A 72,089-nucleotide genomic window follows, 5' to 3' on the forward strand; every position below is an offset into this window, starting at 1 on the left:
TTAAAATCCATTTGGTCTATCTTGCAATTTGAATAGACCTTTAATGCATGCATGGTTTTGTAACATCACACATTGGTCATCTGGAAAACATTGACTTAGCAGGTTATGAAGATATTCCAGATTCTGACATAGTTCATATCACCACCATTCTTATCGGAAAAGTATTTAAGCATGGGGAAGCTGTCGAGCTCACAGTGGCGGGTTCAACTTTTACAAATTCTCATTTTTGCTTGAAAATAAGGATTTTATCATTGGCAACAAATACCACTTGCTGTTTTCCTTGCAGGGATACTCCTTTTGCTCATTTTCAAAACAAAAATCAGCCAGATTCTGAGGTCTGAATTACCATAATTTGTCAGTCATTCTTCCAAATAAAAATGTTTTATGAAAGCCGTGTCTACTTCAGCTCCCAATTCAATCATACAAGTGTTTTCCTAGAAACGACCATCATGATACCTTATATAGCAGAAGTGCTTTAAATACACTTCCCTTTTTATCACACGGAACATTAAAAAATCAAGATTTAATAAAATTAAGAAATGTTACTAGTTCATCAAGGCTGTTCTTAAGTTTCATTTTTCCCCCCGCAAGTGGTGCAGAATACCAAGACTGCTAGCACAGTTGGTGCCACCACTTGTCATACTAAGGCACCACTGTCTACCCAGCATTGATCTTGCACCATTATTCCAAAAGTCAACTAAGTGAAAAGGCTAATTACTTCTTAATATTTTTATGAACATAATATACTCCTTAATATTTTTATGAACATACTTTTGATTTTGTGGATCCTAGGTCTCTGAGGCCCTTTGGAATCATCAGAATAACTCTATAACATGGCTGTTATTATTCCCATTTTATAAATAAGAAAATTGAAGCAAAGTGAGCTTACTTAAGATCATACAGCCACCAAGAAGGACCAGGATTTAGCTGGAGTGTGTGCTCCTAACCACTATGATGAAATAAAGGCGTGGTTGTTATCTGCATATTTTACAACCACAGTTTTTTGAGACATTTGCTATGGTGATGACAAAAAAGAAAAAGGACCTAAAGCAAGACAGACAAAGGAATAAAGAGAAAGATCAAAAAGAGGAAATTATCTCTGATGAAAGATTACCATTTATCCATGAGATTAAAATGCCTCCCTGGAAACAGTCAGAACACAGCACACTTAAAATCTCATTGATTTACAATGCAATTTAGATTTTTTTTTTGAAACGAGGTAATATAAGAACAAATGTAAACTAAAAGCCTTGGATGACAAACTTGGGTCAGCATCAGAGTTCAAGGAGAAGGTGGTTACAACTGAGCCAGGTTCTCAAAGAGCAGTGCATTCCTTTCTCTTTAAAGGCAATTTATCAGGATTTATCCAAGCCTGTAAGAACAATCCCTTAAGACCATCCAATTTCCTTTCTTTCTAATTCCATACTTAGCAGAGCAACCTTCTGATAATTAATTTGGTTCCTCAGGTAAGTCAATACCAGGAAAGAGACTGATTGAGTTATTGTGCCGGCTACATCGCCTGCTGTAAATGAATAAATTGGTTTGTGGATTTATCAATCTACCTCCAAGAGTTCAGTTGGCAAACATCACTTTTCCTAGGGTGCCCTGTCATTTGACTTGCAGACCTGCAATGCTACGTGACCAAAGTGAGAAGGGCTCTTTTAAGACTTTTGTAATCCTGGCCATTCTTGTCATAGGAGGTACCACCCTGTGTTAAGTCAAGAATATTAAAATGCACTCACTCCCTGGGTTGCCATGTTGACAAGCCCAGTTTTGAGTGGAGCTCTCTGGAATTGTATAATACGTGACCCTGCTTCCATTGCATATGAACTAAAAATGTATTTGGTGAAAAACAAATGGAAAGACTGTTTATTAAGCTACTTATTTAGTTCTGAGTTACTCATTTGCCCAAAAGTTCCCAGCAATCATTATGTATAGCAGAGAATGCTGCCCTGACCACCCTATTTAAAAGTACAACTTACATTGCCCACACCACCACGGACCCTACTTACTTCTCCTCCCCTGCCTTATTTTCTTTATGGAACGTATGAATATAAGATGCTGGTGCAGGACAGGCAACTCCGGATTGGAGTTTAGCCCATGAGGGTTCTTGGCTTCACCCAGGAAACAATTCAAGGGTGAGCCAGTGGTAGAGTAGAAGAAAACAGCTTTATTGAAGTGACAGTGTTATAGCTCCGGCAGTATTACAGCTCCGTGACTGCTCCTGCAGCGCTGGGCTACCCCATGGGCAGTGTGCCGAGAGTAGCAGCTCAGGGCAGTTTTGCAGCCATATTTACACTTACTTTTAATGACTTGTAGATTAAGGGCCAGTTGATGCAGAAATTTCCAGAGGAAGGGTGGTAACTTTTGGATCCTTGGGTCATTGCCATGGAAAGGGGTGGTAACTCCCGGGTGTTGCCATGGCAGTGGTAAACTGACATGGCAGACGGGTGAGGTGTCTTAGGGAAAGCTGCTCCCGTCGGGTCCCTGTTTTAGCTAGTCTTCAATTTGGTCTGGAGTCGACGGAACCCAGTCTCCAGACTAAAGTCCCGCCTCCCTCCTCAACACCATAGATCTAACTTATCTTGTTTATTGTCGTTCTCTTTTCACCATGAGGTCTGGTATTTTTGTGTTTTATCCACTACAGAAACCCCAGCACCTAGAACAGAATGGAACCTAGTAAATATCTAACAAATATTGGTTGAATTAATAAATGCATTAATTTCAAGTGAATTTTTTGTTACAACTATGATTTTTTTTTTTTTTAGTTTTTAGGTCTCAAATACTTTAGAGGTCCTTAAAATCTATATAGACTGTAGGTACTCAGCCTTTAGGTGGGGGTCCTCCCCCAGCTTCCACCTTGCAGGCACAGAGTACTTGATACTCCTTCCTGGGGACAGCAGACTCTGCTGTTCTCCTCTCACGCCACCTTGAATCCTTCTTACAGTCTCTTGTGGGTCATATACCCACTTCCCCCCTTTCTTTGGGCTTTTTCCTACACCTGTGATTCTTTTTAAGGAGCTGCCACGGCTATGAGGGCTGCTTTGCTTCCAGGGAAGAAAACCAAAAGTGTCCAGGAGTTTATGCTTCTTCCAGTGGCTCTTAGCCAGGGACCAATGGGAGGAGGAGTATGAAAGCCCACTTCTTTTGCTGCCAGTTGAGAAAAAAATCTGGGGTGAGATTTATACTCCTGAGCTCCCCACAGGATCAGGCTGAGGCTGAGATTTGCCTGAAGTTACACCTTGCCTGGCTTCTTTCCCTTCCCTGGGCTGCTTCTCCCATCACCCTATACAATTCTTCTGGGGGAACATTCTCAGTAAATCCTTGCCCATGAATCCTCATCTCAGGTTCTACCACTGGAGAATCTGACCAGGCACCCCCACAGCAGCCTCATGCAACATGTGCTTAATTTCCTTAGGATGAAGTTCCCTATGGCTGCTGCTGCTGCTGCCCGCACACCCAAGAATCCAGGTAGGACCAGGTACCTCCTTCAGGTTCTTCATGGAGTGAATGGCCTTCCGGGTGCACAGCCATCCCCAGACAAACACCTGAGGGGAAGGAGAAATAACGGGATGAAACAGTTTAAAAAATGACCACATGATGCTCAGAAGCACAAAGGTTGGAAAATAGTGCCAAAACATTGAGAAATGGGTTCAAGCTAAACTCACCTACAGATTTATTATGCGACCCTAGACAAGCCTCCATTTGATCAACTCCAGCTATCTTGCCCCCTAAGTTCAAGCCTGTGTTGAGCTTTTGATTCTCCCAAAGAAAATTATACCACTGCAATAGCTCTTGTTTCCAGCCTGCTTGTTTGAATTAAAGCTTTGCGGCATTTTAGTTTATGGTATCTCTGGGGAGGAGTGAATATGTCAGCGTAATTAACTCATCTGATGAGAGAGGTCTTGTTTATTTCCCCTACAAAATAACAGGTGGTGGTTGAGCTCCAATACATTATGGTGATATGAAACGCATTTAGAATAAATCACGTTAAATAAATAAGGAAACAAAATGATTTCGAGGTACATTTTTTATTGTTTTAAATTAAGTTTGGAAAGTGAACAGCTGCACACCAAAAAGCCACACAACTGCTACTCACCTCCAATCTGCTTCTTTGAGAAAGGGTTAATGGCATTTTTAGGTTCAACTAACTAGGACTACTAGAAACTTGAGTATTCTCAAATTATTATCCAATCACTGGCTTTCTGAGCACCCTCTTTTCGCGTGGGACGTGGCAGTCTAATCAACTTGAGTGATCAGTTAAAAAAAACACATGCATTTCATTTCACAAAATCCACAACAGCATGCATTTCAGAAACATGTAAGAGTAACCCCATGTGCTGGGCATTAAGTAAATTAAAACAAATATGGAAGAGTCTTTGCTATGGGAAGTTCACAGTCTAAAGAAATATTGTAAATAAAAAGGCATTTCCAGGTATTAAAATTGTAAGAATATTTTTTTTTTTCTTTGAGATGGAGTCTCACTCTGTCGCCTGGGCTGGAGTGCAGTGGCATGATCTTGGCTCGCTGCAACCTCTGCCTCCTGGGTTCAAGCGATTCTTGTGCCTCAGCCTCCCAAGTAGCTGGGTCTACAGGATTGCACCACCACCCCTGGCTAATTTTTGTAGTTTTTGGAGAGAGGGGGTTTCACCATGTTAGCCGGCCTGGTCTGGAACTCCTGACCTCAAGTGATCTGCCGATCTCGGCCTCCCAAAATGCTGGGATTATGGATGTGAGCCACCGTGCCCGGCCAACCTGCAAAAACTTAATGTGACTTCAGAAATTGATTTTTCTGTTTTACAATTAAGTGAATCAAGATCCTAGAAAGCAAGAACAAAAAATAAATTCAGCAAACCAGAAATGATGAAGAATTCCTGATGTGGTTCAAGGTGAGAATATTTTATTGGAGCTGTGGAGATATTAGGCAGAGACAACCTGTGAGAATATGGTGTAAGTGAAGCAGAAGGAGGATGGGAAAAGGGGAAGGAGAAGGTGGAGGGCAGGCACCAAGGAGATGAGGAGGGGTAGAGGGAAAAAGAATGCAGAAAGCAAAGAAGGAAGGGAAAGAAGGTAAAAGTGAGAGGAAAGAAGAAGGTGGTGAAGGAAGGACAGAAAGGGGGAGTGGAAAAGAAAAAGGAAAAGAGGTTAAGTGCTTGGAAAGATTGAATGGGTGGAAAAAGGAAGCAAAAGGGCCAGGAAAAAGGAGACAGGGTGGAGAAAGTGAGAAAGTCGAGCAAAGCTGGATCAGATGGATGAGGACAACGTCATGACTTCCGACACATAATAAAACTCCAGCCTCAGGGTCTACAATCAGAAGGAACTAAAAGGGCCCTTATGAAACTGAATAAGGACCCTCAAAGATACTAGGTCCTTGCCCCTGGAACCTGTAAATATTACCTTATATGGAAAAAAGGTCTTTGCAGATATGATTCAATTAAGGATCTTGGGATGAGGAGATGATTCTGGCTCACGGTGATGCAAAAAAATAATTTTAAAGGCATAGAATATAGATCCAAAATTTCCACTGTTTATCAAGAACGAGTTCTAGAAGGAAAGAAGAAAATTATATAACAAATAATCATAATAAAAGAAAATTTTCTAGAGCTGAAGAATAAAAAGTATCTTTAAATTGAATGGAGCCTTTGAACATTAAGCAACAGAAAAACTGATGCCAATAAAAGACCCACCCCTATAAACAGTATGATAAAATGTCAGAACCAAATCCAAAGATAAAAACCTGAAAATAGAAAAGCTAAAGTCATTTCCCTTTAAAGGCTAAAGTTCTGATTGTCTTTAGCTATCATTGTGGGCTAGATAACATTGTAAACTAGAAGACAGTGGATCTGATCAAACAGGCACTTGACTATTTGCTAACATGTAAGAAATCAGAAACCTTACCATCCACAGAGTCTCTTTGAGTTCCTTGAAGATATACCACAGGAAAATTACCAAAGAATCTATGGTAGAAGAAAATGACATACAAGAAAGGGTAGAAAACAAGTAACCAGTAAAACATAAGGTCAAATTGTGGAATCAAACAAAAAACAAAAAACAAAAAAAAACAGCTGAATACAAAGAAACAGAGAGTAGAACAGTGGTTACGGGAGCAAGGAGAAGGAAATGAGACCTTATAAGTCAAAGGGTACAAACTTGCAAGTAAATAGGGGGAATAAGTCTAGATATCTAATGTACAGCATGAGGACTATAGTTAATAATATTGTATACTAAAAATTTTCTAAGAGAGCAGATTTTAGGTGCTCTTACCACAAAAAAGAGACAAACAAGGAAGGGGATGGATATGTTAATCTACTTACCCATAGTGATCATTTCACTATGTAATGTATATCAAAACATCATGTTGTACTCCTCAAATATATACAACAAAAATAATAAGTGAAAATGTATAAAAAACCTTACAAAAGGGAAAAAAAAGAAATAGACCTTTAAAAGAAGGCAGAATTAATACAACCTCTTCATTCACACTTTGATAAGTTGGATAGAAGCATAGCCAAGCCAAATGCTTCTAAAGTGTGAATAGTTTTAATGTGATTCTGGAATTGAAATTTCGAAAGGTCACTGTATCATAGATAAGGAAGTGAGACTGGAGAGAAGTGAAACATACTAACGTTTCTTTCTTGCTCAGAGGATACTGACTGACTCAAGATACACTGGATGGATAATTTTCCATGTATGTGATTTAAAGTGTACATATAAATGTCAAAAAATAGAAATAAGATATAAACTGTGAAACTACTATATAAACACAAAAATAAGTAAATCCAATCCACTGATAACAGTCAAGTTAAAAAAAGTGTACCTAGCAAAGGAAAGATACCAATGCAATGGTATATAGATGTTCAATTAATAAATAAAAGTGAGTTAAATTTAGTTATAAAATGTTAGATAATTTTTAAATGATAAATATTTTAATATTACAAAATATTATTCAGTATGAGTGAGAAATAGGGCAATATGGGCAAACATAAGACCAAAAGAAGTATTTTTAAGATGGCAGAGATTTTGGTCAAGTTAAAATGCTGAGGAGAAGAAATTGATAGAGGGGAATGAGATGAGGAAGAGGTGATTTATAAATTGATATCTCTGAAAGGTAGGGTTGACTGGATCCAGAGCCAGATGAAGGGATATACCTCAAAGAAAAAAAAAAAAGAAGCTTCCAGGTTATTCAGATTTTTCTATATGTCGTTTATAAGCTACCACTGAGAGTCAATAACCAAGGTTTCTCTATTATCACCATGGTGGGAGGATTCTTTATAAAAACACATTTTTTGTTAAAATATTGTGAATATTTATTATTATGGAGTTAAAAAACAAAGATTATAAAGAAGATTTTTAAAACTTTCTAAAACACCATCTTCTGACTTCTTTCCACTGTTATTTTAGTTAAAAAATAATGTTTCCATTATTCTTTTTTATGACCAGTGTTGCCAAATACTACCTGTTTTTTGCTTTCTTTATGCATGATCTTTCCATTGAATAACTAGAAATACAGCTTTTGTGATGGAAAAGGAGCCACAATTTAATTTTAATAAATCATAATTCTGCTTGATTATTAAAAAGCATTTGTATGAAAAAGTACCTTTCCGGTTTAGCCCACATGGTCTTCCCCAATTTCTACAGACAATTCCCTGCTAACATGGTTCTCTTTCCAAGGAGCCCTACTACCTCTAGAATGGAGATGAGGGTAGGCTCAAAGAGGTACAAGGTTAGAGGCAAGTCCTCACACCCTGGAAGTCTCATAAATGAATAGCAATGGTAGACAGTGATTGAGAATATGGGCCCTGGAGCCAAACCTTCTGTTTTTAAAGTCAAGTTCTGCCATTTATGAGATCTGTGGTCTTAAATGACATAATGATCTTCTCTATGCCTCAGTGTTCTCATCTGCAAGATGGGATGGGTGTGTAAAAATACCCTGTACATCATGGGGGTGTCTAGAGATTTTAGTGTATTGATGAATATTAAATGCTTGGTTACAAGAGTGTCTAACACAGACAGTAAGCATTATTTAAACATTAGCTTGAATCATAAAATTATTTCCTAACTGTTGGGTTTCCCTGAGAGTACCCGGTCTTGATGAGTCTTTCTCTTGTGTGAAATTTCATGTTTATACTAGCAAAGTTCTGAGTTTCTACTCTATGCCAGGTCCTGTACTAAGTGCTTTTATGAGCAGGGTCTTTATGTGATCATTCATATAAAAACTATTAGTATTTATTCAGTCCCTTCTTTGTATTAAGAAACATTATGCCCAGAAATATTATAGTGAAGAAAATCAGGGATTATCTCTAGTTCACTTACAATAGTGAAATAATTCCTCATTTAATTCTCACAACGGTCCCATCAGGAAGATACCATTGTACAACTTTGCAAATGAAGAATTTGAGTATCATAAGGGTCAAAGGGCCCAGGCCTGTTAATAGCTGAGTCTGGCTCCAGAGCTCACCCTCTTCACCATTTTTTTTATACTATTGGTGGTGATGGGCTCTCTGGGCTGGTTGTGGATGGCAGAGAATCACATTTGTCTCACGCCTGGTTGGTAGAGGGCCTTTCAGCTGCCTCCCTAAATGCCCTGCCCTCAGGATCACCTGGACCCTTATTGCCCATGGTATTGACCTGCCTCTACTTAGGAAATGGCCTGATTAACCAGAAGCCCATGCCAATGGCCAAATCCTCAGCAAGGGTTTGATCATATTTTCTCCTCAATCCCTCAGCATGGGAGAACCCCAACAATTGGGCTATTTAGGAAATGCATGTCATGCATTTTTCTTTTGATTCCTCATGCCTTTTGAGAACCTCTTTTCAACTGTTCAGTCTACTTCTTGGTTGGGCTAATCTTCACCTGCTATATCCTGTTGTGGTCACTTCTGGTACCCAGATACCTGTCCTAGTACTGCAGAAAACTGGTTGAAGCTGGACGCTCTCTGGAAAACCCAGCAACAAAAAAAAGACCAGAAGCCTTAGGGCTGATACCAACAAAACACTTCCCTCTGTCATTTTTATTGAGGACATGGTATACTCAGTCTGCATGGTGGCATACCTCCAAATTCAACAGGATTTGAAGTTTTGAATAATCCCAGGTATTAGTTGAATCCTGCCTCTACCATGTACCTGCTCTGTGACCCTGGACCAGTTCCTTATAGTCTCTTGCCCTGCTTTTTTATGTGTCATGTATAAACTTCAGATCGGTGCAACAGTTCCCAACTCATATGGTTATCATAAGCAAAGAGATGTACTAAGTTAAACATTAATACAGTGCTTAACAAAGAATATATCAAATAATAATAATAATATCATTATAATTATTATTTATTTTGGCCATTTAGATCTGGGACCATGCAAAGTATGGTCTCAATGGTACTTTCATTCCTGGAAAAGCTATCCCTCCTTACACACACACAGAAAGTCTTTTTAACTCATAGTATAGCTAAAATGTAGTCACTTTTAAACAAAATATAAAAATAAATATATTGAATAAAACATGATTTCTCATTTATTCTGAATGTTGATGTTTGAAGGAAAACATATAATTGAGGAGGAAGAGACAGAGGAAGAGAGAGATGAGGTAGCAGTTTTATAGGGCCTTGCTACTCAGTATGGTCCACAGATCAGCCTCATTAACATCACCAGGAGCTCCTAAGAAAAGCAAAAGTCCAGGCTCACCCTAGTCCTAATGAATCAAAATCTGTATTTCAAATGATCCCAGCTAATGCCTACCCACTTTAAGGTATACACTTAGCAGCACTGTCCAGGGCTTAAAGCTGGTGGTGCTGGCTCTTCATGAAGTCAATTTTCACTTTGGAAAGTCTAGGTGACCTTTTTCTAGATGTGTATCTCATTAGCACGACTTTTTTACTTACCAGTAATAATTAAAGCATTTTTTAAAGTTCAAAAATTAAAATAGAGACAATGTTGGTGAGGAGAAAGAGAGGGACAGAGACAGAGACAAACAGATCAAGACAGATTTTCCTAAATGACTACAGTACAAGTCTCAGAGGCTACAGTGCCTGGGCTCTGGTTGCCAAGCAGACTAGCTGCAGTGCTGAGATTGGACAACACTGGTTTCAGTTCAGGTCCTGCATTTCTTCTAAATCCTACGGTGGCCATGAAAAGATGATCCAAAGAGGATGTTTCCTTATAAACCGGTGGTGCTCCAGGCTTGACTCAAATGGATACTTGCACTGGATTTTGAAGAAAAGGAGGAACAGAAAAGAAGGAAAGAACACAGGATTTGGAGTCAGAGTCTTGAGTTCAATTCCACTAACACCATCGACTCACTGGTGGGAAGTGAAGCACAGAACCAAGAACCTAAGGGTCAGTTCAGGCCAGGATTCAATACTCAGTCCTCCAGGGGCCAGTTTCAGAACATGGTTATGTTAGAAAACCACCCTGCTGTGGTCTGAATGTTTGTGACCCTCAACATTCATCTGTTGAAATGCTAACCTCCAGGGCGATGGTATTAGAAGGTAGGGTCTTTCAGGAAGTGATTTGGTCATGAGGGCAGAGCCCCCATAAATGGGACTCATATCCTTATAAAACAGGCCCAAGGGAGCTCATTTGCCCCTTCTGCTGTGTGAGGACAAAGCAAGAAGGTGCCATGTGTGAACCAGATCCAGAGTCTGTTGATGGCTTGCTTGATCTTGGACTTTCCAGCCTCTAGAACTGTGAGAAACAAATTTCTGTTGTTTATAAGCTACCTGGTCTATGGCATTTTGTTATAGAAGAAGGAAAAAGTATTTTATTACTTTTCCTAAGTAAGATTCTTTACTGTCAGTTATAGTAAGCTTGAACTATACAGAGTCCCATGTGGTTGTTCTCACTGAAAGCAGATAAAAGAAGCATCATAAATACAGAAAGTGCAAAGGTATCTTTGTGAATCAGGAGTTACAAACCAGACAATTTGAATTGGATCTGGGTCAAAGACCTATTTTGTTGCTCTAAACATGAAAAAAACAATTAAATATCAGAGTGCCCATAATAATACAGATTTCTGACTTCTTTTAAGGAAATCTGTTAATACTGAAACCACATTTAGGCAAGATAACTACCAAATGGCACTGACCTTGGCTTATCCCTATAGAGTTCAGCAAGACAGTACCCTCCAGTCCCTGTTTTCTTACATATGCCCGATTCACCCAGTTACTTTGGCTGATGAATCTTGAGAAGTATTTCAATTTGCAACCCCTGCCATAAATGAGAGACCTCTGTTAACCAATTTGAGGTGAGCTGGAGTGAGGTTCCTTCCCCATCATCCAGTCTGGAATCCTGACTCAAGGGACCAAGGTCCTCAGTTCATAATGGGCATGTTATACAATCACAATGCAGACCAGTTATCATTTCATTTAAAAGCAGTGACTGCTGGAATTACATTTCCCATGTAAAACAATAACACAATTCCCAGTTGATCAGCAAATAAATAAGAGAAAACAGCTTTGTAATTATTTCGACAGTGGTTGGGCTCAAAGAAACCCATCAAATCCCATTTCATGAGAGACAGCACTAAGCAGAATTGAACAAACATTTTACCTGAGTCTAGTCCAACACATCCTGCTCCAAAGATGACTCCTATAATGAAAATCTGTCGTTCGCAAATGACTCATCATCTGAAAACTGTGCAGAAGATGCTGGAAACGCGGGTGATGCATGTGAAAATGAAATTAATCAATATGAAGATGAAGATCAGCAGTCTATCACAGCTGAGCTGTTTGATAATAATGAAACAGGGGAAACAGACAGGGCTCAAGAAACTCATGAAAGTGCAGGAAATGTCAACAGGGATTATGAATTCGTAACTATTGCTAGAAATGGAGAAACAAGAGTAAGCAGACAAAAGAACAGTATTGTGTCGGGAAACAACCCTGTCCATTTCTATCTCCCTTATCTAAGCCACCAATGTTGCTCCTATGTATTATGACACTGGACTCCTTACTTGCCTGATCCACATCATGTTATCCTCACAGCAGCCAAAATAATCCTGTTGGAATGCAACTCACGTCAAGGCACCCCTCTACTCACAATCATCCACTGGCCTCTACGTCACTTGCCATAAAAGCCAACATCCCCACAATGACCAATGAGACCTGCGTCACTGGGATCCCCCTTCCTCCCATTGCCCCTTCACTTACTCCAGGCACACCAACCAGGAACACAATGTTCCCAAGACATGAGCCGTGGCTCCTTCTTGGAGCACTAACAGGTGCTCTTCCAAGAACTTGGAAGTTGCCTCTCTCAGGCAACCTCAGAACTTGTTCCCTCACTTCTTTACAATCTTCCCTCGGAAGGCTTGTCTCAACCCAGCCCTCCCTAGCCAACCTATCTGAAGTTACAACCCTCTTCTTATCCTAGTCAGAGAAATTCCCCACTCGCCACCCTCCTTCATTTTGTTCTTTAACATATTATTATCTCAAATACACACATTTTAGCCAAGCATCTGGTTTATTGTCTGCCTCACCTGTTAGACTACAAGCTCCAGGAGATCTGGAAGTTTTGCTTGTCTTATTTTCTGCTGCATCTCCAGTACCCAGATATGTACCTGCAATGCAGTAGATGCTTAATAAATATTTGTCAAATACATAACTATAATTCAAAGATGTACAGGAAAAGAATAATGATAGCAATGTGTAAAAGAGATTTGTTAAATTTGCCAGAAATATGTCCAGGTAACAGCCTCCAGCCCCTCCCAGAAGATTTGTAAAGGTGGTGAGACAACACCAATCTTCTCCCAAGTGAGCAGATACAACGAAGGTTCTAGGACCACTAGAGCTGAACACTCTTCCTGCATTGGTGGTATCCTGGTCCTTTTTTCTCCTCTAGGGTAGTTATATGGTGACTGCCAGCCTGAAATCACCAGTCAGTCTCTTTCTCTTCCATTTCTTTATCAAGAATCAAAATGGATTGATTTGCAATTCAATTCAACAAACATTTATTTACTGAATTGAATTTGCAAGTGCATTAAGGCTTCAATGTGACATAAAGGGAAAATTGTTAAGTTAGTCTTACAATGAGTTTTACTTCCACTTATTTATGAAGATTAATGATAAATATTTGGCATCAATCTGATTGCTTTTTATTTGCACATGTCTTATGTAAAAACCACTAATGGTAATTCGGCAATATTTGATGCCTATCTGCAAAACTACAGCAAAGGGTATGAATTAGGAAATGGTGCATTTGCAAGATGGCCATTCTCAAAATTTATTATCAGCATCTGAATGAGTCCTCCTCCTGTATCTAGAAAACTGATCCTCTTATAAGGTACTTCACTGCTTCAAGATAGACCACTAGACCACAGAGGAAAGGACATATTCAGTAACAGCCATACACCTAAGTTGGTATATATTTTGCATGAAGTCTCGCTCTATTGCCCAGGCTGGAGTGCAGTGGCATGACCCCTGCTCACTGCAACCTCCTCCTCCTGGGTTCAAGCGATTCTCCTGCCTCAGCCTCCTGAGTAGCTGAAATTACAGGCACACACCACCACACCCAGCTAAGTTTTGTATTTTTAGTAGAGACAGGGTTTCACCATGTTGGCCAGGTTGGTCTCAAACTCCTGACCTCAAGTGATCCACCCACCTCGGCCTTTCAAAGTGCTAGGATTACAGGCATGAGTCACTGCACCCAGCCAGTAAGTATAGTTTTCATTATCCTTTGTCCTTCCTTCAACTTAGAGGAGATATCTCAAAGGTCCAAGAAGCCCCGCTGACAAATAATCATGCTTGTGTCTGAGTGCATTCTGTTTGCTTCCACAATATTCTAGAGAAGTGTTTCTCAACCTCAGCACTATTGACTATTGGAGATGAAAATTTTTGTTGTGAGAGTCTGTCCTGGGCATTGCAGGATGGTTAGCAGCATCTTTGGCCTCTACCCACTAGATGCCAGCAGTACCCTCCTCCCGATCAAAACATGTCTCCAGACATTGCCAAATGTTTTCTGGAGGGCACAATTGTCCTCAGTTGAGACTACTGTTGTAGAATGAGTCTTTCCATAAATCAAATTATGTTTTCAGCACCCACTGAAAATAGTACATAATTAGGCCCTATGAATATATCACCATGGTGTGTCTTATAGTCATCCCCTCCTCTTCTCATGTATTATCTCACCATACTTCAGGGTCTTGGGAGTGTCCTAATCAGAGAGCAATTTGGTTGTTAAAAAAAAAAAATAGAAATCCACTTAATTTAACCAAGTAAGGAATTATATGTCCTAAGCATGCACAAGAACTTCTCAGACCAGAGAAGACTGAGTGAAGACTTACAGGACTTATAATGTAGACAAGTAGTCAACTCTTTCTTCTCTCTCCCTCCTCCTTTCTTTCTCTCCCCTCTTATCATTTGTCCTTCACATAATAGCAAGAGTGATCCATTTAAAATATAAATCTGGGCTAGGCACAGTGGCTCATGCCTGCAATCCCAGCACTTTGGGAGGCCGAGGCGAGCAGATCACTTGAGGCCAGGAGTTCGAGACCAGCCTGGCTATCATGGTGAAATCCTGTCTCTACTAAAAATATATATATAAAAATTAGCTGGGCATGGTGTCATGCACCTGTAATCTCAGCTACTCAGGAGGGTGAGGCAGAAGAATCGCTTGAACCTGGGAGGAAGAGGATGCAGTGAGCCGAGATTGCCCCACTGCACTCCAGCCTGGGTGACAGAGTGAGACTCTGTCTCAAGAAAAACAAACAAACAAAAATCACATCTATATAAATCTGGTCATGTTATTCCATGGTTTTCCATCATGCTTTAAATAAAATCACCATGATGACAGTGACCTTCTGATCTGGCCACTGCTTATGTCTCAGAACTTATAACTCTCTCCCTCCCTCTCACTTTTATAGCCACATAAGCTTTCTTGTCCCGCTACATATGCTGACATCCCATGGATCTGCACCTGCTCCCTCTGCCTGCAATGTCTTTTCCCCAGATAGCCCTGTGGCTCACTCTCTCATTTTATTTAAGTTTCTATTCAAGTAGTATCTTCTAATAGATATCTTCTGAAGCTATTCTGTCTAAAGTAGCAAGGTCCCCTGCCCCCAGTTCCTACCTAGTCTCTATCTCCTTATTCTTTTACCCTTTCTTCATTGCCTTTAACTCTGTAACATAATTTCAGATTGTGTTATTTATTTATTTTCTTCCTCTCACCTCAATTAAGCACATTCTGGGAGGGTAGGCCATTCCCCTCTCATAATTTCAAAGCCTAAAACAGACAATGGCATTTTAGTAGGTTCTCAGTCAATATTTGTCAAGTGAATGAATGTACATCTCATTCTCTATCCTTTGAGGAGGGACTCATATGTTCAACACACTTACAGGTAACCCATCATAGATAGTTCAAAACGGCAGCCTTAAACCTTGAGTCTATGAAGTGAAGTTTGAGCTTCACTCCAGTTAATTAATCCAGTCTCAGTATCACTCTAAATTTGGAGGAAGAAACTGTCTTTTATAGTCAGTCTTGGCTGGGTGGCCATTCCTTGTTCAAGCAGCTGACATCAGAGATCAGGCTTCAAGGCTAAAGCTCTTAAGCCATAAATAGGGCAGATTCTCTAAGAAAAAGGAATAGAATGGGCTAAGATGCTCAAATATTAGGTATTGGGTATTTTAACCTCATCCTCCCCTCCTCTGTCAATACTCTAAGACTTTCCTGACTGCTAATTTTCAGGGAGCCAGGAAATAAAACCCCTTCACAGAGTGAAAACTCAAGAGTTATATTGTCAAGAAAAAATGGCTAAGGTAATACATAGGCCAGAAACCATGGCAAGCAGATGCTAACCCCAACCTATAATTTGCTCATAACTAAGAGTTTTAATCTTGAGATCAAAGTCAAATGCCAAGATCAAAGTCAAAGGAATCCGACTGAGGAGAAGAATGTAAAGTAATCTCAAAGACCATGAAGGCAAGAAGAAAGTATGCCCCAATTAGAAATCAGATGCAGCCCAAGTTGCAGTATGGTTGGGTATACACATGGGAACGTGTATTAGGGGAGAGAAGGGAACATTGACACTCAAAGATTTAAGACAGGCAGGAAGAAATAAGCATGTGGGCTTCTATGCTTGGAATATGTCCCTCCTTCAGGCACGGTGGCTCACACCTATAATCCCAGCACTTTGGGAGGCCAAGGTGGGCATATCACTTGAGATCAGGAGTTCAGGACCAGCCTGGCCAACATGGTGAAACCCCGTCTCTACTAAAAAAGTACAAAAACTAACTGGGCATGGTGGCACGTGCCTGTAATCCCAGCTACTTAGGAGGCTGAGGCACAAGAATTGCTTGAACCCAGGAGGCAGAGGTTGCAGTGAGCTGAGATCATGTCACTGCACTCCAACCTGGGTGACAAGAGCAAGACTTCATCTAAAAAATAAAAAGAAAAAGAATGTGTCCCTCAAAGTTCATGTGCTGGAAATTTAATTCCTTATGTGATAGTTTTGAGAGGTGGGGGTGGTTTTAAGAGCTGATTAGGTCATGAAGGCTCTTCCTTCATGAAGGGATTAATGTTATTTTCATGGGACTGGGTTTAGAATCACAAGAGTGAGCTCGTTATAAAAGGAAGTTTGACCCCTTTTCCTCCCTCAAATGCTCTCTCTCACCCTTGTGGATACTTTCAACCATCTTATGATAGGGCAAGAAGGCTCTTATCAAATGCCAGCACCATGCTCTTGGACTTCAAAACCTCAACAACCATGAGCCACATCAATGTCTGTTCATTATAGATTATCCAGCTTCTGGTATTCTGTTATAGTAGCACAGAACAGACTAAGACATGGATTGAGCATGAGGAAATAGGTAAGAAATTGAATTCTTACCTACTATTTGATAAGAAAGTCTTTCACAAGAGGGTAGACAGAGCAGTACCCTTTAGCAGCAGATCAACTAGGATGAGCTCTGATTGCTGGAAAGGATGTCCACATACTGCCTTAGGATTATAGGCCTTTCTGGTGTGAGATGTGTGCTCTGTACCGAACAAAAGGCTGAGCTCAGCAGCAGGCAGTGATTGCAATTGGGCGCTAGGCTCAGGAGATTTCTCATGGTCTTAATAACCAGCTTCCATCATGAGCCAATCCATCATGTACACTATTTCCATGTTAATGTTGTTAAAATGACACTAACAGCATGTCACTCCTTTGTTCAGAAGCCATCAGTGACTCATTGATGCCTAGTGGATGAAGTACAAATGTCTCAATCCTGCACTTACAACTTTCCATAATTTACACTAAAGAGTTCATTGTACAAGAACCAAAGAATGCAGGACTGGGCATGATGGGTTAAATTATGTCCTCCAAAAAAAGATATGCTGAATTTCTAACCCCTAGAATCTCAGAATGTGACCTTATTTGGAAATAGGGTCTTCACAAATTCATCTAAGTTGAGATGAGGTTATTAGAATGGGTTCCAATCCAATACTACTGGTGTCCTGATAAAAAGGGGGAAATTTGGACATAGACAGCACAGAGAGAAGATTATGTGAAGACACATATAATCTTCATAGAGAGAAAATGGCTACGTGACAATGGAGGCAAAGAGGGGAGTGATGCATCTACCAAGCCAAGGAACACCAAGGGCTGCTGGTCTTGGCCTCAGAAGCTAGAAGACTCAAGGAAGGATTCTCTCCTAGAGCTGTCAGAGGGAACGTGATGCTGCTGACGCCTTGACTTCAGACTTCTAGCTTCCAGAACTGTGACAGAATTAATTGTTGTTGTTTTAAGCCATCTGGTTTATAATATTTTGTTAAAGCAGCCCTAGAAAACTAACATATCGAAAAAGGGGCATACCAGGATCTTCTATTTAATTTCACATGGGAGTACAGTGACCAACGTCTCAGTTTGCCTGGGTTTTCTCAGGAATTTTCAGCGATAAAACTGGGAAAGTCCCAAGCACACTGGGACAAGTTGGTCACCTTGTGTGGCAGCCTCCCCCCTTACTAGGCAGAGTTCCAGAGAGGAAGTAAAGCAGCTTTCACAAAGTTCCTCTTTCAAGAGTCAAGTTAGGGAAAACTGTTAGGTAGGATATGGCAGCCTTAACCACAGGGGCAAGGAAATGTCAAGAGAGCTAAATATAAATTTAACATGAAGGTTCTAGAAATTACGATTGGTGAACTAGTCCCCACAGGAGCCAAATCAGGAGAGAAATAAAACAAAGGGTAACTTCATCTTAGGGAGATGATAAGAAATAAAAATAGTCCATATTTGGCCCTCCTGGAGCAGATTCACCAAATGTTCCCCAGCATTGATATTTTTTTAAATTTGTATTTGTTTATAGAATAGGTAGAAAGATACCTTTTTAGTATGAATTTATTTCTTGTTAGGGTCAAGCACTTTCAAATATTTACTAACCACTTGTATTTCCTCTTGTGTGAATGGAGTATTTGCCCATGTTTCTCCCATAGGTTTTAGTTGTGAAAAATTGGTTCACATGAGTTCTTCAATAGTAAATATATTTACAATGCATGTGCCACATATATTGCACGTATCTATCCATGTTTATAGTATGCCTTTTTTTTTTTTTTTTTTTTTTTTTTTTTTTGAGATGGAGTCTTGCTCTGTTGCCCAAACTGGAGTGCACTGACACAATCGCGGCTCACTGCAAGCTCCACCTCCCGGGTTCACGCCATTCTCCTGCCTCAGCCTCCCGAGTAGCTGGGACTACAGGTGCCCGCCACCATGCCCAGCTAATTTTTTGTATTTTTAGGAGAGATGGGGTTTCACCGTGTTAGCCAGGATGGTCTCAATCTCCTGACCTCATGATCTGCCCGCCTCGGCCTCCCAAAGTCCTGAGATTACAGGTGTGAGCCACCGCACCCGGCCTATATAGTATGCTTTTTAATGTGGTCTATGTTGCTTTCAAAGTATAGAAAATTTATTTAAATTGTTGATGCTTCCTTTGTGATTTTAAACCATTTATTTTTAATTTTGCTCTTAGGCAGTCCTTACCCACAATTTAAACTTGTTTTTAATTTTTAATAGATAACGGTAATATTTTATCCTTGGAAAGAGAGGAGCATAAGGTTAAAACACTCATCATTCCATTTCATTACAAAAAGTCATGTCATCTTTACTTACTGTACTAAATGGCTCTTGTTCTTCCTTCCTATGGCTGGCACAGCATAAACCAGTGCCTGGACTAGGGTGAGGGGAATAAGGTGCAAGGGCACCAAATGGAAGGATTAAATAGTAATTAGCTAATTAGTATGTTTGTAAACATAAATACAACACTAAAAATCCAAAAAGTGACAGAGGGTAACAGGGGAAACAACGTTAGAAAAATAAGGAGGAGAGTAAGAAGAGAATGAAACAACTTTAAAAATTGGTATCAGACAAAATCAATGTGCAAAAATCACAAGCATTCTTATACACCAATAACAGACAAACAGAGCCAAACCATGAGTGAACTCCCATTCACAATTGCTTCAAAGAGAATAAAACACCTACGAATCCAACTTACAAGGGATGTAAAGAACCTCTTCAAGGAGAACTACAAACCACTACTCAACAAAATAAAAGAGGACACAAACAAATGGAAGAATTAATGTTGTGAAAATGGTCATACTGCCCAAGGTAATTTATAGATTCAATGCCATCCCCATCAAGCTACCAATGACTTTCTTCACAGAATTGGAAAAAGACTGCTTTAAAGTTCATATGGAACCAAAAAGGAGCCCGCATTGCCAAGACATTCCTAAGCCAAAAGAACAAGCTGGAGGCATCATGCTACCTGACTTCAAACTATACTACAAGTCTGCAGTAACCAAAACAGCATAGTACTGGTACCAAAACAGAGATATAGACCAATGGAACAGAACAGAGCCCTCAAAAATAGTGCCACACATCTACAACCATCTGATCTTTGACAAACCTGACAAAAACAAGAAATGGGGAAAGGATTCCCTATTTAATAAATGGTGCTGGGAAAACTGGCTAGCGATATGAAGAAAGCTGAGACTGGATCCCTTCCTTATACCTTATACAAAAATTAATTCAAGATGGATCAAAGACTTAAACGTTAGACCTAAAACCATAAAAACCCTAGAAGAAAACCTAGGCAATACCATTCAGGACATAGGCATGAGCAAGGACTTCATGTCTAAAACACCAAAAGCAACGGCAACAAAAGCCAAAATTGACAAATGGGATCTAATTAAACTAAAGAGCTTCTGCACAGCAAAAGAAACTACCATCAGAGTGAACAGGCAACCTACAGAATGGGAGAAAAATTTTGCAATTTTCTCATCTGACAAAGGGCTAATACCAGAATCTACAAAGAACTCAAACAAATTTACAAGAAAAAAACAAACAACCCCATCAAAAAGTGGGCAAAGGATATAAACAGACACTTCTCAAAAGAAGACATTTATGCAGCCAACAGACACATGAAAAAATGCTCATCAACACTGGCCATCAGAGAAATGCAAATCAAAACCACAATGAGATACCATCTCACACCAGTTAGAATGGCGATCATTAAAAAGTCAGGAAACAACAGGTGCTGGAGAGGATGTGGAGAAATAGGAACACTTTTACACTGTTGGTGGGACTGTAAACTACTTCAATCATTGTGGAAGACAGTGTGGTGATTCCTCAAGGATCTAGAACTAGAAATACCATTTGACTCAGCCATCCCATTACTGGGTATATACCCAAAGGATTATAAATCATGCTGCTATAAAGATACATGCACATGTATGTTTATTGTGGCACTATTCACAATAGCAAAGACTTGGAACCAACACAAACGTCCATCAATGATAGACTGGATTAAGAAAATGTGGCACATATACACCATGGAATACTATGCAGCCATAAAAATGGATGCATTCATGTCCACTGTAGGGACATGGATGAAGCTGGAAACCATAATTCTCAGCAAACTATTGCAAGGACAGAAAACCAAACACCGCATGTTCTCACTCATAGGTGGGAACTGAACAATAAGAACACTTGGACACAGGAAGGGGAACATGACACACTGAGGCCTGTTGTGGGGTGGGGGGAGGGGGGAGGACTAGCATTAGGAGATATACCTAATGTAAATGACGAGTTAATGGGTGCAGCACACCAACATGGCATACGTATACGTATGTAACAAACCTGCACATTGTGCACATGTACCCTAGAACTTAAAGTATAATAAAAAATAATAATAAAAGTGGTATCAGAAACAAAATAGAGAGGAAATTTCATTGAGGTGGGGTTGTGAGGATGAATTGAAAATTATTTCCTCGTTAATGAATGCAATAGATACTGGAGAACCATATTAATTATTGCTCATTTTTATGTTATTTTGTACTTATAGAACTTACCTGCCCGATCCCTATTTCACAGGTTTGCTATGTGATATCTTTGGCTGGAAGAAGTGAAAGAATGGTGCCTTGAAAAACTAAAAGTCAAGAGTCTTAATGGAATACAGTCCATATTCTATTCCTTCCTTATGCACTTGAAGAATTATCATTCTCAGTCCTCTGACAGACTGCAACTGCTCTCTGTCCTTCTGCACCTAGCATCCCAAATGTCAACATGGACTTGAGGGAGCTGGCTGTGAGCTTGCCTTCCACTCTCTGTACCACTGGGGTACCACAGAAAGACAGTTGGTCTTTGTCCTGTCTTCTGACACATATTTCTTAAGTTCCTTGTAATTTCCTGTGTGATAAGGGTGACAGGAGCATCTTTTGCTCAAATGAGGTGACTCTTGGTGGGTCCCTAGATAGCTTCAGGATGGGACATAGTTGCCAGAAAGACCAAGCCTTGATTAAAAGCATGGAACTTTTAACTCCCAACCACAACCTCCAGGGAGGGGAAAAGGGCTAGAGATTGAGTCAGTCATCAATGGCCAATGATTTAATCAATCATGTCTACTTAATTAGACCTGCATTGCAAACTCAAAATGACCAGGTTCAGAGAGCTTTCCGGCTGACAACCACATCCATGTGCCAGGAGGGTGGGGCACCTGAACTCCATGAAGAGAGATGCTCCTGCACTCAGGACTCCTCTCAACTTTGCCCTATGTACCACTTTATCTGGCTACTCATCTTTATCCTTTATAATAAACCAGCAGAAGTAAGTTAAGTGGCTTCCTGAGTTCTGTGAGCCATCCTAGCAAACTGTCAAACCTGAGCAGAGAGCTGTGGGAACCCCCAGTCTATACAGCTGGTTGGTCAGAAGTATAGGTGACCTGGGATTTGCAACTGGTGTCTGAAGTCGGGGCAGTCTTGTGGGGCTGGGCCCTTTACCTTGTTGAATCTGTTGCTAATTCCAGGTAGATGGTGTCAGAGATCAATTGAATTATTGGACACCCAGCTGGTGTTCAGAGAATTGGATCATTTGTTAATGTGAAAAGAAACCTCTGATTTGGTGTCAGAAGCACTGTTAAGTAAAAACAGTTCACCTGCATAACTTCCCCCTTTTTGGGAATTCCGTTGCATAATTTCTGCCTTTGATAGCAGAGCTTAGTGGCTCTTTTGATCTCATCATCCAGAAGTACAAAGTTCACCTTTTAAAGGAGAATTAATCATATAAAATATTGTATTTTTAAATTATTTATGTAATTTCTCTTAAGTAAGATTTAACATGCATAGGGCAATATTAATTAATTTAATGTGGCTCATCTTTTGTTTTAAATTAAATTTCCCTAAAAATAATTTTTATGTATAATTTTTATGTATAAATTCCTTATAAGGTGTGTTTTCTCTTTATGTGCTCTCAACATTTATCGAAGACTAAATAATTCCCATTGACAAATGGTGTTTTTACTTTAAGCTGCACTTTCCTATAATGTGATTTCAACATATAGGAAAAACCAAATCATTCCATATATATTTTTCTATACACATAACCTTGATGTGTATAGAATCTAGGTGCTTGGAATTTAGGTTAACAAGATGGACGTGGCCTTTTACATCAGGATGTTTAGTATAGAGAGTGTGTTAGGGAATGACTTCCCTCTTCTGGCCTAGAAGTTCTGCTTCTCTGTACTGCAGCACTTAGTTGGTGGACAGGAATGGTCCACAGGCTCTTGGAAAATTTGTTGGTGTGTAGCAAACAAGCTCACTTCTATTGGTTCCTGGCAGGAAGGAAGGATGCAGCAGCAACTCTGCAATTGTGAGCAATAATTTCCAAGATAGATGTAAGACTGTGCTAATATTGTCAACACCTTGTTGATTAACTTTCTTTGGAAGAGCATGTGTAGCAACTAATCAATAACAAGTCCAAGTCTTCTCTTCTCCTACTACTCACTCTTTGGTTGATGGAAGTTAAAAAAAAAAGAAAAAAGAAAAAACTTATGTTTATGTAATTTTTAACAACTACCAGAACAAATCCTGAGTCAATGTTTGACAATCTAAATCCCTTTAAAGTCCTCCTAGGGATTGCAAGTTGTTTATTGATCAAATCCTCGTGTTTAGAAAATGAATTCCTCTATGAAATTGGGGGAAGAAATTCCAGTCATATGAATGAGTTGGTCTTTTCTTCCAAGGCCAATAGTGAAATAATTTATAGAGAAGAATTATAAGCAAATTAGCAATTGAGACACTGGGACTTATCTTCAGAGGAGAAAATCTAAATATTTGTCCAGTTGAAAATAGTCACACTTCTGTCTGTTAAAGAAAAAAGTAAACAAGAGACACAGTATTTAAGTCCTAAGAAGAGTGGCTAGAAAATGAGGATTTAAAATTTTATCCAAGATAAAGAATGAAATAAGCACATTTTTACCTATTTCTCCTTTAAACTAGTTACATCTGTTGAAATTACACATTTATGGACATTAACAATTTGGATAGTTGAGCAATCCTTTATTGCATTTGGTTCCTTAACTATTACTTTTAGGCAGGAGTGATACTAAAAAAATCAGCAACATACATAGCACTGGCACGGCACTAACCAATCAGAACAGACATTCCCTTGTGCAGGCTTTTTTCTTTACTCTTTATTCTTTATTCTATAGCTGCTTGATCAATAAGGAGTCTTAGTGTAGGACCTTAGGTGACCAGGATGAGGTAGGAGATCTTCAGAGGAAACCAGAGAAGGAGCAACATATAAACTAGTAAGGCAATACCAATCATCCTTGCTGAATATAAACTCTTGCTTTAAGTCCAAAGTCAAACTCCATTATAAAAGACATCCCAGTACCGTCCCAGTATTTTTTTTTCTGGGATACTATTTTGTCTTAAGCAATTGTGTTATTAGCATAATCCCAATTATACGTTCTTGAGTTAAAGCTGAAAGAAAAAACCTGAGGCGTAGTCTTCAGGTTAAACATCAACGAGGAAATGCAAGGTTCTTAACAAAATAGAAAGTTTTAATGTTATGTGCTTGTCATTCCAACCTCTTCTTTTTTCATGCTCTTAAATGTTTTGCTATGTTACATTTAGTTTGGATGGTGTATTAATCAAGGTACACCAGAGGAAAAAAAAAAAAAAAAGACCAGTGAGGAGAGAGAGAAATAAGATTTTTTTAAATTTGCTCATGCAATTGTGGGGACTGGCAAGTTCAAAATCTGTAGGGCAGACAGGCAGACTGGAAATTCAAGTACGAGTTGATGTTGCAGTCTAGTATCTGAATCTGCAGGGTAGGCCAGCAGGTAGAAAACTCAGGCAGGGTTTCCATGTTCCAGTCTTGAGACATAATGGTGTCTTCATCTGGAGACCTCAGTCTTTGCTCTTCAACGAATAGAATAAGTACCATCCACATTATGAAGACAGCAATCTGCTATACTTAAAGGCAATTGCTTTGAATGCTAATCACATTCACAAATACCTTCACAGTAACATCTAGACCACTGTTTGACCAAATAATTGGGCATCATAGACTTGCCAAATTGATACATTAAATTAGCCATCACTGATAAGTATTTTTGAAACTTAGTAATAGGAAGGATGATGGAACTGCTAAGGTATGGCAAAATAAAATACCCATGACTAATCCAGTACCTTTAAATATGTACTTTATGCTAGGCCTACTGCCAAGTGCCTCTCTCTTCTACACCTTACAATAGCTTGAAGGGGTAAAGATTGTTATTATTCCACTTTGTACATGACCAAACAACGATTAGGAAAGATTGCATCACTGTGCTGTATTAATTTCCTATTGTTGCTATAACAAGTTAGCACACATGTTGTGGCTTTAAAACAACACAAATTCATAATCTTACAGTTCTGGAGGTCAACAGTCAAAACTGGGTCACACTGGGCTAAACTTAAGGTGTCAGCAGGGCTGTGTTCCTTCTGGAGGCTCTAGGTCTAGAGGAGAGTCCATTTTCTTACTTTTTCCAGCATTTAAAAGCTTCTTATATTCTTTGGCTTGTCATCTCTTCTTCCATTTTCAAAGTCAACAGTCTAGCAGTTTCTAACCTCTCTGATTCTGACCTCCTTTTTGGGATGACATTCGTTCCACTCAGATGATTCAGGATAATCTCCCACTTCAAGATTCTTAACATAATCATATCTGCAAAGTCCCTTTTGCCAGATAAGGCAACATATTCACAGGTTTCAAGGACTGAGACACTAGCGTCTTCAGGGAGCCATTACTCTGCCTGTCACACTTGCTTAGTCTCACACAGCTGATAGTAGTGAAGCCAGGATTCAAACCCAGTCCCATCTAACCTAGAGTCAATGATCTTGACCATGGTGGCTTTTCACCTCCCACAAATACCATGCAAAAGGAATTTAAGTCATTAGGGTGACTATGTATTTGAGCATGAGCAGCGATCATTAAAAGCATTGGTCATAGAGAAGCAAGCAGGTTCACAAAGCACTGCTTAATAAATTATCCACTGGCACATGGAAATGCTTTGTTACAAAGAATGCTTAAACCTCTGGGATTTTACTTCCATGACCAACTGAAACAGTGAATTATTCAGGCTTCTAAAATAATGCTTCTCTGATCACATAGATTAGTAACAGCCAAATTTGGAGAAGACTGAATTTTTAAAGAGTATCTTGGAAGAAGAAAGAAAGGAGACAAACAAGGACACTTTAATGCCAAAGTTAGGGCTACTGTCCTCACACAGAACACCCCAAAATCTCAAGGATCAGTTCGCCGACTTGACCAGCTCCAAGAAGCCACATGGATAAAATAGGGTTGGAAGGATTCAGAAAATAAAGCTTGGAAACCCCCAGCTTGAGAGAGAAGGAAGAAGGATGTATTTACTTGGATAAAGAGAGTTCAAAACAAAACTCCGAAAAAATCACAAATAAAATCGCCCAAGGAAAATGAAAAATAATAAAACAGACAATCCCGTGTGAACACACTGTCTATTCTCCTTGAACGGTCTTTTTGCTAATTTCTCAGTTCGTCAAGTTACAAGACAACATTTAAAAAATGACCATGGAAACAGCCTGTTTGAAGGGCTTGCAGCAGAGCACAGTGGGCAAGCATGCCCAGTTTACAAGGCAGATGCACACACACACACACACACACACAAACTTACCTTGATTTTTCAGTAACTTGATTTCTACTTCCATTTTCTCCACCCTGGGAGATATTTGGCTGTTGATTTAGAGATATTATCAGCTCTGAAATACTACTATTCTCCTTATGTTTATAAGAAGGAAGATTAAACAAAAAGAAAAGAAATTTCCATCTGCCTTCTATAACACTTCCCTAGGAAAAACTGATTGCTTTATAATAGGCAGCAGTGGTTCTCAACTGGGGCTTTTTGTGCCCCAGTGGGCATTTGGCAATGTCTGGAGACATTTTTGGTTGTCAGGACAGGAGGTGGGGAGGCAGGTACTACTGGCTTCTAGTGGTAGAGGGGATGCTGCCAAGCATCCTACGATGCACAGGACAGCCCCCATAACAAAGAATGATTCAGCACAGAGTGGCAATAGTAATAAAGGTTGAGAAAGCCTGACCTATAGCCCAGCGGATAAGAACAGGGCTCTGGAAGTAGATAGCCTGTATTCAAATCCTGGCTTCACTACAGATTAGTCTAACACCTTAATGTTTCCATATCTCCACTTCCTTATCTCTAAAAGAGATAGCAAATACACCCACTTTAGAGGGTTCTTGTGGGCATCAAATAAGTTAGTCAAGGTAAATGCTTAGAGTACAGCCTGACAAATAACATGCATATCACAAATGATGCACATATTGTTAAATATATCTCCACAGACTACTAACCTCACAGGCTAAAAATTGCTTACCTGTTTAGCTTCCTCGACTCACTCACTGAAGTGTGAGCACCCTAAGGACAACACTGGATCTTTATTGTTTGCTTCACCTCAGCACCAAGCACAGAGATTAAGGAGACTTAGAAGAAATGAGATGCCGAAGATTCAATCCACAGATGGTAGCTATTGTCATTGGCCATTGCCCACATCCACTCAGCCCTTGGCACTCCAGGCCCCATGGCTTGATGTTCTCTATGATCGAGGGCTTTCTCTGACCTGAAGTGCCAGGGACTCAATACCACCAGTAAGCAGCCCTCAATCAATAACAGATGGAATTGGTGTATTAATACCCCAGTTCCCCCGGCCCTCACAAGCGTCACTGTGAGGCACATGTTCCCCACTATCTCAGGCTTCCCCAGCAGGTGTAAGCTCCAACTGCCCAGAACAGTGCCTTGCTTCATGACATGCCCTTTCCTGATTGCCTTCGCATCCTTGTCTTATTTTCCCCTTCTTCTGCCAGTGTTTTGTGGCTTAACCTCCCACATAAGCGACTGTACTCTGACCCTGGTCTTCTAGCTGGCACCGGAGCAACTACAACTAACACAGCACTCCAGGAGCAGGATGGACCAATTTCTCCAGGAAGATGATCTCCCTGACTAAATATTCCTGCACATTCGTGGGAGATAAAAAATCACAGTGCTTGGACTCAGGCTTCACTCCTGTCCATTTCTCATCTCTTGGGAAGCACGTCCCTTTCCACAAGACGGCAGGTACGGAAACGGGAAGTAGAAGGGAAAAAAATCCATTTTCATAGTGATGAACTAAGTAATTTGCCTCCAGGTCTGAGACGGGTATGAAATGAAACTTGAGGTAATCTTCCGAGCAGAGCTTGGGGGCACCTGTGACTTTTAAATGGAGCTACTCTGTTTCTAGGGAAATACATACTTTTAAAAATTATGCTTGAGGCTAAAAGCTTCCAACAATAAATCTCCCGGAGGCGCACTCCTCTAGGGACAAATATACCGGGAAATCTTCAAAGAGGGTGCTCGGTTTATCACTTGGTGTCTCTTTCCCACTGAGGAAGGAAATCCCTTTGTTTCCACTGAGAAATCAAGTCCACTGGGACCTCTTCGAAGGATCAAGAATTCTTCAGCTCCTCCCATCCCCACCACTTAAAGACCACAGATCATTTCATTCTGAAAATAATCCTTTGGGGGTTGAAAGCAGACAGCATATTAGCAATCGATGCTGTTCCTCTTGACCTGAAGAAAAAAAAAGAAAATCAAACATACGAATAACAACAAGTACCCATCCTGCTGTGAAATAAAAATATAATCTCACATCTGTTCTTTCATCTTTCATGGAAAACCGGGTGATACTATTACTAAGAATTTGTTGAGCACTTACTATGTGTCTTAGTCTGTTTTCTATTGCCTATAAACAGAATACATGAAACTGAGTAATTTATAAAGAAATTTATTTTTCACAGTTATGGAGGTTGAGAAATCCAAGGTCGGGGTGTGCAGCTAGTGACAGTCTTCTTGCTGATGGGGACTACAGAGTCCTGAAATGGCCCAGGGCATAGCATGGGAAGGGGGCTGAATGTGTTAGCTCAGGTGTCTCTTGCTGTTCTTATAAAACCACCAGTCCCACTCCTATGTTAACCCATTATCCATTAATCTATGAATGGATTAATTCATTCATAAAGTCAGAGCTCTCATGACACAATCACCTCTCAAAGGACCCACCTCTCAGTACTGCCACACTGGAGATTAAGCTCCAACGATAGTTTCAGAGGAGACAAACATTTAAACTGTAGCACTCTGTATAAGGCACTTAAATTTATCTCACCTAAAAACTCCACAAGATAAGTTACAGTATGTCCATTTTACAGATGGAGAGTCTGAGAGGCAAAGCTTTAAAAAATTGATGAAGGTTATGCCATTAGCTCATAAACAGCAAAGCTGGGATTTTTTTTTTAACCCAGGAGAGCCTGACTTTAGAATTTTACACTCAGTGATTGCCTTACGTGAAACTTAAGTCAATTTAACTAATAAACATCATCTGAGGAAAGCTGATTAATTATTCCGCTAGATATCAGGCAAGAAAACAGGGAGGATATAAAAACTGACAGTCGTCAGAGGGAAAAGCCCAATGAATGGGGAATAATTGCTGCCGATGGCTAGTGAAGTCTTCCATCTGAGATTCCATAATCATCATAAACTTTATTTCTCATATGTACATGAAACGTGTGCAACTACAGTACAGTTGTTGAAGAATCTAATTTGCAGGAAAATGCAATTAAATCTAGGAGTAACAGAATTAATAGAAAAATGAGAGTTGGAGATGAATCTATCCTCACTAAAGAAAATGAGGAAAAGAGACCCACGTTCTACTGCACTGAGACCAACACTGTGACTGGAAAACCTCACAGTCTTCTGCGAAGTGAATGTGCTCAACTCTCTTCACATTCCCCATCTGTCTCACACTCAGAGGCGTGTGTCAGACTGCCCTAGCCCAATTCTGAGCTCCAACACTCACTAGCTAGAGGGGCTTGAGAAGTTCCCTCATCTTTTGTGAGCCTCTGCTTCTCACTAAAATGCAGCCAGGGCTAACACCTTCATGAAAGGATTGTTGTGAAGATGAAATGAGAAATGCGTGCAAAGGCATGACTCCGTGATCAGCAAGTAATAAGCACTCAGTAAATATTCCTGGGTCTCCTTAGGCCCTCACCTGAATCCTGAGAGTGCCAGGCAGTGCACACAGACACCACTGGCCCCAAGCTCTATCCAGTGGCCTTTGAGCTTGGCTTCCTTTGCAGACCAAAGGAAGGGGAGGGCCCTCTTTCATTCCCAGCCCCCTGGGATAAGATCTTACAGGGATGAGCCTAGAAGAAAATCCAGCTGTAAGTGCATGGATTCTCATGGTGCTTTGGTATGCACTGAGCAGAAAGAAAATGCTTATAACCAGGGGTAGATGCATAAACAGGTGGGTGTTAGGAAGACTGATGAGTGGCCCAGAATATGACCTCTTTCTTCAGAGGTTCATAAAAATAGCCCTTATTGACTGAAATTACTTTAAAGAAATTATTCCTAGTCCTCATCATATATCAATAAAATTGCCCCATTATCTCCAGTTTACAGGTTGGATTGATCTCAAAGTTCAAGTATTTTACCATAAAGCCCCAGCTGGGAAGAGGCTGATTTGGAATACAGACTCAGACATCCTGGTTCTGCACCCTGTAATCTTTTCACTCTCCCTTCTGTGTCCCTCTTGAGTGATTAGTGTTCCTACAGATACCTGGAAACAGTGGGCTGTAGACAGAGAGATGAGCTGCTCAGCTCAGACCTCCCTTCAGGAAAGGCCTTACCATCCAGCTGAGGGGTGTGGGTCAGCAGACTGTACTCCCCCCCCTTGCTATCTGTTCTTGAATGCAGGGACTGCCACAGCTGCAAAGTGCCAACTGAACCCAAGTCATGCTTTCAGAGCAGCTCCCATAGTGATAGAGCACGGTGGAGGCATAAAGGCCCAGTCATTTCTGTCCAAGGCAGGACACTCTGATGGGCAATACCAGCCCCAGAGCTCCCTAAAGGGTTGGCAGGGATCAGAGTTTCATGTCAGTTCAACATCTGCCTCTGCCCAATCTTGCTTTCTCCCCTTCTTTTTATAGGTGTTAATCCCAATAAATACCTTAAACTCCCAATTTTGCCTCCAAAGAACCCAACCTGCAGTACAAAATGAAGTACACAGTGTGGTCTACAGAGCCACCCTGATCCTAAAATCACAATCATTCCCATTCAGAGGGCCCAGGGAACTCAAGTCTTTTAAGCCACGGAAAGGTAGGCTCAGGTAGGGAAAAACAGAAGTTGAGTTTTGGAGTCAAAAGACCTCTATTGGACCCTTAGCTCATCCACTTTCTATCTCTGTGTTAAGCAATCCAAGTGACCTCACTCAACCTTATAGGAAAATTAGAACTAATATTACTTCATGGGATCAATCAAGACAATGCAAATAAAAATCATAGTGCATTTTATAATACTTATCACTGTCATCCTGACATATCCCCCTCTTTCCGTTATAGATGAATGGGCATAGTTATTTGTGGCATGGGAGAAATGCTTCTCTCTTTCCCAATAACTCAATTCCCCTCTCACTGAAGGAGAGTAAATTCCATTCTTTTCCAAAAGTCTCCAAAATCAGCAGGCCCAGCAGCAAGAAAGCGAGGAACATTGTTATTCTCGTACGGCAAAGCTGTAGCATATAATTAAATCATTAAGAGGCAAATTAACTCCTCTAGCAATACTCTTCTAAGTATTTGTGGGCAAACCCATTAGCATTGTGCCAGTAAACTCTGAAATTTCTTTGCTTGCAGACTGAGTAACTACAGCCTCAAAGGCAAGGGGTGGGGTGGGTAGTGTGGTGTATGGTGATTTGACCTACCATGGAGATACAAGGGAGTGTTAGGTTGGGAAATAGATAGGATGCTAACGGTGTATTGTGACTGTATTTCATAAGCCCTTGAAAATATAGCTGCCAAATTTCTTCTACATAGAGCCAACAATAAATCTATTTGTTTCCCAGGAAAATCATTCAAGAGTTTTTGGTTTCCCATTCACTTAGTCTTCATCAACTGCCCCCAATTTTGCTGAATTCACTCAGCTTGGATTATTTGGTTCTGGAGAGGACATAGCTAGGCAGGGTTACTGAGTCAGTAGAATGGGCATCTTCCAGTGGGACATTTTGGAGCTGTTTATTTAGCAGGGTTTTCAGAATAATGAATATAAAGTTGGCTTTGACTCTGTAGCCAAATATATATTTATGATATTGACTCCAATTCAAGCTGACCAATCTGGTTGGCTGTCTGCAGCCTTCAATTCTTCAAGGCTTGAGTGTTTCAGTCAATATGTTGATCATTTATATGATGACCCTGCTTAAACCATTTAATAAAATGTAAACAACATGAAAGTGTATTGGAAGTCAACATAGCTCATTATTGCTGCCTATACACTCATCGAAATCCTGAGCAGGGCGTCTGACCGGATTGGAGGTTTCCTCCAGAGTCATGCAAAAATTTCAGCTGTGAAAAAAACATTTTTATGGCATGTAAGATTAGCCCACACTAATGCAAGGTCAAAAATAATAGAATCAATAGGCAAACTCAATACTGTTAACATTTTGAGAAAATTACTACCAGAAAACAATGTCAACAACAGATTGAAATGGGTCTCCAAAGTCGTCCCATTGATTTCCTTTCACTTTGGTGACAATCTAACTCTTTCTTTTATGCAATATGGAATGTTTTAGCCTTCTTTTCCCCCAGCTCTGCTTTAAACATGGAATATTTCTGTTGTACTCTTTTTGACTGATGTCAAACATTACATGTGTCAGAAAAACTTATATTGTTGTCCGTATCTAAGACAACTGAATATGAAAATTTATTCCATCATGTAGAGCCTTTCATGGGTCTTTAATTTAGGGCTCAGTTGATAAATTCAAGAGTTATTTTAATTATAGCAAGGCATCCAAATGCAAATGTAAACAGTGTCATTAATAAATTATCAACTAAGTAAAAACCTAATACAGGAAACAGACGGACTTGAACATAGTTTTATATCAACTATATCGCAAGCATTGTCATCACCCTTGATGTTTGAAGGAGAGCTTACTGTTTGGCAGATCCAGGTTCTTTAGTATTGAGAGATCAGACAGTAGCCATGCATTAGCAAAGGAGTTAGCAACCCCCACTCCACCCAAGACTTTTCTGTCCCAGTCTTTCCATTTTAGTCAAAGGCTCTATCACCCCCAACTCCAACCACTGATTTATTCAAACTAAAACCTTAGGAATTATCATTACTTTCTCTTCTCATAGTCAATCCTCTTTCTCATAGCCAATCCATCAGCAAGTTGTGGCAATTTTAACTCCAAATTATATTCTGAATCCATTTACTGAACTCCATCTCTGGTTATGCACTGCAGTAGCCTCTTTCTTGGTCTCCTTCTTCCGATTTTCTATTGAACAGGGCATTACAATCACTTAGAAACACAAATCAAGTCCTTAAAACTCTTTCATGGTGTCATTGCCCTTAGTATAAAACCCAGACCTCCATATCATTACCTACCGGGCCCTATATAACCTGTCCTTGTCCACTCTCCTTCCTCATCCTTGGTCACTCCATTCCCAACTTCCTGAGCTCCAGCCTCACTGTTCTTTCGTGACTCAGAACATGCCAAACTCAATAATATTTCAAGGCCTTTGCCTGGGCTGTTTCTTCTTCCTGGCACATTTTTCTCCCAACTTTATTCGTCACTGGTTTTTTCTCTTTGGCTAGGTCTCAGTTCTCCTGGAAGAACCTTCTCTGAACATGTCATCAAAGGGTGTCCTTAACCTCACCCTCATGCCACTTAGTTACTTTTATCATCTTCATCATTTCTAGTTAATATGAGATTCCTTAAAGAACGAAAAGTAGAACTACCATTTGATCCAATAATCCCACTAGTGGGTATCTACCCAGAGGAAAAGAAGTCATTACACGAAAAAGATACTTGCACATGCATGTTTATAGCAGCACAATTCACAATTGCAAAAATGTGGAACCAGCCCAAATGTCCATCAGTCAATGAGTGGATAAAGAAACTGTGGTGTATATATATATGATAGAATACTACTCAGCCATAAAAAGGAATTAATTAATGGCATTTGCAGAGACCTGGATGAGATTGAAGACTATTATTCTAAGTGAAATAACTCAGGAATGGAAAACCGAACATTGTACGTTCTCACTCATAAGTAGGAGCTAAGCTATAAGGATGCAAAGGCATAAGAATAGCACAATGGACTTTGGAGACTCAGGGGGAAAGGGTGGGAAGGAGGTGAGGGATAAAAGACCACAAATTGAGTGCAGCATATACTGCTCAGGTGATGGGTGCACCAAAATCTCACAAATCACCACTAAAGGACTTACTCATATAACCAAACACCACATGTTCCCCAGTAACCTATGGAAATAAAAAAATTAATAACAAACAAATAAATGAAATAATAAAATACGGGGTCTTTTGTGACTTTTTTCACTTAGCACAATGTTTTCAGGTATCACCCATGTTATAACACATATCAATAATTCATTTTAAAAAAAGGTTAACATTTATAATTCTGACTGCAGTGTATAAAAGAAAAGGGAGGGGGAGAGCTGAATCATTTTCTCTAGCATAAATCCCTTTGTTCTCAAGCTTGATTCACACAGACAGCCAAAATCTCTTCATTTATCCATTAAGGGCATTAGTACTCATCTTGCTAAATTTTCCTTGGAGTAATTTTTCAACCTTTCAGAGTTTCTCCCTAATTTCAGGGTTCTTGTCTACTTCCCATAATGCACCTGGGTATCAGGGAAAGGTCGATTCCTCATGGTGCCAGGAAGGTACTTCTGGCCTGTGAGCTCCCCTTTCATGACGGTTCCTTCTGTTCATGGTCTTCCGGCATTGCCCTCCACACTTACTGCAATGACTGTTACAAAGTGTGGCCTCCTTGCTCAATGGGTATTCAAGATTGGTGTTCACCAAGATACAATTGAGACCCACCAGTCCTTTGGGCTCTGTGTTGGCCTCTGGTGTTAATGAACCTGGATCTCACCATTGCTTCTGGGCATGAAGCCCAAGTCCTAAACTTCCTCTACCTGAACCCAGTCTTCTTCCAGGCAAAGAGTTCATACAACATTTCCATATCCCCATGAGTACAAATGGCTACTCCTTTCCACACCATGTCGGGGTATGTGTGGTCCTGTGATGCCGCCCAGGCCAGCCAATGTTACTCTCCTTTTTCCTACCTCAGCCTCCCGAGTAGCTGGGACTACAGGCACGAGTCACCACACCCGGCTAATTTTTTGTGTTTTCAGTAGAGACGGAGTTTCACTGTGTTAGCCAGGATGGTCTCGATGTCCTGACCTCATGATCCACCCACCTCAGCCTCCCAAAGTGCTGGGATTACAGGCGTGAGCCACCGCGCCTGGCCATCACTCTCTTATTTGAAACTATGTAAGAGGTGTCCTTGTAACTAACATGATGCTTCTCTATGAGGCCATTTGCCTCAGTCTTCAGACTAAAAATTGTGTTCCAGAGTTAAATTCAAGATGACCTGAAACCTAGAATCACCAGGATACTCCTCTGAGGATTTCCTGCCTCCTCTCTCCTCACTACATTTCTGGGCTCCTCCTTCTGGCCTCTAAAAACTTCTCCTGCACCTTGTGCACAGGTACCCTAGAACTTAAAGTATAATAAAAAAGAAAAAAAAAAGCTATTTATCAACATACTCTTTTTCAGTATATAAAAAAACTTTTCCCTTTTTATGTGATCAGAAATATATTTTAATACATAACCTCACCTTCGCCACTCTAAGTTTCCTTCTGTGGTCCGCCTACCCAGCCTTGATGTGGGATGTAAAAACCCAGTTTGGAGAATACTCAGAATAATAGTACTTTCTTGTACTGGCTTATAAAACTCGTACAAGGCTTATAAAACTATCTTCTTACTACATCTCTATTTTGAAACTCAAAGCTAAGAGTTATAATTAAGATAATTATATTTCCATAAGTGTTGCTTGAGGATTTTTAAATATTTTTTTAAATTCGAAGTCATCTTAAAATTGCAGAAAAGTTTCAAGTATAGAAAAATAAACATTTTTCCCCCGCACTGTAAGAGTAAGTTGCTAACCTGATGTCCGAACACCTTAGTGTGTATTTTCTATAGATAAGGACATTCTTTTACACAAGCAACCATCAAAATCAGACTAACATGAATCACAGAATATATTCCTATTGTCCCACTCATGTTTCTCTGATTGTCCTAGAATTGTCCTTCGTAGTCAAAGGAGCAAGTTCAAAATCAACTGTTGCTTCTATCCTCTTCAATCTGGAACACTACCTTGGTCTTCCCTTGACTTTCATAACCCGACACTTTAGAAGATCATAAGCCAGTCATTTCGTATATGTTCTCTGGCATTTCTGTGGCTGCCCACCCTTAGTGATTGTGAGATAACTGTAGCATAATCTGAAGCCATGGTTAAGAAGAGAGATTCTAAAACATCCGGGGGTCACATTCTGTCTCTACCACTCCTTCATCTCTGTTGCTGCAAAAATGTGATTTCCTTGTCAGTCGAATGAAAGGAATGAAAGTGATCATTGTGTTTATTTCCTGGGGCTATTATGAGAATAGTCTTCTTCCCGCACACTCAGAGCCTGGGTTATGTGGAAATTGATGACCTCTGGCTGCAGCCCTTACAAATGACCGGCAGGTGCAAGAAATATAAATATCCCTTACTCCTAATTGGGACAATTTGATGATGGCTTACACTCGGAAGTTCCCCGTGGGATAGAGGGCTAGAACCCAAGTTACCTTCCCTAGAACTTGTAGATACTGTATACTCGCTTGGCCTCCTTCTTCTCCTGGCTTTATTTCCTCATTTCCATTCTGGTATTTTCAGTAGATACTTCCTAATAAATTACTTCCACACAGATCCTTCTTTCAAGATCTGCTTCTGGGGAACACAACTTAGGACAATTTCCATCTTTTTAGAAAGCAGTTTGCCTGCCATATAGAGGACAGATAGAAAATAGATCGGTTCAGAAGCTGCTAGGGTCTATATATTTTTTTAAAAAGTAAATCATTCTACCCAAAAGTCAGATGTTTATCACAGCACTATTCACAAAAACAAAGACATAGAATCAACCCAGGTGGCCATCAATGGTGGATTGAATAAAGAAAAGGTGGTACATACAGACCATACTATGCAGCCATAAAAAAGAACAAAATCATTTTTTTGCAGCAACATGGAAGCAACTGGAGGCCATTATCCTACATGAATTAATGCAGGGACAGAAAAACAAATATTGCATGTTCTTACTTATAAGTGGGAACTAAACCCTGGGTACTTATGAACATGATGATGGCAACAATAGACACCAGGAACTACTAGAGGTGTGATGGAGAGATGGGGGCAAAAGCTGAAAAATTAAAAATCACGTACTATGCTCAGTATCTGGGTGATGGAATCAATGGTACCCCAAACCTCAGCGTCATGCAATATACCCACGTAAAAACCAGTCCATGTACCCCCTGAATCTAAAATTAAATTTGAAATTATTTTAAAAGATGGCTTAATTTTATTGTAATTGGAGAGATGTAAAATTGAAATGAAAAACCATTTTATATCCTACACATGAGCAATAATTTTTAAAAGTCTAAATACTATCAATAGGCAAGGATGTAACAGAGGAAAATTCTTATGTAACACAGGAAAATTATGATATACTGCCAGGAGCAGTGTAAATTGGTAGAATTACTTTGGAGATCAGCTTAGCACTATCTAGTAAAGTTGATGTGAATATCCACAACCATGTAACAAACCCATGCAACAAAACTGCACGTGTACCCCTGCACATGAGTCTAAAATAAAGGTTGAAGTTATATTTTTTAAAGAATAGAAGCTGCCAGAGTTGCCCAGATGTGAACCATGTGGGCAGAGAAATGAACATACACAGAATATTTTTGGAGATGGAGTCTACAGGACTGGCTTCTAAATGGCACACAGGGAATAAGGAGGGAAAGAGGCATATCAAGGGTGAATCTGAGATATATGCAAATTGTTTCACATGAGGAACTGAACAGCACTCCAGCTATGGAGAGCTGATATTCTTAGAATCTCAGTTAATAATACTAAACATCGTTGGTAACAAGGACTGTAGACACACAATAGAATTTAATCGCTGGTACCACAGTCTCACAATGGGAAATTACAATGCCCTGAATTTAATAGGTTTCATTTTTCAAAGTGAATATTTCGCTTTTACAATCTCTCACTGCCAGCGATGCTCTTGGATTAGAACTCATTAGAGAGTTTTCTTTTATGTAGAAACAGGGCCCTTGGCTATTCATACAGACTGGTTAGCTTTGTCTGATGGCAACAAAGGCCACTTGCCTTCCTCTTCCTCCTTTGTGTTCCCATGTTTTTGATTACTGCAGACAGGCCTTCAATGGTTTCTTCCATTTTAGCACAGCAATGACAGCATAAGGAGAAAAAAGAAAAAAGGGGGGGTCAGAAGACCTGAGTTCCAGTCCACCAACCCCAGCACTGGGACGAGTCATGCATCATCTGATCCCCAGGTTCCTCAGCCGAGTTAATCATTCCATTCTGCACATGTTTATTGAGTAGCTAGTGCTTCAGGCTCTGTCGTGTATTAGGGATATGGTGATAAAATCGTCCTTATCCTTGACCTCACAGAGTTGACAGGATTCCCCATCCCCACCCACAAACAAAATGTTTTGTTAAATTAATGGAACAGACAAATGTACACTTACTACAATTTTTGTAATTTTTTTACAGTCTTTTAAACGGCTCCACCTACCTTCTAATATGATCAATTATGTTTCAAATGCCTGTTTTGCAGATTCTGAAGAAACGATCACGTACAGTTGTGGAGGTCTATAATCCCCCATCTGGAATTTTCAGGGCAAATATATTTCAAAATTCAAGTTTTACTTAGATTTTAGGTTAATAGGTTCAGAAATATTAAATCATAATCTCAAAGGAAACTGAGGCAGATCCCTATAATCAAATCAAATATTTCTGCAGTGCAACCTAGCCTCAAAAGTCACTATATATGTGTGTATATATATACACACATACATATATATAGTCTTTATTCATCTTGCTGTGTGGGGATATCCCATATCCCTTAGTTCAATTTTGGCCATCAGATGAATCATAAAACAAATTTAAAATAACCAGCTTTGGTCTTCAGGTGGGTTTTTTTTTTTTTTTTGGATTTCAGAATTGCATGTAAGAAATTGCAGGCCTACAGCTCATAATTTTGAAATAAGCAGGACATGGGTTGAGGCTTAAAAACCAAATTTATCAAAGATATTCATTACAATTGCATTTGCTATAATGGTATTTGACCTATAGATGACCCAGCTTTATAAATAAACTTAAAGCACCTCCAGGTCCATTAATATTTCATTGATCCATAAAATACTTTCAAGCACTTATATTTATCTGCCTCATAGAAAGACCGTATCTGATGTAGAAACCACATGCACAAAGAAAAGCGGCCTCGCTTTGGTGTCCGGGATCATAATTCACATGAGCGTTAGGAGTCAGCTATAATATAATTTTTAAGGCCCCAGGAGGGACTAATGAAAGTTGGCATGACAGAATTGGACCATGCCATATGGTGGGTCAGCTTTTCCCATGCTCAAGATAGCAATATTAGAGTGATCTCTTTAAAATGCACATTGGAGCCAATGTCTTCCGCTTAAAACCCTCCAGTGGCTTCCCACAGCACCTGGAAGAAAGGCCAAATTCCTTAACTTGATCTGTCACCATATGACCTCATCTTTCTCCATCTCTCCTGATGTTCCAACCACCTGGCCTTCTAATTTACAAAGCTCCCACCCACCTCAACACCTTTGCCCAGCTATTCCTCCTGCCTAGAAGCACTTGAACTGGCCACATCCTTATTCCTAATGGCTTCTCTCCATCACTGAGGTTTCAACTTAAAGGTCACCCACATAAAAAGATCCCTGACCACAACTTTATCTGAAGGAAGGCACCCAGCACAGCCTTCATCAGGTTTTCTGCAGGAAAGTTGAGGCAGGACAGGTGAACAGCTTAGAACTGTCTAGTTTAAATAATTCTAGTGGGCTCTGAGACTTAAAGCTGTTCCTAGTTGACTGGTACCTGGCCCCAGGTTGATTTAGGGTAGGAGACATTGGGCTGGTGTGTGAGAGTAAGCTACAGGAGAGGGCTCAGAGTATGAAATATGGAACACAGAATAAATGGAAACAACTTTGGTCATTAATTTGGCCTTGTGATTAATGGATGTCAAATAGACAACTTCAAAAGCTATGGAAACACAGACTGGTGGCACACAACAGTAAACCAGATATAAGACTGTTTTAAATAAGATAGAAGTGTATTTCTTTCATGCATAAAAGAAGTCCAAAAGTAACAAATCTAAGGCCAACATGGTCACCCAGTGGTGTCATCAGGGAACATACATCCTTGTCTTTCCACTTCCCCAACCCAGCACAAGAGTCCCTTCTCAAGATCACTTTGCACTCATTTCCCTTTGCTGTTGTAACAAATGATCATGAATTTAGTGGCTTAAAGCAACATACATTTAGTATTGTACCATTCTGAAAGTCATGATCCAAAATGAGTCTTACAGTGCTAAGAAAAAGATGTCTAGCAAGACTATGGTCCTTCTCAGGGCTCGAGGAAAAAATCAATTCCTCGCCTTTTCCAGCTCCTATGGGCTGCCCACATTCCTTGACTCATGGCCTGTCCCTCCATCTTCAAGGTGCATCACTCCAACCTCTGCTTCCAAAGTCTTTGACCCACTTGCTTCCTTCATCTAAGAACCCTTCTGATGACAGTGGGCCCAACTGGATAATCACCCCTCTCAAGATTCTTGACTTAATCACATCTGTAATGTTCCTTTTGCCATCTAAGGTGAGGTACTCACAGGTTTTGAGAATCAGGACACGCATGTCTTTGGGAGACCATTATTCTGTCTACCATGCACCGAATTCTCCAGGGTGGCAGCTAGAGCTCCAGGCATCAAATACACATTCCAGGCAGCAGAAAAAGAAAGGAGTGGAAACTGTCATTATCTTCACCTGCTTTAAGGAGCCTTCTCTGAAGTCCTCATAGCACTGTCTCTTATGTCTCTTTAGCTACATTTAGTCATAATGTGTATGTTCCAAAGAGATGCAAGAGAGGCAAAGAAACGCAGACTTTTATGCCAGGGGTTGTGTCCAGTTCAAAATGAAGGTTTGCTACTAAGGAAGAGGTGGAAATAAATATATGGAAGCCCCTAGCAGTCAATACTACAATCTTCAACAGCAATATAGGTGTCATGATTGCAGAAACCTCTGTCTTCTGGCTATTCTCTCCCACAGAGCTTGCACAGCCATCTGGGACGCAGCTGGCCCAGCCATAGACTGTGGAAATGTGACATGAAGCCATTCCTGCTGGAAAATCTGAGTCCTTTGAAGACAGGGCCTTGTCTTTCATGCTCACTTATTATTCTCAGTGCCTAAAACAGTGCCTGGTGCCCAACGGGCTTGCAGTAACTGTTGGTTGCGGAATGAGTCTAATCTCTTTCATATCTAGTATAGAGGTTCTCCACTGGAGGTAACTGTGGCTCCCAGGGGACATTTGCCAATGTCTGGAGACATTTTTGGTTGTCACACTGAGATGAGAGGGTGACTGACGTCTAGTGGGTAGAAGCCAGCGATGCTGCTAAACACCCCATAATGCCCAGAACAGCCCTCGACAACAGATGATTACCCCTAGCCTCAAATGTCAATACTGCCAAGATCGAGAAACTCCACTGTATGATAGGGTGTCCAAATTCTTAGACCCAAAAATTCCAAATTTGTTTTAAAATGCCCACCATGAACGGCTGCTAGGACTCCGGGTGGAAACAGCCCCATTGTCCTATGACAGGGCCCCATTGCCCTCCTGTTCAAAGGTAAATTCCATGGGTGAAGGGTAAAGTGCCTCATGACTCCACCCACACTCGCCCATCCTGTGTCATACCTTGGGGAACCTCCACAGCCATTCGTGCTGGAGCAACAGCCCCCTCCTCGCAGGTCACCAAACACATTTCCATATCCACAAGCACCTTTGCTCAAGACACTCCTCTCTCCCTTTTCACCCGTTCAATGTTTATACGTCGTCCAAGTACCCGTGCAAGAGCCGTTTTCCTTTCGAAAACTTTTTCTGAAATCTTTTTCATCTTCCCATCAGGTTGTGTCATGTTCTTGCCTAAACTCCCATAATACCCTCATCATGGCAGATCACTTTTCATTTTTATTGATGTGTGGGTTTTTTTGTTTTTGTTTTTGTTGTTTTTGTTTCAGACAGAGTCTCGCACCGTCGCCCGGGCTGGAGTGCAATGGCACGATCTCGGCTCACTGCAACCTCTGCCTCCCGAGTAGCTGGGATTACAGGCACACAGCACCACACCCAGCTAATTTTTTGTATTTTTAGTAGAGACAGGGTTTCACTATGTTGGCCAGACTGGTCTTGAACTCCTGACCTCATAATCTGCCTGCCTCAGCCTCCCAAAGTGCTGGGATTATAGGCATGAGCCACCATGCCCTGCTGATGTGTTAATTTCTTTCTTTTTTTTCTTTTTTTTTTTTTTTTTTTTTTTTTTGAGACAGAGTCTCGCTCTGTTGCCCAGACTGGAGTGCAGTGGCGCCATCTATGCTCACTGCAAGCTCCGCCTCCCAGGTTCACGCCATTCTCCTGCCTCAGCCTCCTGAGTAGCTGGGACTACAGGTGCCAGCCACCACGCCTGGCTAATTTTTTGTATTTTTAGTAGAGATGGGATTTCACCGTGTTAGCCAGGATGGCCTCAATCTTCTGACCTCGTGATCCACCCGCCTCGGCCTCTCAAAGTGCTGGGATTACAGGCATGAGCCACCGTGTCCGGCCCTGATGTGTTAATTTCTTAGGGCTACTATTGCAAAGGACCACAAACTGGGTGGCTTAAAAGCACAGAAACAGCTGGGCGCAGTGACTCATGCGTGTAATCCCAACCCTTTAGGAGGCCCAGGCGGGTGGATCACCTGAGGTCGGGAGTTCAAGACCAGCCTGGCCAACATGGTGAAACCCCGTCTCTACTAAAAATACAAAAAGTAGCCAGGCATGGTAGCAGGTGCCTGTAATCCCAGCTACTCAGGAGGCAGGAGAATCGCTTGAACCCAGGAGGTGGAAGTTGCAGTAAGCCAAGATCGCACCATTGCACTCCAGCCTGGGCAACAAGAGCGAAACTCCTTCTAAACAAACAAACAAACAAAACAAAACAAAACAAAACAAATAGAAACATTGCCTCAGCTCTGGAGGCTAAAAGCCCCAAATTGAGTTGCCATCCAGGTAATGCCTCCTCTGAAGGCTCTAGGGGAGGATCCTTCCTCACGTCTTGTAGCTTTTGGTAGCTCCAGGGGTTCCTCGGCTTGTGGCAACATAACTTCAGTCTCTGCCTCTACTTCACGTGGTCATCTTATCCCTGGGTCTTTCTTCTTATAAGAACACCAGTCATGTGGCATTAAGGGCCTACCTTAATTAGTTACCTCATCTTCACTAATTACATCTACAACTATCCTACTTCCAAATAAATTTACATTCTAAGTTATTGGGTGTTAGGACTTCAGCATATCTTTTTGGGGGACAAAATTCAACCCATAACAACTAGCATAATAATAATTAAATATGTTGGCCTTTGAAAAGGATATGAGAAAAAGTCAAACAAATAGGTTTAAGTTAAAGAGGAGAACGTATTGGACATACCGAGGAGGTAAATGTAGCTTCAGGCATAGCTGGATCCAGGAACTCAAATACCAATCAAAGGGCTTGATATCTGCCAGTCTCTAAATTCCACTTTGCACTGTGCTCAGCTTCATGTTCAGTAAGATTTCTCCACGTGGTAACTCCCAGAAATTGTGGGTTTACATACTCTTACACTTAGAGTCCCTATCAAGTGCAAGTACAGCAGATAAGAACTTTTCTCCTGGTTTTTGCCAAGTGTAGGATTGAATATTATAGCAATACTTGGGGTCAGGTGGCTTGCTGAACCTATTGCTGTGCTAATTGGCTCAGCCTGGTCCCATGTCCACACCTGGGGTTGGGAATAGACATAGGGTCAGCCCTCTCTGTAACTCAAAGCCTGGGAACAAGGAAGAATTATACCGAGGAAAATCAGAGAGAGGAATGGCTATATGGCTGGAAAATCAGCAAATACTTAACACAGACAGTTTTTTGTCCCCTTTCTCCTGGGAGATGCAAGCAGGCTAATGTCAAAAGTGACATCCATCTTGTTTGATCCTGTGAGAAATAACACCAGACAGAGTATTTGGCACATAGCAGTTGGTCAATAAATGTTTCTCAAATTGAACTGGGATTTTCTTTTATCTGATATTTTTCTGGCCCTCTCTGGGCATCTCTTCCTTTCTTTTGATCTAAGTGTCACGCATTTCTCCTCAAGTGCCTCCCTTTTGTCTCATCAGTGAAAGTTGTAAACTATTCTAAATATAACTTGTCTTTTCTCCTTCTTTCCCAAAAGTATGATCTTACCATTGGTGGACAAAGAATTACTATGTAAAGCTACATGACTGTTATGACTGTGATGACAATGTGTTTGAATGCCACCTTTCTCCCCAGGTTCCCACCAGAGTCCTCAGAAGATGTGTGATTTATAAGAAAGAATATTATGCACAGAAAAATCCCAACCATTCATTTTCTGCCATTCTCATGTCATGCTGTGAACAGATGTTGGTCAAAGAATAAGTCAACAGCAGTTGGGTTCACCAGCTTTCACCAACGGATCATAAAAGAGTTCATGATTTTAATCAAAGTTTGTCATCCACCCAGAACTTAATAAATGAATTTCCACCAAAAGGAAATTTAAGCTTCTGAAAGTTACCCAGCCCAAGAGTAACAGGGTGAACTGTGGGTCCAGAAAGAAAATAAAAATCAATCATGACAATTATCCTACTAAATTATCTTAAACTGCAGTGTATCAAAAAGGCTCAGGTAAATGTCGACTGTCATACCAACAAGCAGTGCTGTTCCCATCACTGACCTTTTTCTTGTTAAAATGCATGTCAATATGCAAAATAGAAGTGTTCCATATCAGAACTGAATGCACTATCCATTTCGAGAATTTCCCAAAATAATCTGCAGGAAATGGAATTCAAGAGACAATTCGGTTTATCTAAAGACATGTACAAACAACCTTTAAAAATTGTCTTGCCTGAAGAGTCACATCTTCAGTTTGTCAGCTCCTGTTTCAATGGATTCAGACCTGAGCTTGCTTCAAAATAAGATGCAGTGGAGTGGGATGTCCTGATGGCAAAACATCCTGAAATATCTCATTTATACACAGGTCATTTCTCTGCCAACTTCCATCATCTAGAATATACCTGAAAACCCAGTGAAAAGCAAGAGAAATGGTCCTTTGAACAGCCCATATAGATGTGGTCAAACTCAAGCACTGCTAATGAAAGAGCTACAGTCAGAACCTATGGACTCTGAACTCTTCTTAAAAATCTAACGATCTCGGTGTAACAGTGAAGGGCCTATCAGAAATCACATGGCTCATTTAGACTGGGATAATTCAAAGGCAGTTCAGTAAAGGCACTATTTACAGAGGGGTTTGGTGTATAAAATTCGAAGGAGCTGTTACCATCCTGAGGTCTGAAGGGAAAGAGGAGGGTGTTGTTCCCAGAATGAGGAACAAGGAAGAGCTCTGTGAAAAAAAGGCTACCTGAAGAGGAATGATGACCATGGAGGAAACGACCAGCCAAGGCAACCCCAGAAAAAGTGAGTCTAGAAAACATATATCCCAGCATCCTCTCTTCCCTCTTATTTCTTGCCAGCTTGCCCAGCTGAAAGGCAGTGAGCTAGGGAGCCAGTTGATGCAGCCCCTAAAGTTCAGTTTTGCAGCCAGAGAGCAGGGTAGGACAGGGTGGCAAGTGGCCCTGCTGGGGCAAATAGACCATGACATATATACTTGGTTGATCGCTGTGGGTTTTTCAGCCCACAGTACATGTGGGGAAACTAGAAGCAACTGTTGCTAAACACGGTACATGGTCATGCCCAGAAGGGAACATCTAACAACAGCAAAGAAGAAATCAATGTTTCCTGCAGATACTGATATTCTAATATGTGAACAGGAACTTTTGAAAGTTTCATTCAAAGATACAGATTCTCTCCCCAAAGGAATTCAAATAGAAATCATACGGAATGGGACGATTTAGGATCGGGCCCCAATTCTCCATGGTGCCAGAGGACATCCCTGTAGTACAGATACCTTAGTAATTTAATAGCAAGTAGTCCAGAAACGCTTTTAAAAATCCTTAAACTTATCTTAAGCAGGTAGAGACATTTGGGGATTTTTTTATAGGCTTTTTCCCCATAGTAGTTAAGATTTATTTGCTAATTTATGAAACACACAGTAATAATAACTAACATGTTATTGAGTTCTTACTATGTACTAGGCACTTTACACACAAAGGTCATCTCATCCTCACCCCAGCCTTATGAGCAAGCATGATTATCTCATTCCTATTTTACACATGGCAGTTAAGAAATTTGCCCAGGGTCCCACAGCTGGTAAGACACAGTGCCAGGATTAAATCCAGGCAGTCTGGCTCCAGAGTCTGTCCTCCTTACTGGACACACAGCCTCTCTAGCTCACATTTACAGCATCTGCTATGTGTAAGCACAATGCAAAGGAGATGAGAACAAAAAGAAGAAAGAAGAAGGAAACCAAAGAAAAGAAAAGAGAGAGAGAGAGAGAAAAAGAAAAGAAAAGAAAGAAAGAAAGAAAGAAAGAAAGAAAGAAAGAAAGAAAGAAAGAAAGAAAGAAAGAAAGAAAGAAAGAGTGAGAGAGGAAAGGAAAGGAAAGGAAAGGAAAGGAAAGGAAAAAAGAAAAGAAAAGAAAAAAGAAATGACATCCATGGCACCTAAATGAGTCTATAGTGCAGAAAAAGTACATGGAAATGCATGGTATATTATTTTTCTATTGCCATGTAACAAATTACCACCAATTTAGCATCCTAACATAATGAGCTCTTCCCATTCATGAGCTCTCAGTTCAGTTGATCAGAAGCCCAAGCATAGCATGCCTGGGTTCCCTTCTCAGGATCTAACAAGACTGAAATCAAGGTGTCAGTTAAGCAGCATTCATATCTGGAGGGTCTGGGGAAGGATCCATTTCCAAGCTCATAGAAGTTATCAACAGAATTCAGTTCCTTACAGTTGTAGGACTGAAGTCCCCATTTTCTTGCTGGCTCACAACTCACAGAGGCCACCCACACTCCTTGCCATGTGACCCCATCCATCTTTACAGCCAGCATTGGAGAATCTCCCTCATGCCAAACCCCACTCATTCTTTGACTCTCTCTACAGGAAGAGCATGATCTCCTGCAAGGGCTCACCTGATTAGGCCAGGTCCACCCAGAATAATCCCCTTATCCTAATGTCAACTAATTATGCATCATGATTACAATGGCAAAATCTCTTTTTCCATGGGCCTGATATCTCATCATAGTCACAGGTTCCTCCCACACTTAAGGGAAGGGGATTACACAAGGGTGAGGGTCAGTGAAAGTCATCTTAGAATTCTGCCTCCAACACCTGGCAATGGTCGCATGAGGCATTGATGTGAGATGGTCACAAAGCAGTGTGGAGCTGACCCAAATGACCTTCTAATAAATTATATATATATAACATATTATAGTGATATGTAATTATAATAATACATATTACATATTATATGACATTTATATTATACTATATAATAATATTTATATAATATATAAAAAATTTTATATGTATATATTATATATAATATATTCTTATGTGTTGTATTAGTCCATTCTCATGCTGCTATAAGGACATACCTGAGACTGGGTAATTTATAAAGAAAAAGAGGTTTAATGGACTGACAGTCTCACACGGCTGGGGAGGCCTCACAATCATGGCAGAAGGTGAAGAAGGTGCAAAGTCACATCTTACATGGTGGCAGGAAAGACAGCGTGTGCAGGGGAACTGCCCTTTATAAAACCATAGATCTCATGAGGCTTATTCAACATCACTAGAACAGCATGGGAAAAACCCACCCCCATGATTCAATTACTCCCCACTGGGTCCCTCCCACTACAGATGGGGATTATGGGAGCTACAATTCAAGATGAGATTTGGGTGGGGACACAGCCAAACCTGGAGAAACTTGAGTTGCAAGTTTTCCATAGTGGTTAAAATTTATTTGTCAAAACTTATATATAAGTTTTATATTACATATAATATAAATGCCTATTTTATTATATACAATATAAATATCTATATAACATATAGATATATGTATTAGAGAGATAGAAAGTCATTAATTAACCTTGCAAACCTGGAGTCAGACTATGGGGATACTCCTTGGGCTCCGTCTCTATTGTTCAAGTTGTTTAATTCCTCCAAACCTTGGAGAAGTTTCCTGCTCTGACGTCCAATAAGTGACAGTATATTTCTCATAAGGTTGCTGTGAGGAGTAACAATTAAATCCATGTGGCTTCCTAGCACAGCACCTGGCAAGGAGTAGGCACTGGGTACTGTTAGCTATTAGAATTAATATTAGCATTGCTGTTAATATCTTTATGGCTATTCATATTTGAGTGAAATAAGCCTAGACTGAGTTCACAGCACAGCTGAGAAAATTTCCATTGCTTGTGTGGTTTAACATGGATTCTGGGAGCAATAACCCTGGTCACTGATGCATCAACTCTGGAATAAATGCCAGTGGCCGCTGGCAAGAAAGGAACAAGAGCATCCCATATTCCAGCTGCATTTACAAGATGGCTTATTGCTTTTATAGATCCTTCAGACAAGGGCACAAAGGCTTCCAGAGAGAAAAGCCTGAGATACTCTAATATGTATATGAACAGGAACATTTGTAAGATTCTTCAAAGCATATGGTCTCCAACCAAAGCAGACAAGCAATTGGAAACAGAGAAAGTTCTCCTCGCCTATCTATTTACGCTATAACAAGCTTATCTTTTGCATTCACTTTAATTTAAACAACGTTGTATGTCAGGCTACTTCCTGCAAGTTGCAACTCATTTCAGCTCCTTTTGCATCATCACTCAAGAGAAGGCACTCACGGAGGCAAGGAGTAGGGGTTGTTTCATTATTGGGGACTGTGTCCTTTCCAGAAGCATCACCCTCTTTAACTGGTGAGGAGTGTTTTCTGATCTTTTCTAGAGCAGTGTCCTCCAAAGTGGAAAATAAGCAAAAAAAGCCATTAGACCTTCTATTTATACTTACTTCAAACTAAAAATAAAAAAGAAATTAAAGTGTGTTATATTTTAATAAGCAGCTTGACACTTGCCTCACTCCCTCTGCGTCGGTTACATATGGTATTGCAGAAATTCTGAGAGAAGGTGGGAATTCCACAACTCAGAGGAACTGGGGATGGGGGACACAATGGCATTCTTTTTTTTTTTTTTTAAATTATACTTTTAGTTCTGGGATACGTGTGCAGAACACGCAGGTTTGTTACATAGGTGTACACGTGCCATGGTGGTTTGCTGCACCCATCAACCCGTCATCTACATTAGGTATTTCTCCTAACGCTATGCTCCCCTAGCCCCCCACTGCTCCCCCCAACAGGCCCTGGTGTGTGATGTTACCCTCCTGTGTTCATGTGTTCTCATTGTTCAGCTCCCACTTATGAGTGAGAATGTGCAGTGTTTGGTTTTCTGTTCTTGTGTTAGTTTGCTGAGAATGATGGTTTCCAGTTTCATCCACATCCCTGCAAAGGACATGAACTCATCCTTTTTATGGCTGCATAGTATTCCATGGTGTATATGCGCCACATTTTCTTTATCCAGTCTATCATAGATGGGCATTTGGTTTGGTTCCAAGTCTTTGCTATTGTGAATAGTGCTGCAATAAACGTACGTGTGCATGTGTCTTTACAGTAGAATGCAAATCAATAAACGTAATCCAAACAGAACCAATGACAGAAACCACATGATTATCTCAATAGATGCAGAGACGCCCTTCAATAAAATTTAACACCCCTTCATGCTAAAAACGCTCACTATTGATAGAACATATCTCAAAATAATGGGAGTTATTTTTGACAAACCCACAGCCAATATCATACTGAATGGGCAAAAGCTGGAAGCATTCCCTTTGAAAACCAGCACAAGACAAGGATGCCCTCTCTCTCCACTCCAATTTAACATAGTATTGGAAGTTCTGGCCAGGGCAATCAGACAAGAGAGTTGATGGGTGCAGCACACCAACATGGCACAAGTATACATATGTAACAAATCTGCACGTTATGCACATGTACCCTAGAATTTAAAGTATAATAATAATAAATAAATAAATAAATAAATTTTTAAAAAATGAGAAAGAAATAAAGGGTATTCACATAGGAAGAGAGGAAATCAGATTGTCTCTGCAGATGTCAATGGCGTTCTTACTGCCTCTAGCCTATAACCTATTGAGGTTTCTTGCAATTTACACATGCCTGATAGTGTGGATTCACAGACTGCATTATCTCCTCTTAACTACAGCAGCTCTCACAAAAAGGACTAGTGGTTTAAAGATTCCTACAAAGTAATCTGAATTGAAGGAAATAATAACAATGCAAGCATCTGCATTCAAGGAGAAAATGGCTGTAACTTCTCCCACCACTAATAGGAGATTTTTATCAGTTATATTGTGATGTAAAAAAAAAAGACGATGAGCAACTCGGATGTGTCAAAACAAACAAATAAAAAAGGAAGTTATCAAGTAGATTATGTAACATATAGATTTACATTTAAAACCATGATCCGATATTTTCTGTACTAGAATATAGGTTCCAGAACATCAGGGATCTTGTGTTTTTTCAAGCTTTTTACTCATATTCTTAGCTTGGCACAAAGGAGGCACTGCATAAATATCTATTAATAAATAATCTGTAATGATGAAGCTTACATTTTTCAGAGATAGCCTCAATCATCTCTCTCCTTCCATAGGCTGGCTTACAACATGATCTTGCTATTCCCTCATCAAGAAGTATAGTCTAGGCCTGGCGCGGTGGCTCATGCCTGTAATCCCAGCACTTTGGGAGGCTGAGGTGGGCAGATCACCAGGCCAACACAGTGAAACCCCATCTCTACTAAACATACAAAAATTAGCTGGGCGTGGTGGCAGGCGCCTGTAATTCCAGCTACTTGAGAGGCCGAGGCAGGAGAATTTCTTGAACCTGGGAGTCAGAGGTTGCAGTGAGCCAAGATCGCATCACTGCACTCCAGCCTGGCGACAGAGTGAGACTCCATCAAAAAAAAAAAAAAAAAAAAAAAAAAGAAGAAGAAGAAGAAGAAGAAGGAGAAGTATAGTCTAATTCCCAGCCCTTGAGCCAAGGCAGGCTTATGACAGCTTTGATGGATATATTATGGCAGAGGGAATGCTACGTGACTTCCAAGGCTGTCAGGAAAAGCCACACAGCTTTCCTCTCTGATTTCTCCTGAGATGCTTATTCTGGAGGGAGCAACATCTGCTATTTAAGAAGTCCAGCTACACTGAGACCATCGTGGTGAAAGGGGCACATGAACACTCTGACCAACAGCCCCAGTTAAGGTCCCAAAGCTGCCAGTCATGGCAATGGCACAACTTGGACATCCTTCAAATGACTGTAGCCTCAGCTTCATCCAGTATCAGACTGTACTACACAAGGACCTGCAAGTGAGAACCAGTCAGCTGAGCCCTTTCCTAATTCCTGACCCAGAAATCATGAACAAAACAAACTTGTGAGTTTAAATCATTAAATTTGGGGATCATTTATTACGTGTTACTAGATAACTAAAACAATAAACCTCCTCCCAAATATATGTTATGGCTTAATAATTTTTATTTCTTTTCTTTTTTTATTTTTTTGAGACAGAGTCTCACTCTGTTGCCAGGCTGAAGTGCAATGGCACCATCTTGGCTCACTGCAACCTCCTCCTCCCAGGTTCAAGCAATTCTCACGCCTCAGCTTCCAAGTAGCTGAGATTACAGGCACCCACTACCAACTCTGGCTAATTTTTTGTATTTTTAGTAGAGACAGGGTTTCACCATGTTGACCAGGCTGTTCTCGAACTCCCAACCTCAGGTGATCCACCCGCCTCGGTCTCCCAAAGTGCTGGGATTACAGGTGTGAGCCACCATGCCCGGCCATGGCTTAAGATATTTTTTAATAATACTATAAGGCCATCGCAAGTCATGAAACATGTAAAACTAAGCATGCAGTTCATTTCTAATACTAATTTTATTTAGTGAGAGCAATGATATTTTGGTACTATTCACAAATAGAGTAATTAGACTACAAGTAATTTCAGTTTTATCAATTTGTAATAGACCTAATGTTTGTGTCCACCCAAAATCCACATATTGAAATTCTAATCCCCAAAGTGATAATAGGTTGGTGCTTGCGGCTTTTGCCATTACTTTTAATGGTAATGCCGATGGCACAACTAGCACATCCTTCAGATGACTGCAGTCTCAGCTACAGCCAATTGGTTTTAATGGCAAAACCACAAATACTTTTGCACCAACCTAATATTAGGAGGTGGGGCCTTTAGTGGGTAATCGGGTCATGAGAGTGGGATCCTCATGAATCCTATTCCCTCATCAAGAATTGTAGTCTGGCTGGGCGCAGTGGCTCATGCCTGTAATCCCAGCACTTTGGGAGGCCGAGGCAGACGGATCACCTGAGGTCAGGAGTTCAAGACCAGCCTGACCAACATGATGAAACTGTCTCTACTAAAAATACAAAAAGTAGCCAGGCATGGTGGCAGGCACCTGTAATCCCAGCTACTTGAGAGGCTGAGGCAGGAGAATCACTTGAACCCGGGAGGCGGAGGTTGCAGTGAGCTGAGATCATGCCACTGCACTCCAGCCTGGGCAAGAAGAGCAAAACTCTGTCTTAAAAAAAAAAAAGAAAAAAAAAAGTGTAGTCTAATTCCCCAGCCCTTAAGGCAAGGCAGGCTTATAACTGCTTTGATAGATTGATCCTATTCATGAGGATTCCACTCTCATGACCCAGTTACCCACTAAAGGCCCCTTTTGTCATGTGAGGATACAATGGAAAGTCAGTAACCTGCAGCCTGGAAGAGGACCGTCACCAGAACCTAACAATGCTGGCACCCTGATTTTGGACTGCCAGCCTCCAGAACAATGAGAAATACATGTTTGTCGTGTAAACCATCCAGTCCATGGTATTTTTGCTACAATGGCTCAAACTGAGACACCATTTAAAATTATAACTGCTTATGTATGCTTTCTGGTGGACATAAGATATCAATACTTCAGTGCAAGTATATAATTTATAAATAAGTACACAAATATTGGGAATGCATGTTTAAAATATTTCAAACTGAAGTGTAAGATTAAATTGCTAGATTGGAAAATGAAGAAAATAAATCAAACCTCTCCCAGCATCCTGCACAACATTTCAGGAGGTTCTTGGACTCTTGTCATCCAGACCTGGCCTCACTTTAATGAATCCCATCTTGGGTATGTATCTAGCAGGCAATGTGCACAGTGCTTGTGTGCCGTCTGTGCTGTAGTTGCCAGACCTCTTGGATTCATCCCTGTTCTGCTTCTTACTCCCTCTGCACATTTAGGCAAATTACTCTAACCTTCCCCTCCACCCTTTTTCTTGAGACAAGATGGAGTACAGTGATGTCATCACAGCTCATTGCAGACTCGACTTCCCAAGCTCCAGTGATTCTCACACCTCAGCCTCACAAGTAGCTGAGACTACAGGTGTGCACCATCACACTCAGCTAATTTATTTTATTTTATTGCTATTATTACAGAGAGGGGTCTCACTAGGTTTCCCAGGCTGGCCTCAAACTCCTGGGCTTAAGTGATCCTCCCACCTCAGCCCCACAAAGTGCTGGGATTAGAGGCATGAGCCACCACACCTATCCTCTAACTTTTTTCTGAGCCTGTTTCCTAATCTGTAAAAGCCGACTTATAAGACTAGATAGCTCATAGGGTTATTGTGAAGATCAAAGGAAAAACTTTCAGTAAAGAACCTGTTCAGGATTGTATGTGTATAGCAGACTCAGCACAGGTAGTCAACACTCAATAAACATCAGCTGCATCTTCATCCTCATTATTACAAGGGGCAACCTCCGAAAAAACACAGGAAAGGCAGGAAAGGCATGTAAAATGGGGCCATAGAGCAGATTCTGAGTGATGGTCCTAAGGACTCAAATGAGGAAGATGCTCAGTCTTATAAAGAGAAAAAAGAATAAAAATCATGAAACTACCACAGTATCATGTGCCAAAAAATTCTGAGATAGCAGTGATTTGGAGAAATATACTGGTGAGAATGTGAAGTTCTGTAAACTTTCTGGAAAGTAATCATCTGTGTTCATTTAAATTAAAATTATACATACCCTTTGACCCAGCAATCACACCTTTGTAAATATATCCCAAAGCAACAGTGTATAAGAATATGTTAAAAAATGATGTGTGTATGTGTGTTTATGTACATAGGCATAGACACATACATGTGTATACATGCATGCATTTGTGTCTGGTTATAATACCATAGAAAAAAGCCTACAAGGTTATGCACTAAGCTGTTAAAATTAGTTACTTTAAGAGAGATGGAGATGGAGAGGAATAGACCAAAAAAATTCCTTATGCACTAAATTGCTACCCTTGCTATAAATCACTGGTATTTATTTATTTTTAAATAAAGAAACTAGAGAACTTGGAACTTCACTGTTTATCTTAGATAAAGCCACATGTAAAACACGTCCTTCCTTCTCCTGAAGAGGAGTTTCTGGTCTTTAAAAGATGAAGTTCTAAATGGTGGATCCTCGTACTTTTGACCACTGGGGATGGATGGTGCAAGTGTAGGAGAAAAGGAGATGGGAGAGAGAGGAAAATCAGGCAAAAAGTCAAAATCTTGGAATTTTGCATTTCACAGTCACGTAAAATAAACCAAACAGGCAAAAAGCAATGATGAGAACTTTTCTTACTTAAAGTATCTCCTATTACACTTCCCAAATTATAAACATATTTGTGATTGGCCAAGTACATATATTCTAGTAGGTAAAAAAAGAAAATACACCATTTAGATAGACTCAGGATATTTTTTAAGTACCTACCAACTGTCAGTCACCCTCCAGTTGCTTTCAAATATCAATTTCATCTCCAGAACATTCCAATGGTTGAGTCAGCAAGCACTCCCAATCATTGGCACTTTAGTTTGAAATACCATCATGAGCCACTCCAGTTTCTGAGGGAGATTGTTCTGGAGTACAGGGGATTTGGCCTAAAGGAGACGTTTTATTTGGGATTGTTTTGGCAGCAGGTGTCAACATCGAATTTAATCTGATTTTAGCAAAAAGAGGGCCTTTATTGTCTTACTTATCGTGGAATTTTTTGCAATAAGCCTACCTCCCAGGGCCAGATCTGGCCATTCCAAGATTTCATCAGGATTCTTTCTCTAATTTTCATCTCTGCTTACCTCAATGCGGGCTTTATTATCTGGGTGACTCTCCCTTCACAGTAACAGCATCCAACATGCATTCTATGCACTTTGTAGCCCTAGTGAAAAGATGTCTTCTTGTTCCCCATAAAGTCCATTCAAGTACCTTGTCACATCTGGAACCAAGGGGGAGGAGTCAAATCTATTCAAACTCTTTGGACTGGGATGAGGGAGGCATGGTTCCTCAAAAGGAAATTTAAGACGTTACTATCAGAAGAAGGTCTGGACTTGGGGTAAGCAAAGCAACATATGTCCGTTTCAGAGAATAACAAGAAGTGATTTGGGTCATGGTGTCCTGCAGACTCCCAGGAACCCTTCTGTAGCACAAAGCCTGCCATGTGGTGAATATGGCTATGAGTGAGAAATCAGGGAGGCCCAGAAGGTCACACGAGGATAATGGAAACAGCTGGCCTGCTGATTCAAAGTCTGTGTTTGGAATTCCCTGATGAATCCTACACTCTTTAGAGTTTGAGAACCTTGGGATCTGAGCTCTGTTAAAAAAAAAAATAAATAAAAAAAAAAAAAAAAAAGATACCCCTGCTATACCTGCCCACAAACCTATAGACTCGAGAAGGACAAAAAGGTGGGGCTTATGAACATGGGCTCTGACAACAAACCAGGGCCATCTCCCTCCTTCCCTACCTGCCACCCATTAGCTTGTGATGTGTGGAAGTGATTTAACTTTCCTGCGTTTCATTTTCTCATCAGGAAAATGCAGCTTATTGCCAACTACATGGACTTCTGGCCAGCATTAGTGTTTTCTTCAAGAGTTCCATAAAGGAGCAGCCAAGAGGGTGGGGAAGGGAACCCCATGTTTAGGAGGAGTTTGCTCTCCTGCTTACCAGTGAGGTGAACTTGCTCTGAAATTGTTTCCTCGCCTGGGAAGAAGTAAAGTTAATGATAGCACCTGCCTTCTACAATTTTCTGTAGGATTAACATCACAGGTGTTCTGCACTGTGCCGGCAGAGAGCAAGCACTCAACATATGGCAGGTGCTGGGGCTCTCACTCAGACACAAGTCTCGTGAGCTCAAGGCTTTGTGTCTGTCTTAGCTGAGCTGTAACTTAGAATAGTGCCTGGCATATAATGGATGTCCAACAGATATTTGTCAGAGAAACTGTTGAATGCTTGTCATCAGTTCAGTATTACCTCAACTCGGCCTTCTCTTCTACAACTTCTCCTACTTCCCAAATTTTCTGATTCAGATGTTATATTCAGTGCATAGTTATCAAGCACCTGTTTTGTTGCAGGCACTCATCCACACTCTGGGAACGGAGCTGTGAATAAGACATGCAAAGCAGTTACTCTTGGGAGTTCATATTCTTCTAGAGAGAGGGAGGGGGGTTGTATATTCGGTGGGGATAAGGTCTAAGAAAGAAATAAAGGGCAGTGACGACAAGGAGTTGAGGGGTGGGAAGTCAAAAATATGTGATCTGGGAAGCTTCGGACAAGATGGCTTTTGAGCTCACTCCCAAAAGATGCAAGGAGCCAGCCATGAAAAGGGCTAGTAGGAGGGAATTCGAGGTGGAAGTCCTGAGGTGGCATTATGGATTGAATTGTGTCCCCAAAGAGATATGCTGAAGTGATAACTAGTACCTGTAAATACGGCCTTATTTGGAAAGAGAGCCTTAGCAAATATAGTGAAGTTGAGTTCTACTCAATTCAGGTGGGCCGTAATCCAATGACTAATGTCATCATAAGAAGAGGAGAAGAGATGTAGAAACACACAGGGAGGCAGAGATGGAGACAAAGCACCCACAAGCCAAGGAATGCCAGGAATTGCCAACAACGTCAGGAACTCAGAGAAGGAAATGGAATACTCCCCTAGAGCCTTCAGAGGGGATATGGCCATGCAGACACCTTGATTCGGACTCCAAGCCTCCAGAGCTATGGGAGAATAGAGTTCTGTTGTTTTTCACCACCCGGTTTGTGGGGCTTTGTTACGGCAACTCCCAGAAACTAATGCAAGTGGAAATAAGCTTGACATGTTCAAGGGACAGAAAGGAAGATTGTTGACAATGGACTGCAGGGGAGAGAGTCAAGAAATAAGGGCAGAGAGTTAGGAAGAGGCGAACTCAGCAGGACTTGGTAGGCCATGGTGTAAACCACCCGCTGCTCAGTCTGCAAGGGAAGCCAGGGGAGGAGCTCACTGGGGGAAGGACATGATTTACGTTTTTCAGAATCACTTGGGCACCTATACTATGGGGGCACATAGCAAAACAGAGGGACCGGTTAGCCTGGAGACAGTCATTGCTAAGGGCAGGGGGTGGCTTTTATTACCCTGGGAGTAGCATCCTTTAGATACTGAAAGGAAGGACCATCGACTGAGTTAGGTGAGTCTGGAAGCACCTTTCAACCCAGGAGTTGCTCAAGGAAGAAGGGTGGATGCTCATTTTTTGTGTGTGTGCCTCCAGATCTTTCACCTCAAACCACAATCTGCCATCTTTCTCCCATTCTAAATTCATTAATGTTCCAGAAGTGAAGCACATATTTTCTGCAAAAGTGGATAGGTGCATACATCTGCACACAGGCATTTGCACATGGCTGTAAATTAATGGCTCATACTTAAGGAAGAAGGAAGTACCAATCCCTGCTATGTATGGTCAGCCTGTGTTTTCTCTTTCTTTTTCTAAGCATGAAAATGCTGTATTTTGTATTTTTCCCTCACTGTGATCATTCTGGTTTTGTGACTGTGTATTAGTTACCCTGGCAACGTGGTAGACTTGAATTTGATTGGCCAGGTTGTCAGGTTCATTGTGAGAGCCAGGGGCCCGTTTTTGAGCGCTAGACCTGTGCATGTTTACCGCAGCTACACAGACAAGCTTGGTCAGGAAAACCTGATTGAGCAGAACTTCTGCATCCCCTCTGTCTGCCAGAGGGACCCTTCCAGCACCTGCTGTGTGAATGTCCCTTGCATTGCTTTTGAAAAGATGCAAGAGCTCATCTCTATCTTTGAAATGTCTGTCAGAAAATGTGCTTAGCATTGGTATGTTCAGACCATGGTGCAGAATATATTTATTTATAATGAGAAATTAATTCTCAAAGAAGCTTAGGGAGAATGGTCTAATTGCTGGACCATGGGATTAGAACCTGTTACACAGATTTAATTCAGACTTGCTGTGCATTATTGAGTAAGTCACAAACTCAGCCAAATGCTTCGTTTTCTGTAAATAAATTCCATTCATAAAGAAAGAGCCTCATCTTAAGAATGAAGTTCTAAGAGCACTGAAGATTTAAACTGGGATAAAGTTGTAGTCTTGTTCTTCCAACAATATTGAATCACTTATTTAATCAATGTATCAGATACCTGGTTTACTGATTAAAGTCGGCTTCTATTCATTTACCAGTTACCTAGGAAAAAAGCAATCTCCCATCTATGGCTGAAAATCTTTATTAGCCAATGAATAAATAACTCCAAAAAAAACGTAAACTTAGATACAGACCAATGCCTTAAAAAGTAATAACTGTGTTTTTCTTATTTGCTCAGATTCCTAAGTAGCCATACCTGGCTCACTTCTTGCAATCCTTTTGTTTTCAAAGAAAGCATATCATCGATGCCTGGATCTATCACACTCTCTGTATTTGAACGTATTATATCTAACTGTGCTATATAACCAGAATAGTCTTAATATAGATGTAAAAGTCATTGGCAAGCAGTCATTTTTCACCTGGGTTAAGTGTTACAGTATGTTCAGCTCCAGTAAAGCTAACATTTAGGATGTCCAATTCAAAGAAGAAGAAGAAAAAAAGTCTGAAGGGAAAAGAGACAAGAAGCACATTCCAAATATCCTTCCAAAAAAGATGATTGCACAGTAATAATTAATTCCTCTGCTAAAGTTACTAGGGAAAAATGTGAACCATCTAAAACTCAGACCTCCCCCAATCCCCCCATTCAGGAAAAAAAAAAAAAAAAAAAAAAAATGCCTTGTTAATTGTGCACAGGGCGACAAGAGAATCAGAGAATAATAGGAAACTAACTCCTTCAGGGTTGAGCCGATAAACCAAATTAATGTTAGCTTTTGAACATCACATGCTTTCTGAAAGACCTGGCGTGGTTGGATTTTGTTAGTGAAACTTGTTTGCAAGACTATCAGTAGTGCATTCAGATTAAGCGTTGTTTCTAAATCTGCTAATTTGCTTGCACATGGCACAATGACACAGCCTTAGATTTGTGTAAGGAGTGTTAATTTGTTAAGCATAAATATTTTAAATATACCACAATTTTTATAACTCTTTTTTTTTAGTCCGCCTTCATTGTCTAACACTTTGGGAATCCCCCAAAATGGAAGTGGCAGGACTCTTGACCCTTGAGAGGCCTGCTTGCTCTCAGATTTGTGTGCAAGGAAGATTCTTCTAGAAATAACCCTCTTTTTTTTTTGAGATGGAGTCTTGCCCTGTCGCCCAGGCTAAAGTGCAGTGGCGCAATCTCGGCTCACTGCAAGCTCCGCCTCCTGAGTTCACGCCATTCTCCTGCTTCAGCCTCCCAAGTAGCTGGGACTACAGGTGCCCGCCACCACCCTGGGTTAATTTTTGTATTTTTAGTTTCATCGTGTTAGCCAGGATGGTCTCGATCTCCTGACCTCATGATCCGCCCGCCTCGGCCTCCCAAAGTGCGGGGATTACAGGCATGAGCCCCTGCACCCAGCCCTGGAAATAACCCTCTCTTGACCAGGAGGCACTTGGTCAGAGGCTTCCGCGGTGAGCCCTGGCTTGAGGCTGCTCCTTCCTGCTGGTCTTGTGCCCTGCCTGCTTGGAAGCCACCCTCCCCAGCCTCTCCCTTCCTAGAACTCCGAGCCACAGACAAGTGCCCAGAACATTACCCTGAGATTTTCAAAGAAGACAGAGAAGAATAAGAAAATGAAAAAACTCAAATAAAAGTCTGTGGAGATGGAATTAATTAACAGGAAAAAATAATACGAAGGCCAAGGAGGGGAGAGAGGGTGAGAAACAACAAAAACTCATTTAGAGCCAACAGAGATCAGCTGAGGGAAAGCAAAGAATGGAACCCAAATGAAAGATTCTGTGAAGTCTAGGGAGAAGACTTGGGGATGTGCACGGAGATAAAAGGACGCAGTGATTAATAAAACAGAGGGGAAAATGAAAATGCAACACAAAGCCCTCCGGTTCTACATACAAGCCAAGGTACATATGCCAGTAAAAGCAGGGAAATGGGGAACAAAGGATGTCATAGCAACCTCAACGAGCCCTGTTGTGCTAGCGACTGCAGCACTCATGGACATCCATCAGGAAGCCTCCAATACCCAAATCAGGTACTCACGAGGGGAGGGCTGTGGCCCCCAGCCAGGGGGATCTGAGCCCCTGCAAAGCACTCTTGTCTCACTTTCTTCCTTCCTCCCTCCCAAAAATTCAAACCAGTTCTGCACCAAGCCTCTCCCTTCTTTTCCCGCAGCTGTTTTCCTGAAATGCAGGAAAACAAACCTGGACCAAGCATCCTGATGCTTTCACACCCCCCAAATTATGCTTCCCAAGTTGTTTCAACCCTGAGTAATGTCGTAGCATTCCCTTGTGCTCTCGAAAAACTCCCTGCTCCTTTAAAACAAAGACAATGATAATAACAAAAGAAAAACGCATAAATGTGTTTTGCTTGCTGTTGCAAAATCAGGCATCCCACCGTTCGAATTCATTTGGGGATGTGGACATCCAATGGGATATATAGCTCATTTACCTGTGCCTAATTCAAAGAGAAATGCTCATTTCCTTCCACCTCTATCTTCTACTTAAATTGTAGGTCTCTTCTTTATTAATAGACCATCACTTCTTTCTACTTTCTTGTGGTTTGAGTGGGGGAAATACTGGGACATTTGGAACGAAACAGGAAAGATGAATGTTTCACCATCAAGACTTGGAACGCAGTGGAAAATAAAAGAACTTTTACAGGAACCTAATGGAGATATTGACATGTGTGTCTGGAAATCTAAACTTAGTAAAGTGTAAGGCAAGAACAGGCTTTCCCACTTTATTTCTGTATCTGGAAAGTTTCAGCGGCTGGTACCATATGAATATTTATTAATGCATTGTGAATCAGAACCTGTGATTATTACTCAAACTATCTTTTTACCTTGCAAGCTTCAACTCAGAAGAATAAAAACACATCTGCTTTTGCTCTTCCCATATTTTATTCAATGTTTTAACAGCTTTGCTGTAAATATCTCATCCATTACGATTTAGTTGTGACTATATCGGCTTCACGTCTCCTGTTTTATTACTGTCATCACAGTGAAACAACACACTGTTAATTCTGTTAACTAACAAGTTCATTGTTCGAGCTAGTCAGCCATCTCTCGTTTGTTGGGTCCACATGTTAAAAGAGAATTGGTTATAAATCAAAGAAGGGCCTGAGTGGGGCGTGTTCCCTTTGTTCAGATGAGCGAGTCTTTATTTGAGATTGTCATTTAATACGCCGTCATGGAAGAAATGACTAAATCTGAAGATAGGGCCAAATTCAATCGTATTAGATGAAGAGGCTGCACAACCCTCTGGGAATTCAGCTCTAAAATATGCAAGCGTACATACAGCTTCAGATTCTCTGCATGAAACCTGTACTTCTTTTACAGCTCCCATTCAATTTAGACCTTGTAAACCTACCTTCTTCCAGATCTTTCCAGAGCAAACTTGGTGATATTTTTCCCTCTCATTGTGAAAACTGAGTCAGTCAGTGTGGTCTGATGGTTAAGAATGTGGACTTTCAAATTCAGCATCCTGGTTTGCTTTCCACTCTGCCACTTCGGAGTTGTATGGACTTGAATGATTTAGTTAGCATCCTGATCTGTAAAATGGGAGAGCAACAACACCTACCATGTTAGGTAGTTGTGACAATTAAATGAGAAAATGTCTATAATCTTCTGTATCAGTCAGGACTCACTATAGGAAATCAGAATCATTCCAGATATTTCAACCATATAATGAGTTATTCAGGTATTAGGTGTGTACCAGTTACCTATTACCATGATAGTGTTGGGAAACACATGCCTGGACACACGCACACACAAACAGTGGCCGACAACAACGAGCATGTATTTAAATCACAGATCTGCAGGTCAGAGATTTGGGCTGGGCTGGGCTGGGCTGTGTTGGGCAGTTCTTCTGGCGATACTAGGTTCACTCTATGCCTCACTGGCTGTCGGCTGGTACACCGAGCAAATGTCTAATTCTCCATCAGGATAGCCTGAGCATTTATTTATTTATTTATTTATTTATTTATTTATGGCAGAGACAGAGGAGCAAAAGGACCTCTCCTTGTGTGATGTTGGCTAACATCCCACTGGCCAAAACAGGTTACATGTCAGGTCCATAGGCAAAGGTTGGTATAGATAGAATGCCCACTCTTATGAAATAAACAAACAAACAAAAAAGAATGAGTTCTGAGGGCATTTGAAATGGGTACCATAGATCTTGGTCTATATCAGAAATAGAAGGGAAAGGAAAGGTAGGGAAGGGAAGGGAAGGGAAGGGAAGGGAAAGGAAGAAAGGAGGAAACCTCATTTTAAGAAGGTCATTTGAGTCTACTAATTTCAAAACACAAATGAGCTGAATTTATTAGGAACAAATTCTGGTTCATTAGAACTAATTTTTCTAAGACACATTCCTTAAGGAAAACATACCTTAGTTGTGATTCTAAATCTGTCTCCTGAGAAATCTTGGATGCCTGCTGATCATTTTGAATTCCTTGCTACCCTCAACTTTCTGGCTGCATGTAAGAAATCATTTTAAATGAATTGAATAAAATTCACAAGTGTTATATGCCAGCAAATGATGAACTCACAGGAAATATGACTCAAATCCACTTTTTTCATTTTGTTTTTTTCTCATAATAAATAGAAATGAACAAATGTGGCTTTAATGACATCTTGGAGTGAGAGCTTTTATTGATATATTATCAGTTGGAAATGTGTAACACTTTGGTAAATAAACTCCATTCTGCATATTTATAACCAGATTGAAAAAGGTGTATTTGTTATTTCCTGTGACATTTTCTAATGATAGTGAAGTTTTATATGTGAAGATATACATGTACCGTCATAAAAATGAACAATATTTCAGCTTACAAAATGTTTCTTTGATTGAAGATGTTTTTGTACTTACTTAGTTTCCAATTACTTTTTTAACCTGTGCTCACACACTTAAAAATACCTTCTCCTCCTTCCTGTAAAGCTGTAAACAGATGCTCCAAATTGTGTCAGTTGAGACAAAATTTGGAGCATCTGTTTTAGGGTGACAAGTCCTTCTTTGGGCAGCTGAAGTTTTGATCATTAGCTAATTACAGTTTGTATCAGGTCAAAGTCTGGGTTACAAAAAAAGTAGAAACTGGTTTAAGAAAAAAAGGGAATTCAGTGACTCACATCCACTGGCTTCAGACACAGTGTGATGAAGGTATTTAAATGATGCCCTAGAACCTGGTATCTCCCTGTCTCTCAGCTATGCTTTCTGATTTGTGTTAGCTTTCTTTTAAGACAGGTTACCTCCACAAAGTCACAAGATGACAACAACTATAGAACAGCTTCTTTGTTTCATAGATGGAAGAAAATAGTCTCTCTCTCTCTCTCTCTCTCTCTCTCTCTCCCCCCCCCTCTCTCTCTCTTCCCCCTCACCGGCCCTCCACCTCCTCTCTTGCTTTCTTTTTTTCCTTCCCAACCCTCTCCCCCTACCAGCTGAAAAGTCAAGGATATCAGCCTACCTACCATTGGCTCAATTGCTCACATGCACATACCTGGACAAACTTTTGTAACCAGGAGTGTATCAGTTATCTATTGCTATATAACCAATTACACCCCCCTCCTTCCTCTGCCAAACTTAGCAGCTTAAAATAACATGCACTTATTACCTCACAGTTTCTATGGGCCAGAGATCCAAATATGGCTTCATTAGGTCCTCCAGCTCAGAGTCTTTTGTAAGTTCCAATTGTGGTGTCAACCAGCACTCCAGTCATTTCAAGGTTCAACAGGATCCTCTCCCAAACCCACTCAGTGGTTACTGGCAGGATTCAATTCATTGTGGACTGTTGGACTGAGAGCCTCAGGTCCTCACTGGCTGTTCGGCAGAGACCATGCTTAGCTTTTTGCCATGTGGCCTCTCTGTAGGGAAGTTCACAACAAGGCAGCTGGCTTCATCACAGCAAGCAAACGAGACAGATGGATGTCACAGTCTCTGATAACCTAATCCTGGAAGGGATATCCCATCATTTCTGTCATATTTTAGTCATTATTAGTGTATTAGTCCATTTTCATGCTGCTGATAAAGACATACCTGAGACCGAGCAATTTACAAAGAAAGAGGTTTAATTGGACTTACAGTTCCATGTGGCTGGGGAAGCCTCACGATCAAGGCAGAAGGCAAGGAAGAGCAAGCCACGTCTTCCATGGATGGCAGCAGGCAAAGAGAGAGAGAGCTTGGGCAGGGGAATTTCTCTTTTTAAAATCATCAGATCTCAGGAGACTTATTCACTATCATGAGAATACCACGGGAAAGACTTGCCCCATGATTCAGTTACCTCCCACTGGGTCCCTCCCACAACATGTGGGAATTCAAGATGAGAATTGGGTGGGGACACAGCCAAACCATATCAATTAGCAAGTCCATCCACACTCAAAAAGTAGGGATTACACAACAGCGTGAATACCAGGAGGTGGGGAGCCCATGGGAGCCATTTCCAAAGCTGCTTACTACCATGGATAGTGACATACGCTGGTTGGTTTAACTGAATCTCAGCCCGCCACTAGAGCTGGGTGAGAATCAACCACAACATTTTCTAAACTATGAGTGAAAGTGATCGTCACAAATGGGAATCTGCATATGGTTAGAAAGTTTGCATGTGGTTTGAACATGGTTGAGTGGACAACATTTATGATCATTACTCACAACAGTCCGATGATACGGTATCATCGTAAGTGTTGAGAATAATACATTAAGTCACGTTCCTGATTTTGACACTGTTTCATGAGTCACCAAGACAACATATTCAGAGGCAGTAAGTTAAAACTACAGAAACGATGGTCGCATGATAAAATTGACCTTAACATACTTGAATGTAGATTTAAACAGCACAGATTCATGTCCCACTGACTCTATATTTTCTGCATAGAGTGTCCGATGTCGAGATTTCTCAACATTTGAGACTGAAAACATGTGTAGTACTTTTCAGAACTTGAAAATAATAAGTGTTTATTATCATTTGTGGTGAGGAGAAAGGAAAAAGAGTATTTCAACCAACAGACTGCAGTCATTTTTCTATTCTAGGGGTAATTGACTAATCCATATCCATGTTGATAGCTCTTTGCTTAGGAAACCTTGATGGCTTATTTGGATGAGAAAGGTGAATTCAGAGACTGATGTTGCAAAGATAGTTGAATGGGTCTGTATAAGAAAGAAGGAGCTGGGGACCATGGCTCATTTCTGTAATCTCAGCATTTTGGGAGGCTGAGACAGGAGGATTGCTCGAGCCCAGGAATTCAAGAGCAGCCTGGGCAACATAGGGAGACCCCCATCTCACGAGGTCAGGAGATCGAGACCATCTTGGCTAACACGGTGAAACCCCGTCTCTACTAAAAAATACAAAAAACTAGCCGGGCGAGGTGGCGGGCGCCTGTAGTCCCAGCTACTCGGGAGGCTGAGGCAGGAGAATGGCGTAAACCCGGGAGGCGGAGCTTGCAGTGAGCTGAGATCCGGCCACTGCACTCCAGCCTGGGCGACACAGCGAGACTCCGTCTCCAAAAAAAAAAAATAAATAAATAAATAAATAAATTAGCCAGGTGTAGTGTTGTGCACCTGTAGTCCCAGCTACCAAGGAAGCTGAGTCAGGAGGAGCCCTTGAGCCTGGGAGGTTGAAGTTGCAATGAGCAGTGATCCCACCACTGCACTGCAGTCTGGGAGACAGAGTGAGACACTGTCTCAAAAAAGAAAGAAAAGAAAAGAGAAGAGAAGCAAAGAAAAAAAGAAAGAGGGAAAGAAAAAGAAGAGAGAAAGAAGGAAAGAGAGAGAGAGAAGGGAAGAGAAATAGAGGAATAAAGGGAGGGAGGAAAGGAGGGAGGGAGGGAGGGAAGAAGGAAGGAAGGAAGGAAGAAAGAAAGGAAAAGGAAGGAGAAGGAAGGAAGGGAGGGAGGGAGAGAGGAAGGAAGGAAGGAAGGAAGAAAGATGAAGGAAGGAAGGAAGAAAGATGAAGGAAGGAAGGAAGGAAGGCAGGGAGGGAGGGAGGGGAGGGGAGAGGAGAGGAGAGGAGAGGAAGGAAGGAAAGGAGGGGAGAGGAAGGAAGGAAAGGAGGGGAGAGGAAGGAAGGATGGAAGGAATAAAGATGGAAGGAAGGAAGGAAAGAAGAAAGGAAGGAAGGAAGACAAGGGAGGAAGGAAGGAAGGAGAGGAAGGAAGGAAGGAAAGAGAGGAAGGATGGATGGAAGGAAGAAAGACGGAAGGAAGAAAGATGGAAGGAAGGAAGGAAAGACGGAAGGAGGGAAGGAAAAGAAGGAAGTTTTCAGATGCTCAACATGGAGGGAGAAAAAGAACCCTTAGCTTGAATGAGGGTCCAGAGAATATTTTTGAGCTTTAAAAGAAAAGATAATCCCAGAATACTGAAGTTAGGGACCCCTGACATTGGAGTTAAATGGCAGTGACCGATTCTGTCTGTTATCTGTTTAATAACCATTCTCTTTTATCTCATATATAATAAACAATGACTTTATTTTCAGAGTATAGAAACATTCCGTGAAATATTCCCTTTCAAAGGTTCCCTTTTGGCAATACGTAACCATGTGAGACAACACGGCCATGAAACAAACTGATTCTGCCAGTGGCTCCTAGGAACACATTTGCTTTCCTGATAAAAGAGCACAGATGCAGTTGCAGAAGTACCTGTGCCTTTTTTTTTTTTTTTTTTAATTTCTTAAATGCAGATGTAAGAACTGGTACTGAAGCAGTCATCTTGTGACCATAAGGAAAAAGCCAAGAGTATCAGAACCAGTGGCCTAGCCATTGCACAGTCATCTAAACACACCTCTAGATTTGTTATTATATTAAAAAAAAAAAACCCTGATCTTGTTATTTGCAATTCAACATAATCCTAACTTATGTAATATTGATCAAATTGATACAAATAAGAAATAAATTACTTGGGAATAAAACTTCCAGTAGTTTGTCAAGCTTCTCCAATCTTCTGATTTCTTTATGTACTTTATTTTCCCATTGCATTTTTCCCCAATAAATATTCATCTTCAGTACTCAAGAGTCTTTGTTATGTAAGAGGGAAGTTTCTCTGAAGCTAAAATCACAATAGAAAAATATATCCAGAGGTGCAGCCCTTAGCCCCCAGCAGTTTCTTTCCTCGGTTATGCCATCTATTGTCAGGACATATCAACAAAACACAACAAATGGTCGGATGTGGCTGTCCTTGGTCATGATCTCTTTCATTCTTGAATACCTACTCATCACTTACAGTTCTGCCTTAGTTTACTGTGCAGAAGCCACTTGTCATGTAACATCCAAATCTGGTCATTTAGAACTTAACTTCCCTCCATCTCTTCATACTGAGATGCAGCGATGGGAGATTTCCATTTCTTCTCTGAAATGTTGTTTATACACACATTTCAGGCATAAACTTTGTGGGAAACAAAAATGAATGAGGAATCAAATTGCTCTCAACAGCATCTTGTAGACATAAACTTTCAAGAAAAAAAAAAAAAGAAAATCACAAAGGTCTTGTAGAAGAGATAAGTCATCCACCCAACCGCCTAAAATATAAAGTGAAAAAGTAGCAACAGCCATACCAGAGGCAGAAATTAAGGCAATGGGCATTCACAAGGAGAAAAGTCATAGTTCTGCAGTATGAGAGAGAAGATCACATTTCAAATGGACCTTTAGAGAGGGAAACAATTACATGGGTGAAGTCAGGGTGGGAGGAGCTAATAAATGGCTAATGAATGGAGAGAGCATTGCAGAGGCTGCAGGGAGCCATCGAAAGTGGTGGAGCAGAGCAATGGTCATCTGTATGTAAGCTTCTAGAGTAATTTTAGAAAGTAAACTTTTTTTTTTTTTTTTTGAGATGGAGTCTCACTCTGTCACCCAGGCTGGAGTGCAATGGTCAGATCTCAGCTCACTGCAAGCTCCCCCTCCCGGGTTTAGGCCATTCTCCTGCCTCAGCCTCCCAAGTAGCTGGGACTACAGGCGCCCACCGCCACATCCAGCTAGTTTTTTGTATTTTTTAGTAGAGATGCGGTTTCACCATGTTAGCCAGGATGGTCTCGACCTCCTGACCTCGTGCTCCGCCCATCTCGGCCTCCCAAAGTGCTGGGATTACAGGCTTGAGCCACCGCGCCCGGCCTAGAAAGTAAACTTTTTAAAATTTATACTTGCTACTCTCCAGTGTGAAGATCAAACAAGATGCAAAACGACGAAACACCATACCTTTTGTAGATACTAAACTTCTCACTACGTAATGGTTCAGGGAAGAACCCACCTTTTGAAAAGGTGGAATAGAATAGCTCAAACCAAAGCACTTTTTAATGCTCCACAAACTCAGGGTGGTTCATTATTACAGAAGTGTTTCCCACACATCCATATGCCAGTTCGTTGAGACATCTTCAATTCCTTTGAAATACATGTGGACTATAAATCAAAATATAACACAGCAAATAAACTATGGTTCTTTTGGCTTTAAAAACCATTTAGTGAAAATAAATGGTTTCACATTTAGTGAAAATAAAACTCTACTGCTCACGGAGGATGTGACTGCTTTCTCTCTGAAGGGGTAGTAGCTTCACAGGTCCGGCTTCTTGCTGACATGTGGAAACTTCCGGAGTCAACAGATCTCCTGATTTTTTTTCAAGGAAATAGGAAATTCAGATTTGTATGTAAACTGTGCTAACTACTGGCTCCATTTATATATGTGTATATGTGTGTGTGTGTGTGTATACACACACACACACACACACACACACACACATAAAAATATGCCGGCCAGGCCAAATTTGCCTGCAGGCTAGATTTATTCGATCCATTGGCTGAGACTTTGGACCTAATGGCTAAACTTCTGAAGTCGACCCTATGAAAAGAAAGCAAAATACAAAAGGAAAAACCGTAAAAAAGTGAAAACCTGTAACGACTCAGTTTAATTCACTTAAAAAGTTAAGTTATTATGTATCCACTCAATGGATTATTATGCAGATTAATAAAACCTATATATTAACATCAAAATATATATATAAAACAGCAAAACTATGAAGATAGTAAAAAGATCAGTGGTTACCAGGAGTTGGGGTGAGAGAGAGATTAACAAATTCAAAGAGCACAGAGGCTTATTAGGGCAGTATGATTCTATGTGACAGGATAATGGTGGATACATGTTATGATACATTTGTTAGAAACCCATAGAATGTACATCACTAAAAGTAAACCCTAATGTAAACTATGGACTTTGGGTGATGATGTGTCAATGTAGATTCATTGACTGTAACAAAGGTATCACTCTGGTGCATGATGTTGCTGGTAGGGGAGTCTGTGCTTATGTGGGGATACGAGGTATAATAGGAGCTCTCTGTACTTACCACTCCATTTTGCTGTGAAGTTAAAACTCCTCTAAAAAGTAAAGTCTATTTTTAAAAAGGAAATAAAATTCTTTAAGCAGCATGATCACAAGTATGTAAAACCAATCGATGTAAAATTATACCAATCAAAATGACTATTGGAAAGATATACATTTTTATACTCACAAGTGCCTTTGCGATGGAGTTATACGTAAATTTTTTTCTCTTGCTCTATTTTCCAAGCGTTCTTCAATGAGAAAATTACATCACTGTCCTCACTTTGCAGAGTAGTGTGGGACCATAAAAACGATTGTGCAGGCTGCAACTGTGCAAAACCATCTGATTATTAATAATCAGTGGTAAAAATTGCAGTTGTTCTGTGACCTTTAAAAATGTTTGTCAAAACATTAAAAAATCACTTATTCTCACTTATAAGTAGCGAAATATAAAAAATAGTAAAACTAATACTTTAGTGCATCACAATTTTAAAATTAGAAACATTGAAAATTGAAGTTTTTTTCATTAAAAACTTATCAAGAGTAGTTCGAACAGCGCTTGCCTACTTCTCATTGTAGAACTTATGAGACAAAACATCTTCTCCACACCTTCGTGAATTGTTATGCTTAATTCAAAGTTTGAATCAGCTTCCAAACCTTGAGTGTGAAGCTTTCAATGTTGTCAGTTATCTCTGAGAATCCCTTTAACGTGAATTTTTTGCCAGCATCCTTTCCTCTGGGACATCTTCATCCTTTTTGTCACAACCACTTTCCTTACTTATTTTGATAAGCTCGCTTCCGTGAAGTTCCTCCAGCTGCACAGCAGAGCCTCCAACCACAGCAGCATCAATATTCCTACGATCAACTATTTCTTTAATAACTCCATTTAGGTTCAATGTAAGTTTCACTTCCAGCACTACCACTTTTTATTTCTTTAATGCACTTTTATCTTTGTTGCTAATCCTCTCTTAGGATTACTCACTTTTATTTTATTGTTTTGTTTTGTTTTGTTTTCGAGACAGAGTCTTGCTCTGTCGCCAGGCTGGAGTGCAGTGGCACAATCTCAGCTCACCGCAACCTCCGCCTCCCAAGTTCAAGCAATTCTCTTGCCTCAGCCTCCTGAGTAGCTGGAACTATAGGCGTGCGCCACCACGCCCAGCTAATTTTTGTATTTTTGGTAGAGACGGGGTTTCACAATGTTGGCCAGGATGGTCTCAGTCTCTTGACCTCGTGATCCGCCCACCTCGGCCTCCTAAAGTGCTGGGATTACAGGCGTGAACCACCGCGCCCGGCCAGGATTACTCACTTTTATAAAATGTCACATGGTTTAATAACTGGGAGACAAGGAGACAACACAACTTCACGCTTTGCTGTCTGTGTATGAACTGAATACGGATGCGTAGTGACCAGTCATTGACTTCGAAGAAGTGACATGATCAGTCACAGATCATGATGTGCATGTGTTATTTAGGTAGTGATTTATGAACTGAAGAGCTAGCAGGGAAATTCATGCTTCATGCAATTACAGGTAATATACCATAGTAACTAAAAATTGACCCATATTGTTGGGGAACTGGAGTTATTTAATTAAACCATGGTAACTGAAATTTGTGCCTATTGGAAGCAAGGACCTCTGGTATTTCAATATTGGAAAAATAAACTTCATCAAAAAATATTCTTGTTCCTTTTATTAGTCATGGGCGGTCTCAAAGACTAAAGATAGACTTCTGAAGACGACATGCTGCTGGCTGAGTTCAGTTGATTTATGGCCCTGGAGACCTCATGGAGCATTTCATAATGCTGTTTTGTTCTGACTCCCTGTGAATAGGTACATCTGGAGACATATATATTTATGGAAAATGCTAAATATTCTTTCTCCCCTACCTTATGTCTAAGTAGGTCATGATAGCAATATTTTGAGTAGTCATTACATTGTAGCCAATGTATTTCCAAGAACATATTGAATGTAGCTGTAGGACGCCCATGGGTGGTGACAGTGAATGCCTCCTACTTCAAAGTCCTTTAAATATGATTGTTCTCTGGGAAACCACAGCATCATGGATAAAAGCGGAAAAATGCAAAGTCAACTTAGAAATAAAAGTTTAAAAGTCAACTGATGTCCTTGGTAGATGCAAAATGGATAAAATTTAATAATTTTAATTTTTTTTACCATAATAGGGAATTAGCAACATAGCAGTGGAAAGAAAACATTTTAGTAGGAAAATCACCTATAAGAAACATCATTTTAAGTGGTGATCTTAGTGTGCTCAGGTTGCTATAACGACCTGTCGTAGATTGGGTGACTGATAAACTACAAATGTTTATTTCTTACAGTTCTAGAGGCTGGAATGTCCCAGATCAAGGT

At 40.6% G+C, this 72,089-nt stretch overlaps 1 long non-coding RNA gene across 1 annotated transcript; it reads right to left on the minus strand.

Moving 5' to 3' along the window:
- Positions 1–24,452: 24,452 nt before the first annotated feature.
- Positions 24,453–56,366, minus strand: LOC112633662. Its single transcript, XR_003121564.1, has 3 exons — positions 56,048–56,366; positions 55,185–55,321; positions 24,453–28,361 (listed from the first exon to the last, which is right to left on the minus strand). It is a non-coding gene; the product is annotated as an uncharacterized LOC112633662 (long non-coding RNA).
- Between the last annotated feature and the right edge of the window lie 15,723 nt (positions 56,367–72,089).

The sequence above is a fragment of the Theropithecus gelada genome, chromosome 10, assembly GCF_003255815.1.
Source record: "Theropithecus gelada isolate Dixy chromosome 10, Tgel_1.0, whole genome shotgun sequence".
Lineage (NCBI taxonomy): Eukaryota > Metazoa > Chordata > Mammalia > Primates > Cercopithecidae > Theropithecus > Theropithecus gelada.